The sequence below is a fragment of the Cnephaeus nilssonii genome (genome assembly GCF_951640355.1).
Source record: "Cnephaeus nilssonii genome assembly, chromosome: 5".
In the NCBI taxonomy this organism is placed as follows: Eukaryota; Metazoa; Chordata; class Mammalia; order Chiroptera; family Vespertilionidae; genus Cnephaeus; species Cnephaeus nilssonii.
In genome coordinates this window covers 90,431,366-90,503,454 of record NC_137076.1, presented here as the reverse complement: position 1 = coordinate 90,503,454, position 72,089 = coordinate 90,431,366, and positions in this window count along the sequence as shown.

Sequence of the window (72,089 nt, the reverse complement as noted above, 5' to 3'; positions counted from 1 at the left end):
GTGTGTGTGTGTGTGTGTGTGTGTATGTATATTTTAAGTAAAAGGGAAGTGAACTTTATTACAGTGAAAGTAGTAAAGCTCTCGGCACATGAGAGGGCCCCAAAAAGTGTTGCCTGAAAACATATATTTTGTTCAGCACAGGCAAAGCAGGTGAGAAAGTGCCTATTCTTGTTAACTAAATTAAAATATATATATTTTTATTGTCTAAAGTTTTACATATGTCTCCTTTTCCCTCAATTGATCCCCTCCCCCACCCTTTTCCAGCCTGGGCAAGCCCCCACCACCCCAGTGTCTGTGTCCATTGTTTATGCTAATATGCATGCATTAAATTAAAATATTTATTAAGAGTAGTTTTAACAGTTGAAGATATTCGTTTAACACATCGATTAGATGCTTAGTCCCATAAAAGATCTGACTCTACTGAACTAGCTCTCATTTGTGTGTATATGCTGACATCTTGAGTGGTTATTTGTACAGTGTCACACAGCCAATGATTGAAGAACCAAATTGACCTGCCTCTTAAAGCCAATCTTGATCTTCTGTAACATACTGGCATCAACGAGGCACTCACCAAGGATGCTAGAGATGTCCTTCTTTGCACATAATACCCACTTTCCTTACATCCTTAGCAAGACACCTCTATATTCTTGGGTGTGGGTATGATTTGCCCAGCTATAAGTCTCTATTTCCCAGCCTCCCTCACAGATGAGTTATATGTGCATGTCATTGGTTAGAACTTGAGAGGAAGCTGACTTCCCTGGGAGCTATGTCCTTTTGTTCTTTTTTGCTCCCTTCTTTCAGCTGCTTGGAACTTTATGACTGGAGCTTCAACAGCCATTAGGGATCATGAGGCAATCTACAGGAGAGCAATCAGACAATACGGGTGGTAGAACAGGGAGAAGAGAGATCCTGTGCCCCTGAAGACTAGGTGTCCATCTTTCTATGTCTTTTTCATTAAAGAAAAACCAATGCATCTTATTTAAGATGCTCTTATTTTGAGTTTCTGTTGCTATCAGTGGAAAAGGATTCTTTTTAAAAAATATATTTTATTGATTTTTTTTACAGAGAGGAAGGGAGAGAGATAGAGAGTTAGAAATATCGATGAGAGAGAAACATCAATCAGCTGCCTCCTGCACATCCCCTACTGGGGGTGTGCCCGCAACCAAGGTACATGCCCTTGACCAGAATCAAACCCTGGACTCTTCAGTCCACAGGCCGATGCACTATCTGGCCAGGGCGGAAAAGAATTCTTAAATGATATACTAGTTTTTATAAACCTTCTATTATAGATCACTGACCAATCAGAGAAAAAGAATTCCATTTTAGAGATGGAAGAGATTCTAGTTTGGTCTAACTGCCTTATCCTTTAGGCTAGAGTAATGAAAGCCAGTTATCCATTCACTTTTAAAAATATGTCAGGTGGGTAGGATATATTAAGTTTAGAGAAACTGAAATAGTTCTTTCCTACAAAGAACTCACCATATAGCTGAGGAGTTCAGTGAAAGAAATTTAAAAATCCATCCAGGTAAGAGCTCTTAATGGAGAAATATACTGGGGCAATTTAGGAGTATAGAAGTAAATTATCTAATTCAACTTTAAAATGGCTAGGTGACCTCAGGAAATGCTTTTAAAAGAAATGAGACCAGGGACCGAGGCTACAAAGAGTAGGAAAAAGTTAAATAGAAGGAAACCGACTGGCCGGTGCCACATTAGCTCCTGACAAGGTCAGGGCTTCCACCTCAGGGAGTTAAATCCCACGCTTTATTCCTGCTTCTGTATAAATGATGGAACATGTTTTTCTATAGCAACTAGAGGCCCGGTGCGCATGAAATCATGTGCGAGTAGCTTGCTTCCGCTTGCCTCAGCTGGCCGCCCTGCCCAGAGCCACTCATAGCTCGCTGCCCCGCCCTCTGCCGCTCATAGCTCTTCGCCACTAGTAGCCCGTGCCCTGCCCGGCCTGCCGCCTGCCGTGAGAGCTGCTGCTCATTTGGTCGTGACGGCGTTATGGCGTGACAGCCACGGGCCTTTTATATAAGAGATATTTGGACTTTGTTCATTTCACTGAATATGAGATGACTTCTCATCCGGACATCGGATGGCCACACTAGGGAGCAACGGAGGCTTCAGGATGACTTGAGGAAATTATTAATGAGGTAACTTTTTAGAAATATCACAGTAGCTAAATTTCTACTTTAAAAAGTATTCATATTCATTCTAAGGGGGCAGTAATTCAGAAGAGTATGAGAAAGGAAGAAATACCTGAAATCCTATCATTTCAGCAGGCCTGGTTTTTAAAAAATCTCTTCATTTACTACTTTAATGGGTGCCCATGGGAAAAGCCAGGAACCAGTAGACAAATAGGTGAGCCAAGGAGTAGTATCCCCTGAAAATGACACCCTCCAAACACTGAGGAGCTGCTTACAGAGGCAGAGCACTGCATGGCATTGAGTGGAGTGGGAAGAGGTCTGGGGGCGGTAATGCTTAGCCTCCCCTCCATTGTCTGGGGAAATGCAACTCTGGTTCAAACCAGTTTACCTTACTCATCCGCCCTCTTTAGGAAGTTATATCTAGTTGGATGGTTTTAGCTACAAGTGACAGAAACTCTACTTCATATTAGCTTAATAATGAGGACATTTATTACTTCATAGGACAAGAAATCCAGAGGGAGGTGGTACCCAGGATTGGCTGAGTCAAGGGAACCTATGCCCAAGTTCTTCTTTATCTGCTTTGCTCTCCCTGCTGCCATCTCAGGCTGTTTCCTCATGGTCTTGCTCTGGCTTCCAATAGCAACTGAGTCATCCCCAGCAAAGGCCAGAAAGAGATACCTATTCTATGCAAAGATGAAATAAGTGCTTTTCTTTTGTCTGATTGGGTCAGCATAGATCATGTGTTCACCCCTGTTCCAATAACAGACTCCAAAGAAATGCCAAACTCTGATTAAACCAGGGATTTGCAAATTATTTCTGTAAAAACAAGACAGTGAAGCGTTTAGGTTTTGCGGAATATATGGTCTCTGTCACAACAATTGAACTCTGCAGCAAAAGCAGCCACAGACAGTATGTAAATGAGCATAGATATGTTCCAATAAAACTTTATATATGTATATGAAATGTCCAGAATAGGCAAATATATGCACACAGAAAGTACTAGTAGATTAGTGGCTGCCTAGGGTTTGAGGGGATAGGGGAATGCATGGGGTTTCTTTTGTGGATAAAAAAAAGTTCTAAAATTGATTGTGGTGATTGTTGCACAAACCTGTGAATATACTAAAACCCATTGCATTATACTAAGAATGGGTAAATTGTACAGTATATGAATTATATGTAACAAAGTTGTTTAAAAAAGCTTTAGGGACACTGGAATTTAAATTTTATATAAGTTTCACAAGTTAAGAAACACTATTCTTTTTCTGACCCTCCCCCACCAATCATTTAAAAATGTATAAACCTCTCTTTTCATGTTATAAACTGATGAACAAAATAGATCCAGAGACACAGAAGCATGGAACAGACTGAAGAATTTCAGAGGGAAGCCCAGGGTGGGTGGGGGTTGGGTAGGGAGTGATTAACCAGGGAACTTAATATGCATATATGCATAGCCCAAGGACAAAGACAATAGTGTGCTGAAGGCCCAGGAGGGGCAGGTGCCAGGTAGAGGGAGGGAGTCAATGGGAAAGAAAAAAAGCAAAGGGGACATCTGTAATACATTCAACAATAAAGATAAATTTAAAAAATATGTAAAAAATTGTAGAAACCATTCTTAGTTTGCAGGCAGCAGTGGTCAGCCATATTTGGCCCTTGGGCCTCAGTTTGCAGACCAGACCCCTGCTTAGATTAGATTAACCAGGATGCCCTTCCAGAGGTAAGGAAGGAGTGTTCCTCTCCTGAGTCAAAGGGGGGAAAGTTTACACTTGAAAATGTTAGGCGTTCCTAAGGGAAGGAGAACGGGAAATGAATGATTAGAAGGCAAACAGTTGTGCCCCTTAAGGCAGTTCAGGAAATATCTCTCATTGGCCAAGCATGACCTTCGGGAATGAAACCTTTAGCCCCAAGCACTTTATCAAAATTTTCTTTCCAATCCCTCCTATAGTTCCTAGGAGTAATTCTGATAAATAAAAATCTTCTCCATTTCCTTATATTTTTAATGATATGTGAGCATTGTCACTGCTGCTCCCAGGGGCCCAGGGCTCAAGGGTACCATTTCTGGCAGAGGTAGATAGGTGGAGAAATAAGCCATTTTGACTCGCTCCCTGTGTGCCTTGCTTGTGAAAAAAAAAAAAAAAAGCTTAAAAAGCTTCTGCGCTTAGGTCACTGCCTTTTGGCTGCCTCTGCAGCAATTAGAGTAAGAAAGGTAAGAAACAAAGGCTTCTACTTTATATCTTTTGCTTCTCTTCTGGCTTCAGGATTTGCACTCCAGAGTTTTCGAGAAAGTTTGATGCTTTACCAAGATCACATGCAGAGGGTCAAGAGACCTGACTTCAAATTGCTTCATGACCTTGAGGTAGTCCCCTTACCCACGAGACGGACAGTAACAAGCACACCAAGAACAGAAACGATAAATTGCTTTGCTGGGTCTGGAGGGTGAGAAGATGATCCCCTCTAGTCTGGAGGAGAGAAGAGAGTCCTTAGAGCAAGAGCATGTGGAATAAGGCTTCAGGGAGTGGTGGTAATTGAGAGATTGGAGAAGGGATCTGAAGATCTGAAGTGGCAAGAGTATGACAATCATTTAGGGTTCAGAGAGTGCGCTGGAATGCTTGAAGGGGAGGGTTGTGGACATACAGCTGGGAGGTGGAGTTACCGGTGGATCAGAGGGAGCGTGTGGGTGATTCAGCCCAGGAGGCTCTGACCCAGGCATGGAGGAGCTAGGAGGAGTGAGGATGTTCATCTGGCACTTTGCCTGCTGGCCCAGCTGTGGCCCCAAATCTCTTTGTTGAATGAAAATGGGAAGGAATTCCCTGCCACAAATCCACCATCCTGCCTCCTGGTTGCAATTTCACTCATGTTCCCTTCGCCACTAAGGACGGCGTTGCCTACCTCGGCGTGTTAAGGTTATTTTATTTCACTTTAAAGTGAACAAAATTGAGTTGATTGACTTTATAAGGCTCCTGGTGCACACTTATGCTTTCTCATCACTTTCCCTTGGAAAAACCCTTCCTTAGCTATCTCAGCCAAGCCCGAAGGCTAACAAGCCAAAGGCTGCTCAGCTTTCCAAAGGGAGTGACCCATCCCCCCTTTGGATTTTAGGTTAGGTGGTGAGCAGAGGACTGGGGGTAGAGAGCTCCCTCATGCGTAATCATGGGGCTGTTTTCCAGACTAATGGGAGTCTGGATACTGAGGAGAGCATGCTAACAACCTCAGGAAATTGCCTTTGCCTTGGAGATTTTTGCATTGAAGCTTCCATTCTCAGTAATGGAGTGAGCCCTTTGGAGCCCTTTTGTCACATAATTGGAAAGAGCTGTGGATGGAGTGTGATGAAGGCCTGGGGAAAGCAGGTGTTACCAATTGCTGTTTGCCCCAGATGAGCCTGGAGGGATGCTAGAAGGCTTCCCTGTGCCTCCAGTTGTGCCTCCAGTAGCCTGGGAAGGACTCTCCCTTCCGGCTCCTGAAAATTTCTGCTCTACCCCAATGACACTGACCTGTGAATTCGCCTTGAGCACTTAACCAGTTTGGTTTCTGCAAGTTCTACTCCAGCCTCTTCTTCAAGATGGCATATGTAGGTGAGTCTGTGTTTATTACAGCAAGCCCTGTTGAGATCGCTGCTTAATGTTTCTGAGCCTCAGTTTTCTCATCTGTAAAATGGATAATTATAATCTACCTTCTAGGGTTGTATGGATGAAGCAAAAGGTGTGGGCATATACCAAGCTTAATCTATGTGCCTGTACATGCATTGCCTTATGGAATCCTCACACTACCCTACAAGGCAGGGACTAACAGCATTCCAATTTTCTAAGTGAGGAAACGCAGGTACCCAGCTGAGATTTGAACCAAGGTTGCCGGACTCCAGAGCCTGAGTCCCATGCTGTGCACCTGGGTACACTATAAGGGCTCAACCAGTAGGGGTTTGGTATTGTTGGTGTGTATAATTTTATAAAATCCCTTTTCTTAGTGCCCAAAGGCTCCCAGACTGACAAAACCCTGGGGGCATAAGGAAGTGACAGGGAGAAAAGAGGGGCAAGTGGGCAAGTGCAGGAAGGACCTGCTGCTTCTCTGGAATTGGGCTGTGTCCGGTCCTAGGGGGTAGTAAGTGCTCTTAGGTTAGTGTTCACAGCACGCCTGTCTGCTTGTCCAGCCAAGAATTATACCCTAATCATGGAGTTGGGCTCAAGACACAGAAGGCTAGGCTGGGCTCGGTTGGGCTGGGCAGCCAGCAGACTTGTATGCTAAGCCCTACTCTGATGAGCTTTGACTTGGAAAATTTAGGAAAGTCACACAACCCTAGAAGGTTTCCTTTGCTTGTCTGTGAATGGGGATAGTCCACTCTGCGATCCCTCGTAATAAGGTTGTTGTTTGTTATATTGGTGTTGTTGTTAATCTTCAGCTGAGATATATTTCTTTCCATTGATTTTTAAAGAGAGTAGAAGGGAGCGGGTAATGAAGAGCGCGCGCAGGCAAGAGAGAGTGAGAGAGAGAGAGAGAGAGAGAGAGAGAGAGAGAGAGGTACCTGCCCTTGACTGAGAATCAAACCTGTGACCCTAGACTCCCTGGTGCTCTAATCATGAGCATTGCTGGCCAGGGCTAAGGTTTTGTTTTTGTTTATTTCAGTTTTATTAAGCTATGATTGACATATGGCACTGAATATGTTTAAACTGTATGGCAAAATCATTTGACTTATATGTATCGTGGAATGATTACCACAGTAAGTTTAGTTACTATCCATCATATTTAAATACAAGGAAAAATGTTTCTTTTTTTCCCTTATGATGAGAACTCTTGGGATTTACTCTCTTCACTTTCAAGTTTCCCATGCAGCAGTGTTACCTGTAGTACATTACAACCCTAGTTCTCATTTATCTTATAACTGGAAGTTTGTACCTTTTGCTCCTTTCCTCCGCTTTACCCTCCCCCAGCCCCTTCCTCTGGTAAGCACAGTCTGATTCCTTTATCAGCCTCCCTCCCAGGTGTTGTAGGTCAGCTGTACTCAGCAGTGAGCTGGGTTATGACTCAGCTCCCTGTGTGCACATGGGCAGGCCTGACGCCAGCGCCGGCAGCTCTCCTTGTTTGAGGACCGGAATTGGGCAGCCCTGCACTTTGCAGAGGTCTCTGGTCAGACTGCACACTGTCTTCCTTCTACAGATCAGCAAAGCCATTGGTCAGAACAACTACTTGGGCGCTGAAGGTAGGAAGTTGGTCTGCCAAGATCTGGATGCTGATTGTTGCAAACCCCTCCCCCATTCCAGTCACAATTAGATTCCCAGTGGCCTAGACCAGTGGTCGGCAAACTCATTAGTCAATAGAGCCAAATATCAACAGTACAACGATTGAAATTTCTTTTGAGAGCCAAATTTTTTAAACTTAAACTTCTTCTAACGCCACTTCTTCAAAATAGACTCGCCCAGGCCGTGGTATTTTGTGGAAGAGCCACACTCAAGGGGCCAGAGAGCCGCATGTGGCTTGTGAGCCGCAGTTTGCCGACCACAGGCCTAGACCTACAGATTTTCCTGCAGTCCCCATGGGAATTGAACTTGGGGCTTCCAAGAAGCAACCTGTAATACTGGGGAAGCTGATGTCCACTCTGGGCTCTGTTTTCCCATGGTAGGAACCGGAGGCTCAGGGGAGACCCGTTGGCCTGGTGGAGCAGTTGGCGTGTAGCCTCTCCTCTTATCCTTCTAATGTGGTCTGACTAGGTCTCTGGTGCAGCCGAAGCTTCAGCCTCACTGCCATGTTCTAGCATTTTTTCAATGCTGTCTTTCTATGAACAGTGGTTGGTTCTTGTGAGGACGAGAGAAGTCAGGAACTAGCTATGTCTTACTGATGTCCAGTTAGGTTTTGAATGTCTAGTGTCAATATGGAGGTAGAGAAGCAATGTTAGGAAAACACAACTTTCATCTGAGTAGAAGGACAGTGGAGTTTGGTTACTTATCTCCTTTAGACATTTATTCAGTCATTAAACAAATATTGGTCCGGACCCACTCTATGCCAGGACTAATGTTAAGAACAGTGGTGATGTGACCAACATAAAGCCCCTGTCCTCAGGAGGATTATTCCAGAGGTAGGTATGCACACAGAGTATGATACACACCCTCTACACTCATGCTATAAAGTGCTATGAGACAAGAACATAATTCTGACAGCTGGGTAGCTACTGTTAAAGCTAATTCTCATTAATTCATGTATTTATTGTCTGTGATATAAAGGGAAGAAGCTAGAATTCTTAATTAGAACCCATTCCCAAGTTTTTGGAGCAAGAGGAAATAAAATAAATCAAAATGATACTGTGAATTTTGTTTAGTCTAGTTTCAACACCTTTTACAAAATCACTGGAGAGCAGACTACCTTCTCTCATTTTCTCCAGTTTCACATTTATTTCTAAGAAATGGTATAGACTTATTAGTCATTCCAGATGGACCAACTATGGAGGATCCCAAAGATCAGCATTTCTAATGTTAAGCTTAAGGACCTGGGGCCCACGGGGACATGCCCAGGGTCAGGTGAGACAGATGCATTACATTCATTTCACAGGATGTTCCTCCTGGTATTTTAAACAGAATTTTGAACAAGCAAAGGGTTTGAAGGGCTTATATATTATTCACTAAACTAGCCGGTTTAATCAAGCCTCATTACTTCAGTGATGTGGTGGTTGAGTACTAATGATGTATATAATAACATAATGACCTTGGTTGACAGCAGGTGTGGAGAAACAAAGCCAATCTCTGAAAGGTCATATGGGTAAGCCTGAGGGCATCAAAATGTTAGGCCTTAATATTTTCTGCTGAACTGGTGCTACAAACTCAACACCTGCAGCACCGCCATCATTTGCCCAGAGCGTGACATTCAAATATGCCTTCCTTCCCAGAGTGGCTGCCCGAGGTCAATTCCCTGTTACCATTGTGTTTATTGTTAATTCCCTGTTACCATTGTCTTTATTGTTAGCAGTGGAAGTCCAGTATAATTTACTGTATTCAATAAGGAGAAGGTGTAGTGATTAATTATTAATTCAATACATTTATTGGGCTCCTCTTTGGTGAAGGACACTGTTGGAGGGACTGAGGATACAGTAATGAACAAAAATGTCCTTGACCTAATGTAGCCTATATTATAGAGAAGGGAGATAAATGAATAAGTAAACAAATATATACTTTGGTTTAAGCCAGGGATAAATGTTAATAGTGAAAAATGGAGCTAAAATAGAGAGACCTATAAGAAGAAAGAAAGGGGTCACTTTAGATAGGTGAGCAGCAACACCTTTTTTGAGGAAAGATTATTCGAACAGGATCTGAATAGCACTAGGCAGCAGGCAAACACCTGGGAGGAAAGCTTTCCAGGCAGAGGAAACAGCACGTGTGAAAGCCCCGAGGCTCGTGCAGGCGGGATTAGTGTTCTGGCAAAGCAAAAAGGGCAGAGTGGCTGGGATAGAAAGAGCAAAGGGAGGAGAGGTAGAACATAGAGTTGGAAGGATGACCAGAGTAAGAACTAATGTTTACATATAAGCAATTTGGAAGCCATTAGAGGGCTTGATATGAGGAATGGCATGATCTGATTTACATGTAAAGGATTGCTTTAGCTTCTCTGGTGGGAATAGACTATAGCAGGATTCAAGTGAGAGGTTGGTAAATGACAGTCTTTTTAAAGTGAGAATAAGAGTGCTGAGACCCATAGGCGATGTCTGCCATGGGTGGGTATGGAGGTGGGTGTACACAGGTAGGTAGGTAGCACCCATGACAATGTCTCCACCATGGGAGAAAGTTCAGGCTGGGCAGCCAGACTACCACTTCCTGGGTGTTTGAGGTGTACAAATCACTTACCTTGGGTGTCAACTTCCTCATCTGTCAAGTGGATAAAAGCATCTCTTAGGGAATTTTAAGTGTCACAAGAGACAACATATTGTCTGGTACATAAATGTTCCACAGCTGTGAGCCATTGCTTATCTTGTCTCTCAGTTTACAGATAAGGAAACTGAGGCAGAGAGAGAGAGAGAGAGAGAGAAAGAGAGAGAGAGAGAGAGAGAGCAGGCTTCACTCAACCACCCTACTGTTGCTGTTAGGACCTGGACCAGACTCCTATCTTCTCATACCTGAATAGTTCTGCATCAGGATGCAAAGGATGGTGAGGACTGGGAAGGCTGAGAGAGGCCATTAGTACTTGAACTGGGCTCTGTCCTCCCAGTCGCCCTCTTTGAGGGTGGAGTGTGGGAACTCAGGCAGGAATGTGTACATCATGAAGCAAATGCTCGTTCTCTGTGCCTTTTCACTTCAGGTACCACCTGAAGATAACACACCAGCCTGAATCCTGATTGCTCAGGAGCTTCTCACTTGGGCCCTCCCATCCATCTGCTTTCTGTGTGTTCTTTCTGTTTATTGGAAAGAGAGGTTTGATGGTTCCTTCCATGACACATGGTTGCCTCCTCCTCGGCTGTGTGTGCAAGGGGGGTGGGGGTGGTTTCTTCAACACTGAGTCTTCTCACCTGTTACACTTTCTTCTGCCACTCACTGCCCATGTCCACTTCCTCAGATTATACCATATGAGTCCAATCAGCTCACTGAAAAAATGAGGGGACTGAAGCATTGAGGTCAAGGACTCACTCAGCCAAGGTCACAAATATCTTGTATCTTGAAGGGCAGGACTTCGCATCTCAGTCTCCCCTTCCACCTCCTCCCAGCTGACAAGTTATTTACACACTGGAGGCCTGGTGCATGGCATTTGTGCACTGGCAGGGGAGGGGGGTCCCTCAGCCCGGCCTGAGCCTTCTCCCAGTACAGGACCCTTTGGGGGATGTCTGACTACCAGCTTAGGCCCGATCTCCCCTCTGCCCCCCTCCCCCCCCCCCCCGGGATTGGGCCTAAGCCAGCAGTCAGACATCCCTCTTGCAGTCTGGGGCTCTCACAGTCTGGGACCCCTTGCTTCTTACCACCTGCCTGCAGCGGAGGTGGGAGAGGCTCCCACCACTGCTGCTGTGCTCGCCAGTCATGAGCCCAGCTTCTGGCTGAGTGGCACTCTCCCTGTGGGAGCACACTGACCACCAGGGGGCAGCTCCTGCATTGAGCATCTTCCTCCTGGTGGTCAGTGTGCATCATAGCGATTGGTCATTCTGCTGTTCAGTTGATTTGCATATTAGCCTTTTATTATATAGGATTTGGGGCTTGGAAAGGCTCTTCATAAAATTCCCAGCCTGCCTGAAGCCAGGGGCTAAGCCAGAAGGACTCATGTCCCAGGGCAAGAGGCGGGGACTTAGTGATCACATGGAAACAGGCAGTGGAGGAGCAGAAGGAGCATGGGCCCTGGAGCCAGAACCCGAGGCTCAGCACCCAGCTCTGGGCTCCAGTCCAGTGTCCTTGGCAAGCCACCCAAGCTTTGTGCCTCAGTTTCCTCAACTGAAAATAGTGATACCATAATATTTACCTCATAGGGTTTCTATGAGCCTCAGGTCATAACTATACAACTACTAGGCACAATTCCCACAACTCTTGATATTATTTTTTTTCTTAATACCTAAGAACTCTTAGGGACCATTTTCCCTCTTATGATGATAATCATGAGAAAATCTGTTCACTCTTCAGTGCTTCTCTTGTGAGGGCTTCCTCCATCGCTCTTACCCCTGCAGATGAGAAACAGAAGTATCCCTCCTCTGAACATGCACAATACTTTCCTCATCCCACCTTTCTTTCACGTGTTGCGTGAAATCATGTCACAGGTAGTTGTCTTTCTGAGTGCTCCATGAGGGCAGAACCCACCCTTTAAATCCTAGTCCCATCTGCTCTGAGCCAGAGGGAGCTAAGTCTGCAGACACTGGGGTCAGACCAACCAGGCTGTGCCCTTTCCCAGCTGGATGATTCTTGTGTAAATTACTGTTGAAGTCTAATTTTCAAAAAAGCAAAAACTTTGTACAAATATATACTGAAAGCACATTGGAGGTTTATTATCATGTTAAAGAAAGACTCAGCAGGATGAAAAAGCTCAGTCAAAGAAGGACTTGAGAACTAGTATAGAGTCCCTGAAAAATAAAAACACTGAAGTAAGATGGCTAAGTTATACACACAGGTAGTTAGGTAATTAATGCTCTTCAGGGCTATAAAACTCGTTAGTAACTTTGGGCATTATCTTTTCTACTGAACAAACATCCTTTGTTCTTTACCAGCCAAAAGTCATTTGTAACTTACACATCTTCTACAAACCAGCATCTAATATGAAGGAGTCTATGTGTAATTAATGGTAAATTAAATAAAGGTTCATTTCCTTTAAGAATCAGATAAAATACTTACCTGGCAGCGGCGATATCACGATCATGAAGGTGTTTTTCCCAGGGTGAGGCTTATCCATTGCTCTCCGGATGTGCTGATCCCTGCGATTTCCCCAAAGGTGGGAAACTCAACTGCATGATTTGTGATGGTGGGGGACTGCATTCGCACTCTCCCCTGTAAAAAAAAAATCAGATAAAACTCGGGAGGGTCTGTGAGACAGTGATCCAGTACTGGAAGGACATTATGTCTTTCTTTTTCCTCATTTCCAAGTTTTGGGTAATGTTTAATCATTACTTTTCTAAGCCTCACTTCTGCATCTGTAAAATGGGGTGGCAATGTCTATTGGTAGAATTGTGATGAAATGAGACGAGGTATCCAGTGTACTGTCTTAGGTGCTAAGTGTTGGCACAGGGCTAACCAGATATTAAGGTTCAAGCTTTGGAAGGAAAATGACAGTTGTGTGCCCATGAGGTGTCAGACTCAGTGCTCCATGCTTTTCTGTATGCTTACATATACCCCATTTATCTTCAGAACAGACCTGTAGGCGGGTAGTATTTAGTTCCAGCTTATGTGCAAGGAAACGGATTACCAGGAGCGAAGTGACTTGCCTGAAGAGCTCAGATCTAGGAAATACAGAGTACGTCTGTGATTCTTTCCACAATGTGGCTGCCTCTTTAAAAGAAAGAAAGAAAAATCACAAGACAAAAATTTTCAACATCATTTGCATTGAACGCGAACTGATTTAGAAGGATTTATTCATTTTCCTGTTATTCATCCAGATTCTGTTCCTTCCTCCCCGCTTGCCCATCCTACCCCATCCCCGAGCCAAAAAGCCTTTTGCCTTTTTCTTTTTGCCATTCACTCAGCCCTTCAAAGCGGGAAGGATGTGCCTCTGAGTGAAACATTGTGCTGGCAAAATGACACTCCATTTTCCAGGGGCCCTAACAAAGCCTTTTGATTTGAATGTCAATGCTGTGAGCATGATTAAATGTAAGATTCACTTTTACATTCCCCAGCTGCAAAATAAGTTGTACAGTTCAATTAGTTTGCCATGTGGCAGAGGAATACGGCCCCTAAAAGTTGCTATGGTGATGTGACGGATGAGGATGGTGTTGGGACTGGGGTTGGAGCTCAGTGAATTTCCGAGGACTGAAACTGGAAGGGTGACAGGCTGGGAGGATGGCACCACTCATTTTTCCTTAGAGCCGCCTTGAAATGCTGTGTTTCCACTGTATCTGCGATGCGGGGACTCTCCATCCTGATACATGAAGATAATGTCTTTCCTTCTTGGAGAGAGAATTAGCCACAGGCAGGTCCTTTGCTCTTTCTCTCGTTCTCTCTCTCTCTGTCTCAAATCATTTTCTATCGTGTGACATTAATTGGGATGTGGAGAGAATAATGTAGGAAAAGAAAAATATCAAGGCCTTATAATTTATCTGTAATGGCCTGAGGCCCACATCCTCCTAAACTCTCATTTTGGATGATCTCTTGCTTTTACCAAAAAAAAAAAAAAAATATCCTTTAGTTCTTGGCAGTGCTCTTCGCTGGCATGGTCCTCCTGGCTCAGTAGGAATTTGAGCAAAGATGTCCATGAATGAAGTCAGAGCAGGACATGTGGACATTGGAGGAAAAAATGTTTCCCATTTGTTTTCTTCAGGGTAGTTTTTAGATAGGGTCCTAATTTTTTTAAATTTTCTGTTGTTTTTATTGTTGTTGGGGTTTTTGTTTTGATTTATTTGTTTTGTTTTTGTCTCCTTTACTGAGCTCTTAAGTCCATGGTAGCAGAGAAGATGTTTATTAATCAATTTACTACTGTATTCCCCACACCCAGCCTAGGGTTCGGTAGTAGGGGGCATTCGTTAAGTACTTGTTCAGGAAATGGATGATTGCATCTGAATATGAATCCTGACTCCTATGCATGTCTTTGGGAAGGCTGCTTTAGTTTTGCTAGACACCAATTGCCTCCTTTGTAAAGGGAGAGTGACCAGCCTCCTCTACCTGCCTCTAGGCTTCTGGCAGGAAAGAATTAGTAATGGACATGCAGGAGCTTTTTAAATGGCACAAATTAAAGGGCTTCAAAGAAATTAAAGGGCTTTCTTGTTGGGATGGATGACCTGTTTGGATGTGCGGTATGTAGAGTAATTGCCCAGCCAGGCAAGATCCTCTCTCACATAAGAGCAGATTGAAGAAGGTTTGGGCAGCACAAGTTTATCAATATCCTCATTTAAACGGCCCCAGAGAGTCCCACGAGCAAGATGTTCCTTTAAGGTCTTCTGCAGCATCATGAGAATTCATTAAGGTCGGTAGAATGATTTGATAACCTCGGATAATAGGTGTGACGGGAGTGTAGACTTATATTATTAAAACATGAATTGAATTGTTTTCTGGATGACTTAAGCAGGCAACAGGGTGAAGGCAATTTCAGAAGGTGCTTTGCGCTGCCTGGTGAAGAATGAACGTTGAATTTGGCTGTTGTTCATTTGCTGCTTTTCCCAGAAGGCTACAGTGCAGGCTGTGTGGAGAGGGGCAGGGAGGAAACAGTATTATAGTGAGGAAAATAGGGTTCCCACCTGACAAGCTACTGAGGACCATTGGGCAAAGCATGGGCCTTCTCTAGGTCCCTATTTCAAGTAAGAAAAGCACTTTCCAGTCTATTCCACAAACCCAGATTTACAAGCAGGCAGTTAGACTGACATGGGAAAATGAAGGGGAGTCTTTGGTCTATTAGATAAATTGAATTTGAGTTTAAAATTAAACAAGTTTGCCTTAGGACCACATTCTGGAAGCTTTTAATGAGTTCCTGTCAATCTTATGAGGAAGAAGAGATGAGAGTTGTGTTGCATTTCTTTTCTTTCTTTCCTTTTAAAAATATATTTTTATTGATTTCAGAGAGGAAGGGAGAGGGAGATAGAAACATTGATGATAGAGAATAATTGATCGACTGCCTCCTGCACACCCCCTACCAGGGATTGAGCCCATAACCTGGGCATGTGCCCTTGACTGGAATAGAACCCAGGACCCTTCAGTCCTCAGGCTGATGCTCTTTCCACTGAGCCAAACCAGGTAGGACTATGTTGTATTGCTTTAAATTATTTTATCATATTTTTTTTGTTAACATCTCAAGTAGTATTCTTGTGACAACTTTGAGAAATATTGCACCCAAAAATGATGCCTTACGTGACTCTCCATCTACAATCACTCAGGGCAACCTCCCAAGACACTACTATAATTTCAGTGAGACCACATTCTTGCACTTATTAGATCAAACGATAACAAACAAACAAGCAAGTGAAGAAATAGGCAAATCCAGCACACACATCCAGAATTATGCTCCTTTGACATCTCCTTCTGAATGCCTCCACGGGGTGTAAAATCAGCCTGTCCAGAGCCAAACTCAAAATCCTCCACATCTGTGTCACGCCAGTCCCAGACTCCATCTGGTGTTCCCTCTCCCAGTGAGTGACACTGTCACGGCCATCTGTGGCAGCTTCTTCTCTCGGTCCTCTCATCTCCCAATCCGCACTATTAGTCCTATTACTTCCTATAACCTCTCAAGCCAATCACTGTCTCCATAGAAGATAAATGCTGTCTGGCATGTCTGGTGTTTATGATCTAGCACACGTGATCTTCTTTAATCCTAGGGGTGGGTATTTATCCCCAGTGAACAGAGAAGGGTATTGAGGCACCGCGAGCTTAAGGAACTTGCCTGAACCCACATCCCCAGCCTGTCACAGCTAAGCTGGGAGATAGACCCAGCTCTAGAGCTCCCTTTTGAGTACATCCTTGCACCCTCTCAGAGCAATTCAAGTCTAAATTTCCCCATTGTTCAAATGTGATTTTCAAACCAATCCTGCCTTGCCTACATTACAGTATTGATATAAGTATAAAATTCAGGCGAGAGATGCATAGCACTTTAGAAATGTAAAAATGGCTTGACAAAGGCAAGCTCTTATTACTCAACTAGGCTGCAGAATTCAAACAGGCCAGGAGAGTGCATCTCAATTGGCATAATCTCTGTGCTAACAGCTCCAGACAATCTTGGGAAAGAAGGTGCTGAGAGCGCTGTCCATTTCCTCAAATAAGAACTCTCACAAAATTCATGAAAGGCAGGCAACATTAAGCTATTGGAACTGCATTTCTGATTTCTCAGGTGGATTGATCCAGAGCCAAAGCCCAATTTTTGAACTATAGAGCGGTTAAATAGCACACAGGGCATCTCCCTCATGTTACAGAAGTGGAAACTGAGGCCTATAGCAACCTTAGTCAGGTCAAAACCATAGACAAGTCACAATTCTATTTCTCTCTTTCTCTTCCCCACAATTCCAAAATTGGCTGCTTTTCAGAGGTTTTTCTCCACTCTGTACAATCTCTAAATTCCTAAAGCCGAGACTCAAGTTCTCCTTTGATTGGCAAGAGGCCTCTGGCAGCCCAAGAGGAGCATGCATGGCCGGCGGCATTTGCCTTGGGGACAAGGAGAGCTCCAGGTGGGGCTGGCAGACACAGCCATGCTCTCCGCACACTCTTTGGGCAAAGCATTTTGTGTGGGCCCCCCAGGGCCTGTGAGTCCGATGGCTGGGATATAAAGTGAAGCCTCAACATGAAAAGGAAATAACACGAGTCAGAGCCATTACTACATCATCGCCTCTACACTGGATGCTCCACCTTTGTGCCCCAAAGCTCATGCCACAGCCATCCTTTCCTTTTAGGTTTGGACCAAATGTTGTTTGAAGATCCTAGTTTTCCTCTCCAATATTTACAATTGTGTCTTTTTAACTTACATAAGCAGCACTGCCCGCCATGAGAGAAAAGCAGTGTGTGAAATTTTGGAATGGGCCTTAACAGTTTGCTCATCAGCACCCCAATCCCTCCTTACAACCCTGACAATGTGCTCTTGGGCCCTCTTCATTACCAAGAGAGGGTGTGCAACCCAAACGCCTAGAAAGGCAGGCCGAACAATAAACACTGTAAGCAGGCTGAATGTGAGAGTGAATACCCATTCTGTAGGGGCAGCCATGACCCTGTCTTGCTGTCACTGCTGCATGGCATGTAGACCCTCAGCATTGTCAGATGCTTCAGTTTAAGAGTAGTCCCCAATCCAGATTTTGGGGGTCAAAATTCCTGACTTTAAGGTGATGGCAATGAATTCTAAATTTTTAGAAATGCTGCATAGGTCAAATAAGATACCTGCAAGCCAGATGCAGTCCATAGGTGGACAACCTCTCGTTTATTAACAGACTAGAGGCCCGGTGCACAAATTCGTGCACAGGTAGGGTCCCTTGGGGTGGCCTGCGGGGATCAGGCCGAAACCCGCACTCCAACGCCACCTGCAGCTCCTACCTGCCGCTCCCGCTTATCCTGGCCCCACGGCACCTGCCTCGGGCTCGTGCCCAGTCAGTCTCAATTGGGAGAGGCTTGCACTGCTGCAGCAGCGCTTGCCAGCCGTGAGCCCTGTGTCTGGTGCCCTTCCGAGGGCAGGATTGGGCCAAAACCAGCTCTCCGACATCCCCCGAGGGGTCCCAAATTGTGAGAGGGTACAGGCCAGGCCGAGGGACCCCACTGGTGCAAGATTGGGGTCAGGGAGGGACCGCAGGAGGCCCTGTCTCGCCCAGTCCCGATCGGGGCCAATAGGGGCTGGCTGGCCGGGGAGGGATACAGGAGGTTGGTCAGCCAGGGAAGGACTATGGGAGGGCTCCAGGGCATGTCTGGCCCATGTCGCTCAGTCCCCCATCTCGGCCGTACCCCAGCAGCAAGCTAACCTACCGGTTGGAGCGTCTGCCCCCTGTTGGTCAGTGCAAATCACAGTGACTGGTTGACCAGTCGACTTTCTGTCCCCTGGTGGTCAGTGCATGTCATAGCGAGCAGTTGAGCGGCCTTAGTATATCATTAGCATATTACGCTTTGGTTGAACAGTCGATCGGTCACTGGACGACCAGACACTTAGCATATTAGACTTTTATTATATAGGATGTCCATAAACGGGGTCTACCCTATGCATTGTTCTATGGTCTTATTTCCCTCGCCTCCATGTCTTGGTAGTGATGGTTCTGTCAGCTCCTATAGGTCATGTCATGGATTTTAATACTTATATAGTATTCTCTGACATGGATGTATTAGGGTTCACCTTCTATTTGTCCTATTGATAAGCATATAGATGTTGGTACTTTTACAATATCATAGGGGTTTCAACAAATCTCTTACACATGAAGTAAGCATGGGTGAGGACATCTGGGGATGATCATTAGTTACTGGTTTTCCTGACACTTGCCACCTTGTCTCATTTCCCTCAGTGGATGTAGAGATCAGGAACCACGTCTTCATCCTTGTGTACTCCCCTCAGTATGTCAGCAACTATACAACCCTTGAATGAAGGACTAAATTCATAGACTAAAAAAGGTCAGATAAATAAAACTCATCCAACCTGATTTTTACCTCTGATTTTCTGAGTGACTTTTAGGCAAGTTATTTGCTTTGTATAAGCCTGTCTCTCTCCATCTGCAAAATAAGCCTTGTTCATTTATTCCACACACTTGAAATGTTTCCTGAATACCTTCTGAGTATTGGCCATTGTGTGAAGGATGAGGGATACAGCAGTTATCTTCTGTGGGTCCTCCCTAAGTTCCCTTTCAGTCTCACCTCCTTCAATGCAATGATATCCTGCCAGGCTCTCAACCCCAAGCCTATGCAAATTTGAAAATGGAAATAATGCCACACTGTCCCAGGAGGAAGTGCTAAGTGTCCCCCACTGAACATGCATATACTCTGGGGATTCTTAAATGCTATGTACTGACAATGGCTAAGGGCAAATTATTCATTATCAGCTTTCACTGCCGAAACATGTCATGCTTTGGATAATTTCCTCTGTCCTGTGAAAACTCATGACAGTAAAGACTCTGTTCAAAGAGTGTGACTTCCACCCTTTAAGATGATGGTAATTGGAAGGAATCTTCCCTTCTTTTCTGTCAGCTGGGGAAGGTAGAGTGTCCCAGCTTTGCTACACCTTATCCCCTGAGGTCAAAAATAAGTAAAAATGGGAGCAGTAAAACTAAGTAAGACTTTATACAATGGGGTAAAGGTAATAAACTCATGAGCCATCAAGAAAGGACACAGGGGAGTCAGCATGCTGTCGTAGAAATAAAGTCACATTGAAAAGGAAGGCAATATTCCTACCTCTGTGACCTCCTTAGGCAAATTCACATTTTTGTGCTTCAGTAACAACATTTGCAAATTGTCTATAAAATGGTGATAACATCACCTAACCCACTGGACTATTGAAATCATCAAAATACATTTTTTATTATTATGGGAGATGCAAATGACCTATTACCTAGTTTTATTTGTAACATTGACCAGGTTTATGACCTGGGGAAAGACATTCATTTTTGGGGGGCTTCTGTTGTATCATCTCTAAAAAGGGGAACCAAACCTGCTATAGCTACTCCAAAAGCTACAGTGAGACTCCAAGAAAGTGGTAAATGACTACAAAAATGACCTCAGGTATGAGCTGGTAATTAACCCAATGACTCAGGTTACACATTAAGGAAAGTTGTGAATTGGAATATACTTCCATGGTTTGAGGTTGGTTGTCATTTCACAATTTCATCAGGGTTGGAAGTGTCCCAGCTGAGAGTAGGGCACATGACAACTTATATTTACTCTCTGGTCCATTCATTCCCATATTTGAGCATCTCTCAGTACCATCTAAGTTCTAGGAAATAACATAGTGAGTGAAAGGGAGTAAGGCTTTTCTCTCATGGAGTCTAGAATCAAATAGAGGGCACAACTATCAATTAAATTACCACCAAAAATAATTAGAAACTGAAATAAGGACTACAACAAAAGAAAAAGAGAGACAAAAGGGAGACCTATTTTTAAGAGAGAGTTCTGGATGTGTTAGAGGGCCACTGTGTTAAAATAGGGTAAAATTGCATGTGTGTGGTTATTAACCCCTTACCCATACAACTGCTACCTTCATCCTGATCCTGAGTCTATTATTCAAGAAATTTTCAGTTACCAGATGACACATAAAAAAAGCTCTAATTTTTGTATGTAGATAGTATATTATTCACTGAACCTTTAATATGTGTTCAGAAATGTTCTACGTACTTTAAAAGTATCAATGTTTGCCCTGACTGGTTTGGCTCAGTGGATAGAGCGTCCTGGGGACTGAGGGGTCCCGGGTTCAATTTCAGTCAAGGACATGTACCTTAGTTGCTGGCACATCTCTAGTGGGGTGTGTGCAGGAGGCAGCTGATGGATGTTTCTCTCTCATCCATATTTCTAACTCTCTATCCCTCTCCATTTCTCTCTGTAAAAAATCAATACAATGTATTTTTTAAAAAAGTATCAATGTTTACTTCTCCAACAAAACCTATCTTTTAATTCATTGTTTCTCAGATAAAGAAATAGAGGTACAGGAATCACAAGTTCAAGTCATAATTCACTTCTTAGGGAGAGTGAAACTTTGAGCAGTGATTCAGAGCCTCATTGCTCTGTTTTGTATGGTGAAGATTAGAGTATTTAGGCTTCGCACAAAGATCATGCAGGATAATAAATGTCCTTCTGTAAACTGCAAAAAATTACTGTGTACATAAAGGGGTTACCATGAGGGGTGTTCAGGGTATTGCCTCACAGGTTCATGTTGGATGCAGCAAAAACATTGGAGGTCAGTATTATCACTCTGTTAATATTTGCTTTAATGTATTTTACTTGTGCCTTGTCATTTGCCAGGATCCTTTTTATTTTCTCTCTATTGTATAGATTTATGTCATGGAATTCCTGGATCTTCACACTTTTCTCTGGCACATTTGGAACTGCATTGGTTGTTGGAGAGCGCACTCGGCATCATTGATTTTATGTGGAGGGACCTTTTTTGGGTGGCTATCTTGTGCTACTGTACATCTGATAATTCAACTCCTTTAAAACACCCCTGCCTGGCTGGTGTGGTTCAGTGGTTGAGCATTGACCTATGAACCAGGGGGTCACGGTTCGGTTCCTAGATAGGGCACATGCCCAGGTTGTGGGCTTGATCCCCAGTGTGGGGCATGCAAGAGGCAGCTGATCAATGATTCTCTCTCATCATTGACTGGTCTCTCTCTCTCTCTCTCTCTCTCTCTCTCTCTCTCTCTCTTTCTCTCTCTCTCTCTCTCTCTCTCTCTCTCTCTCTCTCTCTCCCTCCCTCCCTCTCTGATAAAAATATATTTAAAACACCCCTGTATACCTTTGCCCCATGTGACATAAGGGAACAAAAATCAAGGCAATGTGGGTCCAAGAGTGTCAACTGTGTAGACAAACCCTGGGCTGAATGCTAAAGCACTAGTCCTGACCCTGAAGAGCTGATGGCAGTGGAACTATGTCCATGCTCCTTAGAAATGGAGCAGAATCAAAATTGATAACATCACTGGTAATATAATTCATGCCATCACCACTGATTTCCCCGACACTCTTTCTCTACCACAACACAAAGAACTTCAGGTATAACCTCCCCAGATTATCCTGGCCTCCTCCATGGAGTAGAACAGGGAGAGCAGCATTAGTTACAGGCTCCCAATTTCAAATGTGCTGAGAGAGAACTCCAAGGTGGCTTCTCCCGGACACACTGCCAGTCTCTGTGGTTCTCCTAATGGATTAGGAGTGTGGTGTACAGAATAATGTCCATGTCCTAATCCCCGGAACCTGAGACTGTGTAACCTTGGATGGCTAAAGGGACTTCCCAGGTGTAAGTTAAGGCTCTTGAGATGGAGATATTATCCTGAGGTATTTAAATGAGCCCAAGGTGATCATAAGGGTCCTTTTAAGAGGGAGGCCAGAGGGTCCAAGTGACAGAAGGAAATGTGACAACATAAACAGAGTTTGGATCGTTGAACCAAGTAACACAGGCAGCCTCTAGCAGCTGGAAAAGGCAAGGGACGGATACTCCCTTAGAACTTCCAGAGAGACATAGCTTTGCCAGAATCTTGATTTTAGCCCTATGAGACCCATTTCAGACCTCTGACCTCCAGAACTGTAACATAAGAACTTTGCATTGTTGTTCTAAGCCACTGAATTTGTAGTAATTCATGACAGCAGCAATAAAACATTAATGCAGGTGGTCTGCCCTTGCACACTCTGGATTTGAGAGAACAGGCAAGTGAGATCCAAGGAAGCAAAGCCATCGTTCAGACAAGCAGAAAAACCTGGCTTAGCTTGAAGGTATTTACGGACTGCAATGCTGCCATTCCCAGTTACAAAAGATCCAACAGGATGTCTGTGTGCCTCCAGTGCCTGCATCTCTGCCAACGTCCACAGCACAAGGGAGCTCCAATCTGCCAATCAGCTATTCTCCTGGAGTTCTGACTGCTAAGATCAACAGGTTTCCACCTACACGTGGCAGCATGTTATACGTTCTAGATTTTTCATCAAGACTTTCTCTTGGGTTTCCAATAGTTCCATGTAGGCAAGAATCTGACTAAATCAAAATTAGGAAGATGATTGGGATCCTCTTCTTTTTTCCCCCCCTCTTAAAACTTCATTTTTTAAATTCACACAAGTCATTTTTATTCTTATGAAAGTTTTAAGCAAAAAAAAAAAAATACAGTAAAACTTGAAACGCTCACTTTTATGCCCCCTCACCTATTCTACTTCCCATAAACTCTTTTTAGCACGTATCCTGCTAATTTTTCTTTAACTTGTTGGCACATAGAGATCTTCTTGTAAAAATGAATTACATTCTATCCATGAAGTGAATGTAGTCTAATTTAATGAGTTCTCTATTGATGGACATGCAAGTTGCTTCTGATTTTTCACGATGACATGCAATCTGCAATGTAGCCTTTCACATCTCTGTGTGCTAACAAGATGTGCCAACAGAACAGAGCACCACAAGAGGGGTTGTTCCATCAAAGGGTTGCATGTGTTAGATGATAGAATTTGCCAAATTGCTTTACAACAGGTTTTCCTGATTTACATTCCCATTAACAGTATATGAAAGCACCGTTTCTCTACACCCTTAAGATGATACCCTGGGTATAATTCATCTTTTTAATAGTTGCCAATGTGTTATGTGAAAAATGCACTCTGACAGTTGTTTTTATTTGCATTTCCCTTGTTTGTAATGAACTTGAGCATCTTTGTATACATCATTGGTCATTTATTTTTTTCTTCCTGCTTAAGTGGTATCTACTTTCAGTGGGTTGAACAATGAAAAGGTAGTGACAAGGAATTGTCAAGCTGTGTCTGAGCTGCACATCAAGGCCCAGCAGCCCAAGGCTCAGATTCCAACACCTCCTGTGATATTTATACTGTAGTCAAGAGCTGCATGCATACCTGGGAAAATGCTGTGTCTATTTTAAACCCTCCAGGGAGAGAGGATGGGTATCAAGTTCATTGGCACTCTTATTTTTCTGCCACTCTATCCACTCTACCACTTTGTAACCTTTGGCATGTACCTGCTAATTTTTTTTATTTTGTTCCTCCTCAAAACAGTGAAAAGCCTGGAGAAGGTGACAGGTCTGGTATTCTTTGTTCTTAAATGTTTTAGGTTCTAAAAATCATTGGTCAAATGTGTACTAATCTTCTCTAAGAACCAGCCTTCAGCAAAATTAACAAGTCAGTCCTGGGTTTTCATAGTCGCTGACAAAGACTCAGAGAGAGTCAACTATTATTCTAGGCAGAGCAGCATCCCATAGAGGGAGGGAATGTAGATCATGTATGAAACAGAACTAGGACAAAGGATAAAGGAAAATGGAATGAGACTGGAAGGGACTGGAAGGACCAAACCATAGAGACCTTTTGGACCATGTAACAGATTTTGTTCTATTTCCAAAAAGCAAAGGAGAATTCCCTGGGTAGGTGGGAGGCATGTTATACAAAGGGGATGGTCATCTAATTTGCCTTTACCAAACTATCACTCTGGCTGCAGCACTGACAATGAATTGGCGGGTGACTCAAGAGGATGCAATGAGACCAGTTGGGAGGCTCTTGTTGACAAGAGAGGGTAGTTGTATGGACCAGGGAGGTGATGTTGAAAATGGAGAGAAGTAGAAAGCTGTAAGAGATATCTGTCCTTATTGAGTTTATTAACATAACTGGGGAGGCAGACACATGAAAAGAGAGCATCGACTGTCCAGTACTCTTTCTTAAGCAAACGTACGATGACTCTTTTTCTCTCAACTCTAATTACCCTTAGGGTAAGGACTATTACATTTCTAGCAACTGGCCCATATAGTAGGTGCACAACAAATATCTATTCAATAAGGGAATGGTATGGCTAAAACAAGGATTCAAAACAGCAAGATATCACACTCATTGGTGAAGTTTCATGGGAGAGATGAGCCTGATGCTGGTCTCCAAGGGGCAATAAGATCACTGTTACCATCTCACTCAATCCAGTTCTGAAAGGCATTCATTTTGTATATTCAAAATCTGAGGTTCAGTGAACAACTTCCCCAAAGTTATTTATTTAATAACTGGTACATTGAGAATTGTAACCCTCATCTGTGGACCAATGAGGCCTTCCTACTCTTGACATATTCTTGCACTCACACAACAGATCAGGGAGAGATTAGTCTGCCCAGGAGAGATGAAGTTAAAATGACCTCTGGGAAGAAAACATGCTCCAGAGGGAGGAGACATGGCTCCTTGGATGCTCATTCTGTTCATTTTCATGTTTCTGATTTCAAATCACCATTTATTAAACAGTTACTGCATGCCCCTCAGATCACTCTCCTTTTACATGTATCTCATTTAACTGCCATGACCTAATTGGACAGCTAACATCCCCATTTTAATTTAGCAAACTGAGACTCAGAGAGGTTGACAATCAAAATGGAATAAGAAATATGTGGCAATTTGAATCCAGGTCTAATTGTGTTGATCTCACCACAAATGGCTACATGATCTGATTTGAGGGTCAAGGGAATCTAGGAAGAATGTAATTACCTGGACTGGAGCTAGGCTGGTTATCTATGTACCTATAGTGTGCTTGTCTTTTTTTTTTTTTTTCAATTCCTTTTTTTAAAAAAATTGAGAGAGAGAGAGAGAGAGAGAGAGAGAGAGAGAGAGAGAGAATGAGGAAGAGAGGGAGAAACATTGATGTAGAGAAAAACATCAACTGGTTGCCTCCTGTCATGCCCTGACCAGAATAGGGCATGACCGGGATCAAACCTGCCACCTGGGTATGTGCCCTGACCGGAATGGAACCCACCACCTTTCAATGTATGGGGCAACACTCCAATCAACTGAACCACACCAGCCATGGTAGCTCTTTTTGTCTCTTATATGACCATGACCTGACATACATGTTCCCCACCCAACTACAAGAGCTCTCCAAATATTTCCTTCTCTGTTGAAGTTTATTATCTAAAGACAGCATAAAAGTATTACTATTCCTACCTCTGTGACCTCCTTAGGCAAGTTCACATTTTTGTGCTTCAGTTTCAACATTTGCAAATTGTGTATAATAGCAACACATCTCTCAGAAAGTTATTGTGAAGAATTAAGCACTTGGCACACAGTAGGCATTTAGTATATATTATTCTTACTAGGCTGCCCCACTGGTCTTCATTCAGTCACTGGTCAAAGATATTTATAGTGTTATTCTATATGTCAAACCATGCTCAATGTTGAGAATAAAGGGTGTTCTGGTGCTCTATCACTGTGTAACAAACTAACCCTTAGCTTAATGGCTTCAGTGACAACAGTTTATCACATCTCATGATTTTGTGGGCAGGGCTTAGCTGGGTGATTTTTCTAGTATTCAGCTGACAGCTGTTTATTCTGGAGGGTTCAAGATGGTTTCACTCAGAAGCCTGGGACGTTTATGGGAGCAGCTGGAAGGCTGTGCTGTGAGTCTTCTTTCTCTCTCTTGAGTCCCAGGGCTTCCCACACAATCTCTGTGGTAAGAGATTTACAAGTCTGGTAAGTAATGGAGCCAGGACTTGAACCCGAGCGGGACAAATCCAGAAATCACCACTCTATACCTGAAACATAGCATACTATTTAAAATTAAGTCTGGCCCTGGCTTATGTGACTCAGTTGGTTGGAGCATTGTCCATAAACCACCAAAAGGGCCATGGGTTTGGTTTGATTCTGGTCAGGGCACATACCTAGGTTGCAGGTTTGATCCCGGTTAGGTGAGTACGAGAGGCAACCTGTTGATGTTTTACTCTCACATTGGCCTCTGCCTGCCCCCCCCCCCCTCTCTCTCTCTCTCTCTCTCTCCTACCTCTTGTCTTCATCTGTAAAATAAAGGAAACTTCTTTTCATATCCATTTCCCAGGTTCATTTAGAGGACTATATTTTGTAGCAGAGATCACAAGGAGTAAGGAGACCCTGTTTTTAGTCCCGACTCATCTCATTCTCTGTGCACTGTTGAACAAATCTTTCTCCATTTCTGAAAAACATTTTTCATAAAATAGTCTTTGAGGGTTCTTTCAACTCAGATTTCAAGGAGGATATTGAGAAAAACATCACAAGCAAACACAGTCTGTTAAACTGAAAGAGAGTTGCCATGATTTAGATTCCTTGGGGCAGATGTGCTGAGTGTGTCTTTGAGAGACATATCCACTTTCCCTTGGACGAGCACCCTGTGACTGGCCAGGGATAGGACTAGTATCTATAGGTCTGGATCAGAACAAAACCCAGTGCTCAAACCAAATGGGACTGTACTGGATGGCCTTAGCCTGGGACCATGGAATGATCAGCTAACCCATTACCCAATTACTTCACTGAGCATTGCTATATATGACTTGACATCACAAATAGTAAGCTTTTAAAATAATTGGATAAACTATTTGAGTAACATTTTTTAATAAAAATTTTTTATTGATTCCAAAGAAAGGAAGAGAGAGGGAGGGAGAGAGAGAAAGAAGAGAAACATCGATATGAGAAACATTGATTGCCTCCTTCATGTGCCCTAACTTGGGACTGAACCTGCAACCTGGGTATATGCCCTGACTAGGAATTGAACCTGCCACTTTTTGGTATATGGGATGATTCACCAACCAACTGAGCAACACTGGCTAGGGCTGAGTAACACATTTAAAATTAACCAGAGTCATCCAAACCTTAAGGCTAGATAATGAATGATAAAATACTTTTGAATCAATTATAAACAAGGGACTTTTTTCGTTTTATTTATTTCAGTATCCCAAGCACTTAGCACAGGGCCCAGCACATAGTAAGAACTCAAACACTTGTCATTGAATAGAATGAATGATTAATGTTTAATGGAAACATAATTGAGTCCTACCCATTATCCAAGAAACGAGACTCTTGAAATCCATGCTTAACAGCAGCAAATGTCATTTACAAAAAGTCCACTTCAAATAATTTTATCTGCTTAGTTGGTTATACGTAATTGATCCTTAGATATCACATAAGAAAGACTTTGTATTCTAGACAACCGAGGCCATGAGCCAAGAAGGGCCCAGCAATTGTTCATGGCCCGTTTGATACTGTCTGACATTGAGTGAACTTCACCTTTGGAGTCCTCAGGTGAATGTCTGTAGAATTAGAATAAATTTAAAGTTTGCTACAGCCCTAAAGGTCAATGACCTTAAATAATTTGTATTTTGCCTACATACAGCATGATATGACAAGGATTAAATGAGATTTCTTCTGCTTAAGATAACGTTTAACAAAATAATGATGAAAAAAATATTAGCCTTTTTAAGCTAGAGTTTCAGCTTGGTTCTTCCATTTGTCAACAAGATTTGAGGCAAATCACCTTACCTTTCTGGGCTGCTTTATTCTCATTTGTCAAGTCGCCCAACCATCTTTTGGGGACATAAAATTAAATTATAGGACTTTCAATGTCTTCTGCATGAAACAGTTTCCTGCCCACCTTGGTATGGCCCTTTAGAGATAGTTTTGTTGAGTCTTCTAAGATACCCCATGAAGAAACTAAAACTTAGAGAAAGAAATTGATTTATCCAGCGTTAAATAGCAAGTTCACAAAGACTTGGGGCTGATAGTTTAGGTTTTAATTCATTCAATATATTTGTTCATTGAGCATCTTAGTAATAACAGCTAAAGTACCTAAAGTACACCAGAAACGTTACATGAATTAATGTGTAAGTCTCAATATAACCCAAGGAGGTAGTCCTTATCATTGTTCGTGTTTCACAAACGCGGAAACTGAAATTTGAGGATGCTAGTGGCTTTCCAAAATTTACACAGCTAATAAGAGATGGAGCCAGGAATTAGACCAGAGGGTTTACTGTCTTAACCATTAATCTATAATGATCTCTGTCACCACATAGGTGGTACAGATGCATATTAAAACATAACATGGCATATTCTACACACACTTATCTTATGTCAGCCTCAGTTATAATATAACAGAAGGAGTGCTATGATGAAGGGAGTGAATGCCTGGGCCACACAGCCTTCCAGGAGGTCTGTCTAGATCAGTGATGGACAACCTTTTGAGCTTGGTGTGTCAAACTTGGCCAAAAAACTGAGCATAACTCGGGTAGTGTGTCACTTTGAGGAAAAAACTAACTCCAAGACTCTAGTCGCAAATGTTTCATCCTCAGGAGCAGCAAATGTTTCATCCTTGGCATGCGGCCGCGTGTCATCAGAAATGGCTACGCGTGTCAGTGCTGACACGCGTGTCATAAGTTCGCCATCACTGGCCTAGATTGTAGCTTAGAAATGGGGGGAGGGATGGGAATGGAGAAAAGGATGTTCCGGACAGAAGGAACAGCATGTGTGAATATCTGAGGAGGAGAAGGAGCACAGCTCATTTTAAAAACTATAAAATGTATGGTCAGGATAAGAAGAGAGTAGCGGCTGGAGCATAGCAGTGGTGTGAGGAGAATGGTCCTTTGAGCCCCAGTTCAGAATTTGCATATCCTCCTGAGGGCAGTAAGGAGGTATGTATGAGGGGGGTTAGGTATGGTAGTGACACGCTGAGACCCATCACTGTGATTACAATGAAGAAAGGCATACAAGACTGGAGGCTGGGAGAGAGGTTAAGGAGCATTACAGTGATGGTGTGCCCTTCTTCAAATTCCCTGGACAAAAAAAAGCGGCGGGGGTGGGGAGGGGGGAGGCTTTGGAAACACAAGTACCAGGCATGACCTTATTATTTTCTAAATTCTGCCTGAAAAGCAGTTGTTCTGGCTCTAGGATGGCCCAGTGATAGTAAATCTAGACCCAACTAGTGTTTACCAGTGGTTTTTAACAGACTGGAGGTTTTATTCTTTCCTCTTGCTCCTATCTGCCCACAGATGTAAGGGCTGCCCAAGACAATGCAATGATTTATTGGGAAGCCATTGACAAGTTGGTGGTGTCTTCATCCCAGACCACGTGCCCTACATTGTAGACAAATAGAAAACTTCCGATGAGTTGCGTTGGAAGATGACAGAGAACCAGAGCCTTTTGGTGGCATTTAAACTCATTTCACGGTTAATACAGCATCTGGGGCACATTTTCCTACGTTTATGCCAATTTTTATGTGTTTCTGCCACACAGTCGGAAGCCACGATCATAAAAAAGAAGGAAAACGGTACAAAAAATAAAAGTAAATAAGCAGATTCTGCTTTAACGCTCCCAGGAGCACCGAGTCCGGCAAGTTTATGAGTTAGAGAAAAAAACAAACCCTGCATGGCTGTATGTAAAGGAAAGGCAAATCTATCCCTCTGCATTAGAATATATCACGCAGACAGGCAGAGCAGGGGTTGGTCCAGAATCGTCGCCCATTGTCCAAGTGTCTTAGAATCTACCAACCTCTTCTCTGCGACTTTCTCACTTGTAAAACACACAGCTTGTACTAAACGATCCAGAGGTGATTCTACAGTTATGTTAGTCATCCTCACACTGTGCTAGGCATGGAGGACCAGGCAGATCTAGGAAACCTGATTTCTGGCCGCAGTGAATTAAAGTACATTGTAGAAACCAGACTCACCTTACCTTACCTCCTTTGGATCAGGGAATTCTCTAACTATGGTGCTGTGAAACAGACCAATACCTTTTAAAAAGATGGAATAATGTGATTTTTATGTCTAATTTGTAGAAAGAAATTGAATTAACATTTTCAGTGTTGAGGACTCCTAGGATTGATTACTTCTATACCCCTGTTTATACTATATTCGCTAATTTTAAACATTATTTGATTTAGCATAAAATGATATATGGCTACTTTGATTTAATGTAACATTTTTTATGGTTTTCCATAAGTAGCTTAGACTTATGAGTAGGCAAAAGCTTAGGGGTGAAATCATAAATTTCTATGTTATGCTTGGATTTGGGTGTAGGCTCTGGCATTCTGGCTATGAGTCCTTGAGAAAAGTTATTTCAGAACCCATTTCCTCAACTACAAGATGGAGCAATAATAGTACTTACCTCACATTTTTATTATGGGGATTACATTTTTAAAAAGGCCATAAAGCATTTAGCATAGTTTTTGGTAAAATAAGTACTATGTAAGTATTATGTAGTGGGAAGTAAGCATAAGAGAAATAATGAGTTTGACCTGGACCCTGAACAGGGAGAATTTAAACAAATAAAAATATGTAAATAAAAATTTAATTTTGCAGTTATACTGCATTGCAAAAAAAATTAGCCCCAGTTCTCCCTCACTTCTTATATTCACACTCTTTGTAATATGACTTTACAGCCCCTCTGATATGAAGAGATGAAGTCTATGTGCTCACCTCTTGAGTATATGGCTAGCTTTTTGATTTGCTTTAACAAATAATTTGTGGCAGAAACAATGCCATGCCCACTTCATGGCTGGGCCTCACAGTTTTGATCATTGTTTTAGAACTCAGCTTCCACTATAAGAACAAGTCCAGGCTGACCAGCTGCAGAATAGGGGTCATGTGCCATAGACCCAAATCAGCCAAATTATCTAAGCTGACATCCCAGATTCCTGAGAGTCCCAGCTAGAACCACCTCATGGCTTTAGTTGACCTCAGATGCATAAGTGAGTCCTGCCAGCTCATCTCTGATCAGCAGAAACACCCAGGAAACTCGTAGAGTAATTAATAAATGATTGTTGTTTTAAGCCACTAGGTTCTAGGTTAGTTTGTTACACAGAAATAGCTAAAAGAGACTGTGTTGATGGTGGTGGAAGGATAGAAAAAGGAATAGAAAAATGGTTTCAACCATAGGAGGAGTGGAAGCTGAATAAAATGGATGTCACACATCTATGAGCTAGAAAATATTAGGTTTTGTGGCAGAAATAAAGATAAGTTATAGAGTATATTAAAGTGCACCCAAAAGAAAGAAAGGGCCATTTATTATCATTTGTATGAAAGCACAAAGTTTCTGAGTGAAAACATCATGAATTAGAGGGTAAGGAAAGGGACAAATAATATTTATAACAAATGACATTAAAGATTAATACCCTTAATATATAGAGTTCTAAGATATCTATCAAGAAAAATGAATCCAAAAAATACCCCTGGAAACCAGTAGAAAATATTTCCCTTGGCTTAGGGCTGTTGTACATGCTGTGCCCAGCCTTCTCCCTTTATCTAGCTACTTTTCATATATATATATATATATATATATATATATATATATATATATATATATATTTTTTTTTTTTACCTCAGTCTCTTCTTCAGGGATGTCTTTTCTGAACATGGACATCACAATAATATGTGTTGTCTAAGCAACCTGCTCCTCTGATTTCACTCATCATTATTTGTATAATGTCTGTTATCTCCACTAGATTGTAAATTCTATCAGGCATGAATCAAAATTATTTTGTTCACCAGTATAATCCTGGCATCTGGCAAAATACCTGACATAGGGTAGACACTCAATAGCTATTTGAAAATGAATGAGCCTTTGAATGATGGCCATGAAAAAAAAATATTGCTTACCAAAAACCAAACAAAAATAAAACAAAAGCTTAATTACAAAAGCCAATATTAATAAGTTAAAAAGTCCAGTCCATTTAATCAAGAAATGCAAATGAAGACAATATATTTTGTGTGGCTAAAAAATAAAAGCTAAAACCAGCGAAAAGGCTCCATGCTAGAGAGTCTGTGATAAGCATGTAGCACTAAACTGATTATCAATTGATGCAATTGTTACAGAAAGCAATTTAGCAAAGTATTAATTTAAATATTCACATCCTTTAACCCAGCAATTGCTGGTTTAAAAAAGAAAACCAGATGTTTTAGCTCAAGTTTTATGACTGGGAATGGCATTGATCCTAATTTCAATAGAAACCACCTATATGATCAGTAATGTTATTATATCAAGCATCAGCATAGTTTAGAAGTTGAGAATATGGGTTCTGGGAAAAAAAGAGATTAGTTCTAATCTTGGGGGTATCACTTATCAGCTATGTGGTCAGAACCTCATAATTCAACCTTGCTGATCTTACTGGTCCCATCAATAAATCTTTGGGTTTTAGGAATTAGTCATTTATCTTATTTTCAACATATATACTCATTACTCTTTGAGGAGCAATAGCTTGCATTATTTCAAATTCTCAATTTGCTTTTCTCTGTTTGTTTTTTTTGTGTGTATGTTTTTTTATGACCCCAAGTAGCTGAATGAGGCTGGTCTATTCCGTGTATTAATGTGTTTAAATATAGCTTAGAACTACCAAAGACAAAAATGAGTAAGAAATAAGAAAAGGGTCTCTCCCTCCCTCCTTCTACCTTCCTCCTCTCCCTCAACCTCCCACCATGGTTTCCTCTCTTTAGAGTTACATTTGTGCTCATAAATAAGAGTCTACACTTGAACATAAAATCTCCCTTCCTTTAAAAAAATTAAGCAGTGACTGGGACTATATAATGACTAGAGGCCCAGTGCACGAAAATTTGTGGACTCGGGGAGTCCCTCAGCCCGGCCTGCACCTCTTGCAGTCAGGGGATATCCAACTAATGGCTTAGGCCCGCTCCCCCCAGGGGGAGCGGGCCTAAGCCGCAGTCTGGCCTCCCTTTTGGGGGAGGTGACCGGCAGGCCGATCAGGGGATGGCGTGGGTGGCCAGAGGCTGGCCCTGCTCCCCATTGGGCCACTGCCGGTGGCCTCTCTCTGTGGAAGGCAACCCCAGCAGGCCTATCTGGGGAATAGGAATCGCTGAGCTCTCAGTTGGCCCCTCCCTGAATCACCCTGCTGCTGCTGTAGCCCGTGGCCTCCCTCTGTGGGCTGCAACAGGGCGGGCAATCAGGGATGGCACCGTCCCCCATCGCCCCACTGCTGGTCTCCACCACCCCCTCCACCCCATCGCCGTCCCCTCCCTCTGCCCACTGGCACGCGCCTTGGCTGGCCTGGCGCCACCTGCTTGTCAGCCCCGCCACCGCTGACCAGTCGTTCTGCCATTTGGTCAATTTGCATATTATGCTTTTATTATATAGGATAACTAATAGGTTTATGGGGCTGTGTGACATGTCTAAGTTCTTGACAAAAGACAAGCCAAAGCCACTAAAAATAAACCCCCAAAATGAGATGTTTTAGGATATTAGAATTATAAAACTAATATATTAGCTCCATATTTTAAAAATGTTTCTGGAGCCCAGTTTTGTGTAGAAATGAACTTGAGATTAGAAATAAAGATATTCCACTGTTTCCAGATTTTTGTGACACAGTTTATTTTATTCAAGAGTAGACTGCAGGAAGTGTTATATAATTCATGGCCAAAAAATAATTAACCATTTATCAGAGAGCTTAAACTCTATGTAACCCAATGTATACTAATTGGGAAATAACTAAACTCTTTTAATTAGTCTATTTAACTAAACTTTTTTTCTTTTGAAATAATTTTTCATTTACAGAATATTGCAAAAGATAGGGCAGAGAATTCCCACGTTGTTAGTATCTTACATTAGTGTCATACATTAGTCAAAACTATGACACATTAACTATTACCTAAACTTTAGGCTTTATTTAGATTTCACCATGTATTTGATGTCGTTTTCTCTTCTAATTTAGGGTAAGTACCACACTGTATTGAGTTTTTGTCTCTTCCGGCTTCTCTGGTCTATGACAGTTGTTAAGTATTTCCTGTTTTTTATGACTTTGGTGGTCTTGAGGAATACTGGCCAAATATCCTGTAAAATATTCCCGAATCTGAGTTTACCTCATGTTTTTCTCATGATTAGACTGGGGATATGGGATTATGGAAAGAATACCAAAGAAATGAAGTGTCCTTGTTATCACATTATCATAGGGTTCAAGATAAGGACATAACATAATTGACAATGTTTATCTTCACCACTTGGTTAAGGTCGTTTTTTGACAGAGTTCTCCACTGCAAAAAAAACTTACTAGTTTTTCCTTTCCCTACTCTGTTCTTTGGAAGTGAGCCACTAGTTAGTCTGCATTCTGGGGGCAGTGCAGGGGAGGAGAGCAGAAACTATGCTCATCTTCTGTAGAACAAGGTATCTACTAAATTTGTAATTATTTTGTAGGAATTACATATCTCCTCTTCCTCATTTATTTATTTACTAGAGGCCCAGTGCATGAAATTCGTTCCGGGGAGAGGGGGTTCCCTCAGCCCAGCCTGCTCCCTCTTGCAATCTGGGACTGCTGGCTCCTAACTGCTCGCCTGCCTGCCTGCCTGCCTGCCTGATCACCCCTTACCACTCTGCCTGCCTGCCTGATTGCCCCTAACTGCCTCTGCCTGCCTGCCTGATCACACCTAACCACTCGCCTGCCTGCCTGATCGTCCCTAATTGCTCTCCTACCTGCCTGACTGCCCCTAATTGCTCACCTGCCTGTCTGATCACCCCTAACTGCCTCTGACTCTGCCCCTGCACCCAGGACCCAGTCTTCCCTTCTCCAGCTGGCTGCAGGTACCCAGGACCCAGGCTTCCCTCCCTCTGGCCGGCTGCAGGTACCTGGGACCTGGGCTCCCCTCCCTCTGACCAGCCACAGGCACCCAGGACCCCAGGAGGCTTTGCCTGGGCCCCGGCTTTGTCCGGAATGACATTCGGAAGATGTCTGGTCTATCTGGTCTAATTAGCATATTACCCTTTTATTAGTATAGATTAACTAAGTTATTGATATCAGTATGGACTTTATATTTATTTTATTTTATACTTTGGTGTAATGCAATGGTATAGTACTCTAAATTATTTTATTTATTATTATTTTGCTCAAATTGTTGAAGATTTGATTATTTGAAGCTTTAGGAGCTTTTATGTTGGCTCCTGTGTCCTCTTAAAAAAATTGTGATAAAATACAGAAACATAAAATTTACCAACTTAACCATTTTTAAGTGACAATTCAATGGTATCAAATACATGAATAATGTATTACCTTCACTACTTTCCATCTCCAGAATTCTTTCATCTTATAAAACTGAAACTCTATACCCATTAACCAATAATTTCCCATTTCCACCTTCTCTCCATCACTAAAAATCACCATTCTACTCTTTGTCTCTACGATTTGGACTACTCTAATTCCTCATCTAAGTGGAATCACACAGTATTTGTCTTTTTTAACTGACTTAGTCCACTTAACATGATGTTCTCAAAGTTCATAGATGTTGCATCATATGTCAGGATTTTCTTCCTTTCTAAGGCTGAATAAAATTCCATTTATGTATAGTTCCAATAAAATGGAATGAAATATCACTTATGTATAGTTCACATTTTGCTTTCCTATTCATCCATTGATGGATACTTGGATTGTTTTCATGTTTTAGATATTGTGAATAAAATGATGAACATTGGTGTATAAATATCTCTTTGAGACCCTGCTTTCAATGATTTTATGTATATCTCCATAAGTTGCATTGTTGAATCATATGATAATTCTATTTTTAATTCTTTGAAGAACATCCAGACTGTTTTCAACAGTGGCTATAGCATTTTACATTCCCACCACAAGGGTTCCAATTTCTTCACATCCTCACCAGCACTTCTTTTCTATTTTTTAAAATAATGGCCATCCTAATGGGTGTAAGGTTGTATCTCACTGAGGTTTTTATTTGCATTTCCCTAATAATTAGTGTTCTTGAGCATATTTTTATGTATTTATAGGTCATTTATATACCTTTTTAGAGAAATGTCTATTATAGTTCTTTGCCCATTTTAGAATTGGGTTGTTTGTTATTTTGTTGGTGGGTTCTAGGAACTCTCTATATATTCTGGATATTAATCCATTATCAGATATATAATTTACAAATATTTTCTTCTATTCTGTTAGTTTTCCTTATTACTTTGTTGTCTTTTGATGCACATTTAAAAAGGATTTTTATGATGTCCCATTTGTCTATTTTTTTATTTGTTGCCTGAAACTTTGATGTCATATCCAAGAAATCATTGTCAAATCCAATGTCATGAAGCATTCTGAGGAATTTCTGCACAATAAGTAACAATGTCCCACTTTCACATCTATTTTTAGAGATTTGAGTCTTCCCTCTCTTTTTCCTTAGTCCATCTATTTAAATTTTTGTCAATTTTTTTGATTTTTTTCAAAGAACCAACTTTTGGTTTAATTGATTTCCACTAGAAATTATTTTTCTACTAGAGGGCTAATGCATGAAATTTGTGCAAGGGCCTCAGCCCTCGCAACCCTGGCTTCATCTAGAAGGTCATCTGGAAGGACGTCCGGAATGTCTTTTGGCTGTCCAGTCTAATTAGCATATTATGCTTTTATTATCATAGATTCTCTGTTTCATTTATCTTTGCTCTGGTCTTCATTATTTCCTCTATTCTCCTAGCTTTGGGTTTAGGTGCTGAGCACACAGAGATAGTTGTCTTCCCCCTTAATCTCTCACTATCCATCTCTCTAGATTATCAATAAAATGATTAGACCCAAAATACTTAAGAATAACCTCGATAAAGAAAAAGAAAATAAAATTATGGTGGAGTAAGCCAGAGCTCTGTTTCTAACAATTCTACTCCTTGAAACTTGTGTAAATCTCCATTCTATCACTAGCCAGTTTTAAATATGGGTATGGGCCAATAAATGTAAATTAAATATGATTTTAGATGGACTCAAATGCAGTATGTAACCGAAAAAGAAGTAGGTAGTAGATGATTTTCTGTTTCATTAATCACAGATCTTCTCAGGGATGAGACAAAGTGGTCTGGTGAAAGGAAAAGGGAAACTAAACAGACACACTATATTCAAACCCTTTGTTCCCTTCAATCTCTCATTACCATCTCCCACCCCTCTGAGCCCCTAAGGATTTAGGCTGAACTAAACCCATGGAAACACTAATGATGCTGAGTCATACACGCTTTCCCTCAGGATTCTATTCTCTCTACCCACCAAGTGGCATTTGCAGAAATATTCAGTGCTAGCTTTATCCACCTGTATTTTATGATGCTAGGAAAACCAGGGGTTCCTTTAGTCTTTTACAAGCTCCCACAGAAAAATTCAGATAATGTACATTTAAAGCCACCTCCTGTCCATTTCTGTACATTTAGTCAAACACAGGGCCTAACTTGGGCATTTCATTACAACCATAAGCTTTAGTCACTGTAGTTGCAGCATGCCCTGGAAGACCTGGGCACCTGACCTTTATTTTTCATCTAAAGAACACAGCCTTAATTCCCTGATTGCCACTTTTCAAAAAAAAAAAAAAAAGAAGAAGAAGAAGAAGAAGAAGAAGAAGAAGAAGAAGAAGAAGAAGAAGAAGAAGTAGTAGTAGTAGTAGTAGTAGTAGTAGTAGTAGTAGTAGTAGTAGTCGTCGTCCTGCTTTGGCATCAAGAGTCCTCATTTCTAGTCAAAAGTCAGCCCTTAGATTCTATAACTTTGTTTAGTGTCTTGGCAAACTTACAGCTTGTGGGAAGAATAACTGAAAGTTAAGAAAGTGCTTTTATTGGAGATAACAGGATTCCAGCAATCAAAGTCTGGTCATAGTCAACTATCAAGGGCATTCTGGAGTCAATCGTGATCTTTGAGGACAATTGCTGAGCTCTCAGTTGGTCCCCTGTTTCCTCCAGTCCCTTGTCCACATTATCACCAGGCTGGTCTTCCTCAATGCCATTCCATCAATGCCATTCCACCTTAAAGTCTCCTCCACATATTCTACCAAATCCCACAGCACAGCTTCTCATACTTCTGGATGCTTTGGAGTCACATAGGCAGCTTATTAAAATGCGAATTCCTAGAGTTTGGTAGGACTGAAATGGAGCCACTCTTAATAAGCACGCCAAGTGAGGCAGGTGGCTTGAGAGCCACCCAGGACAAAGCTGGACCACAGGTGAAGTCCAGATTCCTTATCCTGGCATTCAGAGCTTTTCTAAGTCTATTCCCAACTACCCTTTCCTCAGATTATTTATTCCATATCCCAATTAGCTTGGCAACTAACAGGAATAAGGAATAGGGCACTCGCTTCTTTAAGAATTAGGTCAATGTCCAAAAGTATTCTTCCAGCCTGGCTTGTGTCCCTACCGATCAGGATCTATTCCCAGTGGTTACCAGCCCATAGCAATGTCTCCCTCTACTGAACTTTCATTGCATGAGAGTTACTGAATCAAATTTTGGGGAAAGTGAGGGGAATGGCAATGAGACAAGTTTTCCTAGAAGTAGAAGAAGGAAAAAGGTTTCTACCAGGAGAGTTCAGACATGAATGAGAAGATGTATTTTAGGTGGAAAATTCAGCATAAGCAAAGGTGGGTTCTGTGCCCATTTTAAATATAAGTGCTCTGTATCTAAATCATGCTTGATAAACATGGAAGTTAAAGTTTAGCACAAGGTCAGGTCTCAGAGAAGACCTTAAGTGCCTTTCAAAACACCAGGGACTTAGTTCCTGGCAAAAAGCATGGTTGGTGATTTCGGGGCTATTCTGATGCTGGCATACAGCATACTCATCTTACACAAACTCAGGGGAGCCAACAGAGGCTGCCCTGGAGACTGCTTAGGTTTAAATGTCAACCTGTCTATTTCATAACTGTGATCCTGGACCAGTTACTTTGCTTCTTTGAGCCTATTTTCTTACCTGGGTTATAGCAAAAACAATGGATCTCATTTTATAGCTTTCTTGCATATACATATGGCAAGTAAGGCAGCCCTTGGTAATAATGTAATAATAAATATTTAATACTCATATAGCTTACAGGAAGTGGGTATTATCCCTCTTTCCAAAAATGAAAATAGTCTCAGAAGAGGATAACTTGTCTATAGTAATACAGATAATAAGAGCAGAATTGGGCAGTGTTTTGCCCTACATAAAGGCTGGATGGGACTTATGGGACCATTCATTTCAACTTCCTCATTTTATAGTAAAGAAAATTGAGGATCAGAGTAGGAACGCAATTTGGCCAATGTCCACAGCAAGCACTAGGAGCACATCCCAATGCTAATAAAGGAGATGTAACAATGAGCACGACAGTCCCTGCCCATCAAGTGCTTTCCGGCCAGCAGGGAAGTACAAGGATGGCAAGCGAGTCTGAACAGGAAGCAGTCGTAGAGGCTGGCATGGACAGGCAGAGCTAATTACATCTCCTCCTTGAAATGTGGGCCCACTGATCAGTATGATGATGAAGGAGGACTAGAGGTCAAGTCAGATGATAGTGGAAGTCACTTGCAGTGACTGCTCAGCAACATACAGTCCAGTTTTTGGAAGAAAGCAACATTGGAACAACCATAGCCTCCTAAAACGGCTATCTATAATTATGTTTGCTTTTTTAAAAAAGTAAAAAACAAAAACAAAAACAAAAAACTGGAGCACCAGGGAACTGACCCTGTAGTTAGTTCCTAAATCCTCCCCCTCCCAATACACACACACAATTCTCCAGGGTGACAGCTGTCACTCCCCAAGCAGCTTAAAGTCCTGAAGTGGCCTTGATGCAGCGAGTAGAGCCAAGGAAGCTGCCTCTGCCCCCACCAGGATGGCCTCTCACAGTGTGCTGGCAGCTGCCTTTGAAACACAGCCCAGAACCCAGAGGCACACAGGCCTCAGCAGTTTGCTCATTCCCCTGACAGGCAACTCCTGGGCTTTGGTGTGAGCCCATCTCCCAGCTGACAAGCTCTAAGACAGATCTGAAGGTTGGAATCCCTCTCCAGAGCCTTGTGGGTCCACCCGCGTCACTAATCACTACTGTGGCCTCCTGGGAGAGTAGGGTAGGCGAGGAGGACTGGTCATTAAAAAGAGAGCTTGCTGAGATGAGATTTCCGGAGGTGAACACATTTGCTCTGGTTCCGGAAGCTGGCAAGCCAATTGCACATTTTAAGAGGTCTTCAATTTGAGAGAGATTGGCATAGGTTAAATGCATAACTCCAGGAGGAAAGGCCAAGTAACCGCATGGGCATTCGGATTTTTGTTGGTGAGAGGGAGATCCCTCTCCCCCTCTGGTTTGCTACAGTTCCTGAAATCCTTCCAGTAAGGGCAGAGGCCTTGCTGCTTTGTGTCCTGACGGTTTTCTGGGAAGGATAGCCCTTGAGACAAGTTTGAATTATCAGCTAATACTGTAAAGAGGAGTTTTACTTGGGCTTCCTTCTAAAATCTGACCACTGGTTGAGAAGGCACTAGCCACGTTGAACACCTCTAGGTCTTGAGGTCACCTCAGGAACGTTGAGTGGGCAGGTGGCAGTTCCCTTGGTTACATTTTGCCCCTCTGTTACTGGAACTGCTTCCAACTTCTCCAACTCAGGAGGAATCAGGGAGACTTTAATCAGACCCAGCCTCTATCCAGCCATCTCTTCTGCTGGCTGCAGTCTGTCATCTCAGCAAGGTGGTTTAGTATGGTTTGCTCATAACTACAGAGAATGGCCATCAAATTGTTCTTTTCAGAGCATGTTCTGACCCTTAGTCCTGCACATCCTTTGAAGTCCTGCAGTCATGTCACATTTTAAATGGAACTTTTTCTTCCCTTCTACAACCAAAGGAAGCTCTCTCTCCTCGAAATACAATAAAAAAATACTACAGCACTTTGTATAACTCCTAGAAATCTGACAAAAGTTGGATTTGTTTAAGGAGTGACTTCTCCTTAGCTGGATGTTTACTGCATTTTTTCACTCTTAGATGTTGTATGAAAGCAAAAATCATTAAGACAAACTTTTATTAATTAGTTGAACCCTAATCAAACCAGGGTCCCTGCAGCCATCTCTATTTGCTCAACACTATCATTAATATACAACAAAGAGTGACAATTTTTTTTCCTGTAAAGAGCCAGAGAGTAAATATTTTGAGATTCATGGGTCACATGGTCTTTGTCACAACCACTCAATTTTGCTATTGTAGGATAAAAGCAGCCAAAGACAATATATACATGAATGGGCATGAATCTGTGACAATAAAACTTTACTTACAAAAATAGACCATGAGCCAAATTTGGTTCTTGGGCTGTAGTCTGTTGATCCCAATGTAGACCATCATGTCACCTTTCTTTGACAATTTTATATTGATTGTCAGCGTTTAGAGTTATAACACATGCAAAGAAGCTGAAAGTCATTTTGCAAAATGAAAAACTTTGTTGTAACTGTATGGAGGCAAGAAGGACTGGAATATCTAAAGATATAGAAAAGCCCTTGAGAAAATTGATGAACCATGAAATATTTGTGTAAAAATTGCTCATTTTATGACCATAGTTTAAGAATACAACACAAAGCAAATGGTGGTATAGCTTGCTACCTCAAAATAATGAAAAATATGCCAACATATAAATATGTGATTTATATTTTATGAATCCTATAAATTAGGACATCATTGCATTTTTAAATTAGATGCTGCTAAAATAAACCTGCTTTTATATTTTAATAAATTATTTTTCAAGATAGGTTTCTGACCAGATATTTTCTCTCATATATTTTCTATAAGGTCCCTATTTTAAGAGCGTTTACTTTAAAGGGGTCATTTCCATGTGAATTATCCTTATAAAACACTTCCATTATGTGAAATCCTTATCTTCTTAAAGGAGACATCCTTGTGGGTGATAACCACATCTAACTCATTCTTGTATTTTATAGCCAGTAGACATGAAATGGAAATGTGCTTTTGTGACTCATGTCACCTAATTTCTTCCTTTTAAAAAATATAGTATATGGAGTTCTCACTTTAGATGATAGTACATGACCATAAAAATGTGCAAACAGTAACCATGCAAAGCAATTTAATTATCAATGTAATAATTGTGATTGTTCTATGGCCTTTAAAATTTGTTGGTAAAACATTAAAACTCTTACGATTGGTTTTAAATATAAAGATATGAAAAACAGAAAACCAGTATATATTTGTACGCTATCATTAAGCTACTAGAAATTGAGTATTAAAGTGTTGTATTTATTCACAAAAAGACTTATCAAGAGTAGTTTGAGCAGTGCTCTTGCATTTTTGGCTATAATTTACTGTGTAGAGCGAATGTGTTTTCTATTCTCTGGAGAACTGTCATCCTCTTTTCTAAGTTTGCATTAGCTTTTAGCATTCTTTTCTCTTTCAATGTCATGAAATATCTCTAAGAGTTCCTTTAATAGGAAGTGTTTTGCTGGCATTACTTTCTCAGGAATATCTTCATCCTTTTTGTCAGGAACACTTTCCTCATTAATATCCATACATTTAATCTTTGCTAAGTTCCTTTAGCTGCATGTGTAGAGTCTCCTTAATGGTGGCAATGCCAGCATTCCCATGGTCAGGTCAGCTGTTTCTGCTATTACCTCCATTACATCGGATTCCAATTTCACTCCCAGCACTATCACATGTTTGTGATTGTTGTTGCTCTGTCATCTTTGTGGGTCAATTCCCTTTCCTGATTATCCGTTTTTATAAAATGTCACATGGGCTTGTCACTGGAAGACAAAAAGGCAGCACAGCTACACACTTAGCTTTCTGTGTAGGAACTGAATTCCAGGTGCCTGGTGACCAGTTAGTGATGGAGTTTGAAAGCAGTGACATGACCACTGATCGTGATGTGTTATTTATGGAATGGTTTGTGGGCTGAAGAGCCAACAGCAAAGTTGGCACACTATTCAATCATTCACAGTTAATGTACTGCAGTGACTAAACTATGAACTGCATTGTTGGAGGGACGGTGTTATCTAACTAAACAGTGGCAACTTCTAACTAACTAAAATGCGAGCTTATTGAAACTATGCAAGGTGAAGGCTGCCTGTCCATAAATAAAGTTTGTTTCTCAACCACATAAATATATCACAACTCAAAACCTCAACAGAAGTGTTTAAGCATCATTACTTTCTACACTTACACCCCAAACAACTTCATGGTACCATGAAATTTCTGTGCATTTTTCATTCAGTAAATAAAATTTACCTTTTGGACAGTGATTCATCCTGTCCCTCACAATGGGGAGCACAGCTGTCCTTAAGCACCAGCAGATGGCTCTGCCCCACCTTCGGGTGACCCAGAACTCAAGGAACTTGCCTACACTTCCCTCCTGGGCCCACATCCTAAGACATATCTGATTAAGTGGTGCAGGAGAGTGAGACGGTCCCTGTGCTGGGACATGGTGGGGACTAACACTGGGCTTGGGAACAGGCTGAGAAGAAGGTCAAGCCAACTTTATGGTGGCTCACACATTATGATTTGAAACATGATCTAGAAGGCCTTGGCATTTTGTACCATTTAACTGACTCTATGAAATGACATTATCAGGGATTGTTTCAGTCTCAAGAAATCTACAGATGGTGCTCATACATCTCCTGACCCTGAAGTCTTTACCAATGTAACACCAATGCTCTTCAGATCACATATATAACTCATTCAGTTTTTAATAACATACCAGAAAGGAAAAGTACATTTATGTTTTATATGATTTTCCTTGCAGAAGGAGGAGCTGAGGTCTGGGTGGTATGCAGCATGCCCAAGGTCCCACTGAAGTCTCACTGCAGAACCATGACAGACATAGTTGTAGATGACCTAGAAATAAGCTAAAAGGCAAGACTTCTCCTGGGCTGGAGGTGGTGCTCCCCATAGGCTTATGAAAGACATTCAGTGATGGAACTACATGGCAAAGTAGGAGGTACCCAGAAGAAGGTTACTTGGTATTAAATTGTAGCCCCCAAAGAACAATTTTTTTTGTCTCCAGTTTCCAGGGAAGAGTTATAGGATGACGCCTATAACTTCTAACAAATGGTAATTTACAATAAGGATAGATAAAAACGAAGCTGTAGGATAACAAGAATGTAACCCCACACTCTAGAGAGCTAATATTTCTTTACTCATGGGTGAATTTTCATTCACAGATGAATTTTTATTCCCTCCTTTGATGAGTTCCTAAGAGCAGACACCACTCTGGAGAAAAGCCTATAGTAATAGGTCTCGAAGTTCTGAGGTTAAGGTATCTGTTGCAGGATCCAAAGTAGGCATGGTAAAAGCAGGTGGTATCCCAGGTAATACCTATAGAGGTGGCAATGAGATTAAAATATTGCATTAGTAAACGGACATTTATACCAAAGGGAGACCTGCTTTTCTATCTGAAGTAGACCTCTCTCCCTATGTCCATCACAGTGTACATTTCCCTTCTTCTAGAATATCATCGTAATTTCCATTTTGGAGAATCCTCCCACCTCTGACTTTTATTTCTCCTAGTATTAATGACCTCTAGGGATTCAAGGATGACAGTAATCCAGCAATAGCTAATACAACTAAACTTTCTGGCCACAGTGACTGTTCAGGGAGGAACACAACTTATTCTGGAAATGGTGAATTAGAATATGTTATCTCTCTGTACCAGGATTGGACCCGAGAAGATGTGAGTCTTTAGCTGGTAGGTTCTATCATGTAAAGAGAGACTCGCAGGGGAAAGACAGAGCCAAGGATGGAAAGCAGAGCCAAGTGTTGGGGAATAGCAGAGTTCTGACAATATTGTTGAGCCCCTGGATCTAGCCATGCTGAATACCAGTACCTGAACTATTCAGTTACATGATCCAATAATAGTTCTAGTGTGGGAAGAGGGGAGAAGAGATTTAAGTATAGAAAAGGAAAGGGCCTTACTCAAAGTCACATGTTTAGTGAGTGGCAGAGTCAGAATGGCAACCCAGGTCTTTGGAGTCAAAGTTCAGGGCTTGTTTAATTTTATGATATAGGGATGAGGGAAGCAAAAAATGTGAGAGATAAAGTTAGCAGAGGCATAATTCAGGTTAGGAGATAAATGCAATAACAAGGACACACGGAGGCCAGTACCTCAAACCATCTAACCATGTGTTCATAGCACAAGTCAGAAATCTTACACTATAATTTTGGTCATTCAAATATGAGTAATAAAAGTGATTGATATTTCTGTCTTTAAGAGCCCAGAACAAATGTTTTATGATTTATTCCAAAATCACAAAGTGAGATACTGAGGATTTTTAAATGTAAGCATTTGTATTTCTCAACTCTGATGGAAACATAAGAGGAAAAACATCTGAATTTTGAATTAACAATGTTATGATATTAAAAATAGGTTTTGCCTGATGGATTGAAAAATTGTCTGGGAGGACTATGACTGTGATTTAAATAGCCCACAGCACTATCCTTTAGACTTTATCATGACTTTTGATTGGTCCCCAAATCAATTTATATTTGTACTTGTTCCCAAGCCTTAAATAAATTCTAAAAGGTCATTTTATTTTTCCTTTCCATTATTATCTTATAAAAACCAAATTTCAGCATACACAGAAATTTGATTGAATTCGGGATGTATAAACACATGATTCTACAGAGAAGGCCAGGATTAAGCATGTCTTGTACTTTTGCGCTTGTCTGTCCTCAGTATTTTTTCTAGCAACTCAGAAAAAGAAGACTACAATGCTTTGATTATGCTTTTTATCACTCTTAGAAATACACCTGTGTCTTGTCTGCCATTTTGATTCCAACACAATGCTGCATGATATTGAGTTGAGTGGCAATAACACATTTATGTTTTCCTTCAGAGCAGAAAATGTAGAAAGTGATTGCATGTGTTTGGTGACAGAGAAAGCCCATTTTATCCATATTTTTCCTTTGGTTTCCTGAGAATGAGAATAACTCTTACACATCAAATGATAGAATGGTCATTGTTACTGGAGAATGACAATTCAATATATGAGAAGTTATGGTAAGAATTACTCTCAAAAAATTCAATTTTCCTGGCTTGGAGGAAAACACTTTGAGAAGATTGTTAAATAATGTTACCAAACCATTGAGCAGTTTTTGAGGAACTAAGTAGAAACTTTCATAGATTACTAGAGATAGGAAAGGAGATTCAAACAATTCCTGACCGATCAATATAATGTCCAATTTTGAGTAAAGTAATTGAAGTTGTGTTTTGTAACCCCTTTTTAGAAGAAGTTATAATTTGTGAGAGCCAGCATTTACTCAGTCTTTACTCAGAATTATTTATTTAGCCTTAAAACATAAATGGAGAACCATACATTTTTTTGGATGCTCATTTGGCAGCATTGTTGAATAACTCAAGTTCCTGCTTTCGTGGTGTTTATATCTAGTAGGGTGAGATAAATAAAAAGATAAGATACTTTATTTTAATCATAAATACTGCAAGGAAGTTTTGGACATAGAAGCAAGTGATTTTTCTATTGGGGACAATTTACACCCCATCATGGGAAATTTGGCAATGTATGGAGACATCTTTGGTTGCCACAGATGTGTAGAGAAGCTATGGGCATCTGGTGGGTAGAGGCCAGGGATGCTGCTGAACATCCTACAAAACACAGGACAGCCTTTGACAACAAATAATTATTTGGCCCAAACATCAATAGTGCTGAGATTGAGAAGCTCTGATCTAGAGCATGCATTCTCAACAACGAGAAATTGTTTTTAGGGAGTGAAAAAAAAACTTCCTATTTTTATGTATAAAGCACAGATATACCTACAGTACATGAACAAATATATTTGTGCTATTGAAATTCATGAGGCTAGATGATAAGGGGGAAAATAGTCTCAAAAGGCTCCTTGGGAGAATAATAATGAAATAAGATTGGGAAATACTGGTTTAGGGCAGGGATCAGCAAAGTTTTTCTTCATATGGCTGGATAGTAAGTATTTTTATATTTTTAGCCATACAGTCTTTGTGGCAACTACTCAACTCTGTCATTGTAGCACAAAAGCAGCCACAGATAATATATATACAAAGGGGGATGGTTATGTTCTAATAACACGTTATTTAAAACAATCGAAGGGCCACATTTGACACATGGTTCACTGAATCCTGGTTTACAGCATCAGGAAAAAAATACAAAAAAATTTATAAGGTAATTGCCTTGTTAATTTGCAGATACATTAATGATAATTATCAATGTATGGTATATGTCAGTGGTCGGCAAACTCATTAGTCAACAGAGCCAAATATCAACAGTACAACGATTGAAATTTCTTTTGAGAGCCAAATTTTTTAAACTTAAACTTCTTCTAACGCCACTTCTTCAAAATAGACTCGCCCAGGCCATGGTATTTTATGGAAGAGCCACACTCAAGGGGCCAAAGAGCCGCATGTGGCTCTCGACCCGCAGTTTGCCAACCACGGATATATGTGAACATTAAGGACGATTCTGTTATATGAATGAGCAATTAAAGGGATTTTTCCCTTTAGATACAACTAAATAAGTGTCCTCAAAAATTTGATGAATGGTTGGATATTCAAATTTGAGGGAAATCATCCCATAAGATCACATAGCTGGCCTTTAAGCTAAAAATGTAAAACAAAATAAATTCATGAGGTGTGTTTATCATGTAGCAAAAGGCTGGGTATGAACAAGGAGGAAACCCACATTAAATGGCAAATAACGGACAACAACAGAGAGGAATGGGGGACTGATTTGTAAAAATATCATGAGTTTCAGTATCAAACTGCAGTCTCAAAGCACCATGTCTGCCTTCCAAGAGTCATCAGCTTTAGCTTGTAATATTTATATCTTCTCCCCAAATGCTAAATCATTGTCATATATTCTGGTGTATTTTATCTGCTGACCTTGACTAATGTTACCAGAATACAGGAAACAAGCGCTAGTAGTAGACTGTAGATTTAAATGCAGGTAATAGTATGAACTCAAAGGTGGCTTAAATAAGTGTATTTCTCTATCGTGTAATTGTCTACAGGTGGGCAGCGAAGGGTATGGCAGACCCTCTTGGCTCTTTAAGGTCATCCAGGGACTCTAACTTCTTATCCATGAGCCTTACTAATTTCACCTTATCTGTGAAATTTTAATACTGCATTTATGATGTATATCTGCTTATGTTAATTTGTTGTCCTGCCATCCCTAAGATGGGGTCCCTCTTCTGTGCAATCCAAGATGACTTTTCACCAGGTAGCCAAATGAGAAGAGGGAAGTACAAGAGCTCTCTTAAGGATCATGACTCAGAAGTGATACCTTTCACTTCCATTCACATTTCATTGACATCAGGAGTCACATAGACATTTCTGATACAAAGGAGGATGGGAAACATAGTTTTTAGCTGGGAATTGTGTACTCACATTATATTAAACATGGTATAGGGATATTGATAGCCAACCAGAAGTCAGTGCCATAGAATTTAAATGAAATCAAACAAGTTTCTGAACAGCTCAAGGAGAGAGATCAATATGTTACAGGAACTTTCTTCTAAAGAAGAAAGAAAAGGATATTTGCATTATAAAAGAAATTGGGAAATCATGAAACCAGCCTTCATGTGCTTGGAAAAGAAATGAAAGATCTTTATAAACCTACTAGGTCAGTCCTAGGATCAATGGCTAGAAGTTACAAGGGGGGAATTAGGAAAACAGAGATAAGATATCTCTATGATTTCAAACAAAGTAAAAGTGGCTATTTATAAAATAGAGCATACTCCTCATCATTCAAGCTTTCAAACATTATTCTGTAAATTAAAAAAAATTGAGTATCTACTTTATACTAGGCATTATTTTTTGTTTGTGCTAAGGATATAAAGATGAATAAAAGAGTTATGACCTGAGACCTACTAGATAATAATAAGCAGTGGAACAGAGGTGTCTCTGTGTGTGTAATTGGATAAACTGGTAGAAATATTTAGGTATAGTATTGAGGATTTTTTTGGTACTCTTAAGAAGTCTTTATATATCAAAGAGGTATGATTCTCTCAAATATATATATTTTTTCATTCTCAAGTCCTACCAACTAGTTGCCTAAGGATCAAAAGTATGACATAGTTTAAAGGATGGCAGCCTTAAAAAATCAGATACTTAAAGCACAGCAATCCTTGTTTGTTTTAAGTACTCTAAATTAAATATAGTGTCTAGGGAATTTAATTGGAGGTTGCATTTATCTGCAGGTCTTGGTCCTTTTCATCCCTGCAAAAAACTGTAATCCTCATAATGGAGCACTCTGCAATCTGTCACTGGGGGGTTCTGACACCCAGTGGGGAGCAATTTAAATGCTTGGGTGCCCATGCCCGCAAACACAGCTCAGAGATCCCATAGGAATATTCCTAAGGAATTCAGAGCTCATTTCTAGAAATAAAATCAAGAGATGATTTTCAGGGAGTGAGAAGAGATACATCCAGGGCAGTAAAAAGAGACCTGGCCAAGGATAAAATGGGGTCTAAATTCCATGTCAAATCCCTCCAGTGAAAAACGTTGTACAGCCATGACAGGCCCCGCTGCTTCTCTAGGATTCAGTTCCCTCACCAATGAACTAGGACCTCAGGATCCCAATTCTTCCTGCCAATATTAATTTTTTAGGTCCTATCCATTTCCTTAGAAAATGGCTGGAAAATCTGTAGAAAGAATGTGACCTATGCAGTACACCACAGTCCCCACCACTCCCTAATGCCCTGCCTGGGCCCACTTTACTCCTTCACATTACCTTCTAGTCCTGCCAGGCATATAGCTTTGAAATCAAACTCGTAGTCATTGAGCACGTTTTATCAGGCACTTGTATATGTTATCTCACTTAATCTTCACAGCAGTCCCCTGAGAGCAGTACATTTTATAAATGAAAAAAAACTGAGTTCAGGGAGTTTAAGTAACTTGTTTAAACATATGCAGCTAGGATTTAGTTGAAATAAGATTCAGATCTAGGCAGTTTGTCCCCTCTTAACTACTATGCTCTGTTGTCTAAATAATGTATGAAGTCATGAGATCTGCCAGCAATGAGTGAGGGATTGAAGAGTTTAGAGAGTAAAAAAAAAATCTGAGTCCAAATCCAGATTGCCTGCTTACCCGTGTATCTTGTAGGGTTCTGTGAATTTTAAATAAGTCAACATATGTAAAAACACTCAGCGCAGCGAACTTGCTCAAAAGGTAGCCATTATTTTGCTAAAAATGTTCTTATAATGTGTATATAATTGTTGAATATATAAAATACCATATTATTGGTCTCAAAAGCATGACCCAAAGCTGATGTTTCCTTCATAAGCTGCTTATTGGCACATTCTAAAGTATTGTTCTTTGTTCTGTTTCTCTTATATTAAAGGAACATACTCCTAGATCAGTAGCTCTAAACCAAAGCTGATTTTGCCTTTCATCAAACAATTGACAGTACCTTCAGACATTTTTGGTGGTCACAACTTGTGTGGGGAGGGATTTGCTACTGAAAACTAGTAGACAGAGGTGAAGGATGCTGCTAAACATTTTTCCATGCATAAGACATTCCTCCACAACAAAGAATTATCTGGTCCAAAATGTTGGTAGCATCAAGGCTGAGAAATCTTGATCCACATGTAAATACACAGATAAGTATAAGACAGCAAGAAAAAAGCCTTATTTATAACTATTTTTCTCCTATATAATTTAAAAACACACACAATTGCATAAAACCAAAGCTGTAAATCTGTGTTGATGGGAACCCAGTGCATAAAGACATAATTTGTATGACAATTACAATACAAAAGAGAGAAAGAAAATGGATCTATGTAGGAACAAAGACTTCATATACTGTTGAAATTAAGGTGGTATTAATATATTAATGACACAAATGTAAAATGTAAAAACTAAAACTGTAAAACTATTAGAAGAAAACAGAGGACTAAATCTTGGTGACCGTGAATTAGATGATAGTTTCTTAGATAGGACACCAATATTAGAAATAACTAAAGAAAAATTAAACATATTAGACATCATAAAAATTAAAACTTTTATACATCAAGGAAGTAAAAATGTAACCCACTAAATTTGCAAATTAGATATCTGATAAAAATTGAGTAATCACAAATATAATATCTCTTATAAATCAACAATAAAAAGATAACTGCCAAATTAAGAAACATTGGGATAGCCTGGCCAGTGCTGCTCAGTGGTTGAGTGTCAACCTATGAAGCAGGAGGTCATGGTTTGATTCCCGGTCAGAGCACATGCCCCAGTTGCTGGCTCAACCCCCATTGTTTGGCATGCAGGAGGCACCTGATCACTGATTCTCTCTCATCATTGATGTTTCTATCACTTTCTGCCTTTCCCTTCCTCTCTGAAATCAGTAAAAATATATTCCTAAAAAATGGGTAAAAGATTTGAATTCATAGTTTACCAAAAATATATATAAGTGGCCAACAAGCATGTAAAAAGATGCCCAACATCATTACTTATTAGGAAAATGTAAATCAAGACCACAATGAGATATCATTTATACACACTAGGATGGATATAATCAAAAGACAACAAAGTGCTGATAAGGATTTGGAAAAATTAACACCTCTATACATTATTGGTGTGAATGTAAAATTATACAGTTACTGTGGAAAAAGTTTGGCAGTTTCTTAAAAGTTAAACATACAATTACCATATGACCAGTAATAGCATTCCTAGGTATATACCTAAGAAAATTGAGAACATATGCCATATAAAATTTGTACATGAAATTTATACATGAATAATGATAGCAATGCTATTCATAATTGGCAAACATAGGAACAACTCAAATGTCTGCCAGCTGTTACAGAGATGAACTGTGGTATGTCATACAATGGAATATTATCCTACATAATAAAATGGTAATATGTAAATTACCATCACTCCGCTACGCCCACGATTGGGCCAGCAGGAGGCGCAGGGGGCGGGACTCAGGGTGGCCGGGGTAGCTGATTGGGCCAGCAGGACGCTGAGCTCGCGGCGCCAGTGGCGCCGCGAGCTCAGAGCTCAGCGTCTGTGTCATGGCTGCCCCGGAGGCTTTCGGAAGGCCTGGTGCACCGGCGGACAGACAGCCAGCCGGCTCCCCCGCGATCAAAAGCCAAAGCGGGGGAGCTGTCTGTCTGTCTGCGCTGGCACAAGGCCTTCCGAAAGCCTCCGCCGCGCTGGAGGCTTTCGGAAGGCCTGGGGCACCGGCGGACAGACACACAGCCGGCTCCCCCGCGATCAAAAGCCAAAACGGGGGAGCTGTCTGTCTGTCTGCGCCGGCGCAAGGCCTTCCGAAAGCCTCCGCCGCGCGGGAGGCTTTCGGAAGGCCTGGGGCACCGGCGGACAGACACACAGCCGGCTCCCCCGCGATCAAAAGCCAAAGCGGGGGAGCTGTCTGTCTGTCTGCGCCGGCGCAAGGCCTTCCGAAAGCCTCCGCCGCGCGGGAGGCTTTCGGAAGGCCTGGAGCACCGGCGGACAGACACACAGCCGGCTCCCCCGCAATCAAAAGCCAAAGCGGGGGAGCTGTCTGTCTGTCTGCGCTGGCGCAAGGCCTTTCGAAAGCCTCCGCCGCGCGGGAGGCTTTCGGAAGGCCTGGGGCACCAGCGGACAGACAGCCAGCTGGTACACCAGGTGCATGATTAAATCATGCACTGGGCCTCTAGTTTATATATATTATCTATATAAAAGACTAAGCGGCCAGCCAACCAGTAGCTATGATGCACAGTGACCGCCAGGAGACAGACGCTCTGACCAGTTGCTATGACTCACCCTGATCACCAAGGGGCAGACACTTAGCCCAGTAGCTTCTGAGCAACAGCAACTTTTCAGAGTGCCCTCTCACACTCTGGGACCTCTTGGGGGATATCTGACTGCCGGTTTCAGCCCAATCCCCGCAGGCCAGGCTGAGGGTCCCCACCTGCCCGAGGGACCCTGCTCACTCCACAGATGCCCTTCGAGCCCTGGAGCTGCCACAGGTGCAGCCAGCTGGGGAGGAACCACGGGAGGTTGGTCCCATTTAAGCAATCCTATCCTATATAATCTATACTACTAAATGGGTAATATGCTAAATATGCTAATTAGACTGGGTCGATCGGCCATCTTCTGGACGTCTGACTTCCTTCCGGACAAAGCCATGGTGGTGGGGGCCAAAGCAGAGGCCGTTAGGGGCTATCAGGCTGGCAGAGGAGGGCAGTTTGGGGCAAGATCAGGCTGGCAGGGGAAGGGAGTTGGGGGTGAGATCAGGCAGACAGGGGAGGGCAGTTGGGGGCAACCAGGCCAGCAGAGGAGGGCAGTTGGGGGCAATCAGGCAGGCAGGCAGACACAGTTAGGAACAATCAGGCAGGTGAGCCATTAGGAGCCAGTGGTCCCAGATTGAGAGAGGGATGTCGGACTGCCAGTTAGGCCCGATCCCTGTGGAGAGGGTGCAGGCTGGGCTGAGGAAACCGACCCCCCATGTATGAATTTTGTGCACCTGGCCACTAGTCTACAGTAATAAAAGAGAAATATGTAAATTGACCATACCTCTGACACGTCCACCAGCCAATCAGGAGGGAATATGCAAATTAGCAGGACAAAGATGGCAACGGCCAGGCAGGGCAGGATGCCTGCTATGAGGGGGAGGGCGGGGGGTGGAGGGAGCTACAGGAGCGGTGCTCCAGCCGGAGCTAGTCGAAGAGAAGACTCCACCTGGAGTGAAGCGAAGACTCTGGGTGAGAAGCCTGCAGACTCTGGCCGGAGTGAACAATCCAACTGGTGCAAAGGTGGAAGGCGACGACCAGAGCGAAGGCCTGGGTCCCAGTTGCCAGAGGAAAACCGGGGCCAGCAGCCAGGTGAAGGAGGGCCTATTGCACGAATCTTCATGCAACAGGCCTCTAGTTTATCTATAAAAAAGGAAGTACTGATAAATGCAACAATGTGGATAAATCTTGAAAACATTATGGTAACTGAAAGAAGCTAGACACAAAAGGCCATATGTTGTATGAGTCCATTTATATAAAAAGTCCAGAATAGGCAAATACACAGTTAGAAAATAAGTTACTGGTTCTTAGGGGTTGGGAGAGGGGAGAGATGAATGGGAGTGACTGCTAAGGGGTGTAGTGTTTTTGCTTGGGAGATTAAAAGTTCTGGAATTAGGTAGTGGTAATGTAAACTTTTGTGAATATACTGAAACCCGCTGCGTTGTGCACTTTAAAAGAGTGAATGGTTTAGTATGTGAATTATCCCTCATTTAAAAAGTGTAAATTACACTGTGGGAGCTTATCACTTGACCAGGTTCAGGGAAAGGGTTTTCACTAACATATTCACTGAGGTGACTGATTCTTCATGGAACAGTCAATACAATAGTGTGGAGATGGACAAATCTGGTTCAAATAGTTTGCAACTGAGGAATTTGAATGATAAAATCAAATTACTATGAAAATTGAGTATCTTGGGTTCTATTTAGCTCTGTCATCATTAGGGCATGGTAAACATTTAAAATTTCATGCTAATTCTAATTGATTTGAAGTGGCTACCTGGATCTTTGTATTGAAAAGGATTCTGAGGCTCAGTTCAGACTTCACCAGGAATTGATGATAATTATCGTGTGATAATGGTGGCGCCCATGTTATAGTGTTGCTGCTTCCATAAGTGTTTCTGTGACTTGAAACAGATACTTCAAAATATATGGTAGAAAAATTCTCAGGTAGGTGTGCTGAGTCATCTTGAAGCATCACTTAGTTTTTCCAGCTTCATGATTATGAAAATGATCCAATTGTCACATCTTTCAAAAATATGATTTATACTGTTTTAAAATAAAGGATTTAAAAATAAGCAATGTCAGTAGCAAGCATGAACAGTCTGAAATATTTGAGCTGGAGGAGTATATAAATAGCTGTGGTCGATGATCTAGGCTTGTTCTTTTCTAAATACAGTGATTTTCAGTGCTAGCATTTAATTATGCACTGTACTTGGATAAAAATGGGCATTAGGAAAGATGAGCTTTTATGATGGATGTGTTGTGTCCTAAAATATGGCTTGAATCTTTGCTACTGCAATTGGAAAACCAACAGCCCACAGATGAATGCTCACTTCTTAGGGAAGTGCATTGGGGTATTTTTGCTCTTGTATTATTTGAAGGCAGATCCATATGCAATCAGTACAAACTTTAACACATGACAAGATAGATATGCAGTCTTCTAAGAGGTCTCTATTTCCAGCCAAAATGTCCCACAAATCATCTTGACTCGCTTGCCTTGTCACTGTCTTACTAGACATGACACTTCACTCCACTGACTGCTAAGAATGACAACTTTTAAGATTCCTTCTTCCTCAATATATAGAGCAGATGATATTAAAATGATAATACAGCCCCATTAGGGTATGCAAAAATTTCTAGAGGGGTACATTTAAATACGAAACTCTCCCCTAATTTAAGAACGACAATAGTGGCAATTACTAATATCTATGTAGCACTTGCTATGTGTCAGATACTGTTGTATGACCTTTGTATATATTAACTTATTTAATTCATAACACCCTATGAGATATTAATAGTAGTAGTATTATTTCCAATCCTATAATGAGGAAGAGAAATGTTAAAGAACTTGCCCAAGATTACTAGTATACATCTAGTAAGTAGGCCTAACATTCAAATGTAGACTGTATACTCAGGTGATCATCTTTCTAACCATCAGACACCCTACCTCTTAGGTGCATGCTAATGAGAAAGCAATTAGCATAAGATGACTGTAAATCCAGTTTGGTGTATAAAAGGGAAATCATTTATAAACTATGGTAGTTTGTCTACTGACAGCAATGACAGACCTCCCAAACTACCTCAGAGAGGGCTGCAACCTCAGTGTGTCACAGTATTGCAGTTCAGAAGCCATGGCCTTGAGTGTCCACGCCCACATCTCTGTTCTGGTACTCCCGCACTTACCGGTCAAACAAGTCCGTCTTTCCTTTACGTGGTGTTCTCCACCCCTCCCATCGCCCTCAAGTCTCAATAAGAATGGATTTTCTTATTGTCACTCACCATGCTCTTGACTCTGCTCTTTTGTTCCGGAAATTTTATTCCTGATCAGCTTATCGTATTTATTATATAAAATGTACTTACCTGACTACCAGAATAGGATCTCCATTCTGCACTAGCCCAAACACAACAGGTATATCAGATCCAGCTAAGAGGCAGATGTTATTTATTCTTTCCTCTGTCCATAAATCACCTTCATTTTAGACTTACCTGCTCCTCCCTCCCTCTCATAAGCCTCCTCCTAGTGTGCCCCTAGCCACAGGGGGCACACGTGAGTCACGTGGGCATGATAAATTCTTCCAGTCACAGTGTTCCAAGGACAGGAGCATGATCTAAGTCAGACCAATTGCAGTTCTTCCCTGAGATATTTTTTTAACTTAAATTGTCTGGTAGGAAAGAACTTTCTTTGGTCTCTGGCCACACAGCCCTGAGTATGAAAGCTACAGAAAAATTATATTAAGCCTTAGCCGGTTTGCCTCAGTGGATAGAGAGTTGGCCTGCGGACTGAATGGTCCCTGGTTTGATTCTGGTCAAGGGCACATGCCAGGGTTGTGAGCTTGATCCCCAGTGCAGGAGGCAGCTGATCAATTATTCTCTCTCATCATTGATGTTTCTATCTCTCTCTCTCCCTCTTCCTTCCTCTTTGAAATCAATAAAAATGTATTTTTAAAAATGACTTTAACTTTCTGGGGATATCAGATTTTAGAATGAAGCCAAAACCTATGATAGAAATCAGAAAGGACAGAGTAAGAACCTATGTGTCATTTTAGTCCAGCTTCTCTAAGGCCAGATACTGCTCTTCCCTTCTGGAAATTTGATTACATGAGACAACATATCCTGCTTCTTATGTAAAAACTGGTTGAATTTGGGTTTCTGTCACTTTCAACAAAGAGATTTAACGAATACAGAATGACACTAAAAAGGATATTGATGTACAAGGATAGTCCCCTAATGGAGCAAAAAAGCGGAAAACCAGGCCCCACAAAGGAAGATTGAAAGGGAAAGGGGATATTTAATCAGAATAGAAGATTGGGAGTACTGAATGTCAAAGCTGTGTAACAAATCACCCCCAAACCTAATGGCATAAAACAACCACAATGTATTATTTTATGTAGTTTCTGAGGGTCAGGAACCTGGGAGCAGCATAGCTGGGTTTTTCTGGCTCAGGATCTTTCATGAAGTTGCAGTGAAAATGCTGGCTGTAACTCTAGTCATCTGAAGGCTTGGCTGGCAATGGAGAATCCACTTCCAGAATATCTTGCTCACCTGGCTTTTGGCAGAAGGACTCAGTTCTTTGCCACATAGATCTCTTGGGGTGTCCTCACGACATGGCAGCTGGTTTTCCCCAGAGCGAGTAATCCAACAGGAAAAGATGGGAGGGCAATGACTTTGATGACCTCGTCTTGGAAGTCACATTCTGCCATTTCCATAATATTCTGTTAGATGCATCAGTCACCCCAATTCACTGTGGAAGAAGACTACACAGGGCATAGCTACCAGGAGGCAGGGATCGCTGGGGGTCATCTTGGAGGCTGGCTCCCATGGGCTGTCACTGGGAAGAGGCCTTGAATATATTCCATACAGGTTCAAAGGAGAAGTTGGCCACCAGTGGAAGATCCCAACAGATTCTGACTTCATATAAATGAAGTCATTAATGTACAGGGATGACCCCAAAGCAAAACATGTAATGAAATGTGTTTCCTAACATTGAAAGGAATAACAGAAATCACTATTTTAGGTAAAATTAAAGAAAGAGTCTTAACTTTCCGTAGGTTGTCAAAGAAGGGGTTGAAGCAGTAGGCGACTTCTGGAATCTTTTTATTCCTAAAATGTGTGATATATATAATCCCCAGATATATCTTTATTCATTTACTTCTTAAAACACCTTTTACAGATGTTGCGAAGCACTGCCTCTATCCTCTTGGCTTACCTTGTGGCTCCTGGTAGATAATTTCCATGAATGATTCCAGTATCTCTCTATCTGAGGTTATTTTAAGGCCAAGACAAAACAACCTTCAATTAATGGAGGACAGGAGTTATAAGATAGGCACCCCAGCTTCCCAGCCCCTCTTCTAGGATAACTCTAAGTCATAAAGTCCCCAAGGTTCCACAGTGACAACCTCTAGTAACACATACATCTGTTAACAGCCGTATATCCCTTCCTTATCTCACTCCCCTACTCAGAGTGCTTCCTGAAATCGCTGACAAATTAAGCCACTCATGTTCAAATGCTTCTCTCAGGTCTCTTTTTGCAGGAACTTAATCTAAGACAACCCTCTATTCCAAATCTGACAACTGAACACTCTATTGCATAGTTCTGGTTATTTGTGTATAAATGCACTCAATATCTAAACTGCCTACTCTTGTGCAACATGGTTTATGATTTTTGTTTTCTCATTTCCGAGTAGTAGGCTTCAACTCAAACAGAGACCAGAGGAGGAATTCCATTGTTGTTATAACGCAGAAGCAGCATGCTGCTGGCTCGGGGCTAGACATCAGAAGACCCGCTGCCTAACAGTTCTGTTTCTCTCTAGCCATGTGGTCTCCTGCTAGTCACTTGACCTCCAAGGGCGTCAGTTTGCTCCTGCTTAATTAAATGTTTATCTAAGTCAGTGGTCCTTAAACAATTTAAGTCCTTTAAAAACACCAGGACAAGTTTTATACTCTCTTCCCTAAAGAAAAACGAATGCAACCAATGTTTACATGTGAACATAATGAATCTGTGCATAATCAATCTCTGGTTGTTCATGAGGCCATGAGGCCTGTCCACGGCCTCCAGGCAGAGCTCCACGGACTCCAGGTTATAATGTTTGGTTCTAGATACTCTTTAACTTCCCTATAAATTTCAACACTTTGAATCAATGAGTAATTGATTAAAGACATCATGATTTCTTCCAGACTGAGATTTCTCAATAAAGCAACCTCCTAGCTAAAATTCAGCTGCTTTATTAAACCTGACATTAGATTCAATATCCAATCTACTTGAAATTCACGTTCATTCTCCCAGACAGTGTAACTTCTCTAGAAAAAGTAGGGAGTCACTCACTGCAGAGAGATACAAGCCAGACTATCTCGCAGGCCAAATCCATATCAACAGTTGGTATTGTTCTTAAGATGATAGATTACTTTCAGAAAACATACAATTCTCTAAAATAAACTTCTTCACCGGACCACTCTGCTGAGAGGGAATGCAATCCCACTTCTCAGGAGTAGAAATACCTCTACCACTTTGACAGAGCCTTGCAGAAGTCTCCTCTCTGCTCTCACAGAAGAAAATGATGTTAAATCAGGACCCGGAATAGTACAGGCAGACATGATGTTTCAGGCCTTATAAGATACCACACGCACTTCCAGCACCATCCGGCTCTCTCCACTGTCAGCTCTTCCACATCTTCTTGTTGCCTCTGACAGGTGAGCACATCTGAGGTGTAGGATTTATCGTACCTGGGTCTCTGGAAGAGGTTATAACCAAATCCTCTGGACCATTCAAAATCTCGACAAAGGACATACAAGCCATTTTCTTTTTCTTCTTACAATATCACTTAGGCTGCCTCTTCTCTGTGGGGCCCCAGAAGAAATATTAATCCAAATTCTTATGGAATTGACCGTCAGAGCTTCAGAGGATGAAGATCTAGTTTCTGGTTGTTCGCAGAAAGTTTGTTCGCAGCAGGAATCCAGCCATGGACCCTTGCGTTTCCTCTAGTCAGAAGGCTTGCATGTTTGCTACTCATCCCGAGCAGTATCTGAATATTGCATCTGATTTGAATGAAAGCAAAACAAGCTTGCAAGCATTTATGGAAACAAAGATGTGGTGGTAATTGTTACGAACCAGTTGTTTTTAAAGAAGTGACTTACTAGTATTTCTGTTAAGGGCTGGGGATTTCAACATGCAGTGTTGGCTTAAACTCTCAGGATAACCAATTACCAACCTGTTTCAACTGGGGACACTGAACAAGAGATCAGAAGAGCATAGAGGTTCTGAGCATGAATTTAGGGCCACATAAACCTGAAATGAAATCCTTGATTTATATGTACAAGCTCAATTACCGTGGATGGGCTGTCTGATATCTATGCTTCTTTTTTTCTCACCTGGGAGCACTTTTCACCTCTCGGGTTTGAGGGAGGATTAAACAAGGCGATGTATGTAACATTCTCACCTGCGGCACAACAAGCATTCAAATAGTAAGTGTTGTTGTCTTTATTTAAAACATGCAGTAATTTTAATGTTACTATATACTTTTCAAATATAGTAAATAACGTTCCCAAGCAAGAGATGTAGCAAAGTGCTTATTTCTACTTTGGCAGAGTTCTGGGTGGTTTGGGGCTCAGCTGCTCTCGACAGAGGCTGAGCATGTTGTTGGTAGAGCAGGGACAAGCAGAACACAAGAACAGGTGTTGGCACTGACTCCGTTAGCAAAGAAGCACTCAGCCTCACAGTGTATAACTCGAGCAGCTGAAAAGGAACCCTTGAAAAAATAAACAAAGACCAGGAACAATGCCCGGCAGCCCTGTTCCACAGAGGCCTGCCTCAAGCACAGACGGCACTGGCTTTAAATATAGGGCCAGCAGACCCCTGCTCACCAGTGAGATCCTGGGTGAGAGCTGGGTGCGGGACCTTCATCATTTTTTTATGAGGTTTCATGTGAAGCTTATGAGTTGAACCAAATACTAGTTGAGCTGTGGAATCTACTGCCCTGCACCCAGAGTCTCATGCTTCCCTCTTCCTGCTCACATAGCATTTTGCAGCTCTCTATCGACCACTCATCCCAATGGTTGCGAATGTCTATTAATGCAAACATCTCCCTTAGACTGTGAATGATGAGATCAGTGATTGTGCTTGTTTTCCTTACCATCTCTTACCCCCATTGGTGAGGGAAGGCGTATCCTGGGGGTGGAGAAATGCTCTAAGCATTTCTGGGAGGTGAGCAGGTGCTGCTAGAGCTCCAGCTACTTGCCTACAAAACAAGAATGGAATTCGATGTCTCAGTAGCATGCACTGTGTGGTCTATAACCAGAGAAGCTTTGCTGCCTTTAGTTTTCAGGTTGCCCTCCCTATCCTATTTTCATTCCCCCTCCCTCCCTCCCACCCTCCTACCTCCCTCCCTCTCTCTCTCTTTCCTACTATTTCTCACCATTTCCCTACTGTTTTCTTTCTTTCCTTCTCTTCATTTCTCTAGATATTTATTAGCATTCATTCTATGCAGGCCTTGTACTAACTGAAAGGAGAGATACAAATATGGCATTTACTGCTTTCTACCTTCTAGGAATTTAGAATCTACATGGAGAAATAATACCAAGACATCAGCAAACAGCATTCAAGGTGAACTGTTCCCAGAACCTCAAGGGAAATGCATATGAAGCACCTTGAGCACTTAGAAAATAAAAGAATCTCATCTGCCTGGGACAAGATAAGAGCAGAGTCAGGGAAGGCTTCCTGGGAGAGGAGGGGTACTTGATAGAACCCTTAAATACAGGCAGAACCTGAAGATGGGGAAAGAGACATTTAAGGTGGATAAAACAAAGGCAGAGAACCTGGGAAGTGGGGGTCCTGTAGAACCAATTGTGCTTGGCTCTAATCAGACTATTGAAGGGAGTCAAGTCTTGGGTGAAAAAAGTTGACTCTTCCCACCACTCCCTGGGATTCAAGGAGAATTGGTTCATCAGTTGCTGTAAAATATCCTAAAGCTTTGGTCAATAATACTCCAGTAAGAAGGAAGAAGAAATATAGAAAAGCTGTCCAATACTTGTTAATCTGAGGTGGAGAGATTGTGCTGTGTCGAGTTTTAGCAAATTTTAAAAAATGGTTTGAGAAGAGAGTAGCAATGACATTTACATTAGTTGTAGCTAATGTGCATTGATTGGATTAAAATATGACATTATGAATTTGAAAAAAAAAGGCCTCTGTTAGAAAATGAAATGCCATTGCTTTAGGGAGGGGATGGGAAATAAAGTAAGCAGCCTGGATTCTGCTTTGTCTGAATGCTCTGGGGTTAGTGGGAGTGGGGTCATTGATTTCTGCTCTTTTCCTGAAAATGCATTAATAAAACCATTTAAAAGTTGAACAGAAGCCATCTGGGACTTCCCCTTCCCTCCCCCCCGCCACAAGGATGTATTATTTGTACATGTATAACGCATACATCCACAATGCCCATCTCAACTAGTTGTAAAAGTACAGTTTCTATGCAAAACAATTTATCCATTGCAAGGCACAATTGAAAAATGTCTGCTTGTTTGTACAAGGAGCCGTGCTCTGTGAATCAATGAAGATAATAAATTACAATCACTGTCACTTTCAAAGCCACAAGGCTCAGTCCCAACCTATGCCACAGATGCAGCTGAACTGAATGCCACTGTCTTGGTGGGTGAAAGAACCCAGGTGTTACAGGGACTGAGCTCCCTGTGGGTGGGCTCAGGGTGCTGTGGGCAGCTGCTAAATTCTGGGGCTGTAGCACTGAATGAAAAAAAACATCTCAATCATAAAAAATCCTGCTATCAGGTGAAAAATACACATGCTCTCTACACTGGGTAAACATTTTTTCTGAGCTGAAGACTCAGATAAACATAAACGTTGAAAGGAAACCTGCTTGAATGGTTTTTTTCCTTCCTAATTATGTAAATATGTATTACTCATTCCCTTTTTACTTCCTGGCTGCTGGCAGCTCATACACTTGAGAAGGTATGTTTTATTCAGGAGAACAAAACAGGCAAGGACCTGGGACTTTGGTGAATAGTAAATTGATTTTGACTTGGCCTTTTAGCTCATTATGAATCTTTAAAATGGTGAAATGTGCTCCTTTTTCTTCTCTGCTGAACCCCCCAGGTATATGCTGAGATGTTGGGGTTGGAGCTGGGGGTTTAATAATCAGAAGGGAAAGCAAGGTTTGAAAGGAATCTTGAGCTCGGATTAAAGGATATAGATGTTGTGCTTCTATCCACCATTCCATCCATCCATCCATCCATCCATCCATCCATCCATCCATCCATGTTTGTTTGTTTTTGTAATGGTTAAGATCATAGGCTCTGGAGCCAGCCAGCCAGCCAGAATTGAAAACCACCTCTGCCATTTAAAATCAGTGTGATATTGAGCAGCTAGGTCCTTTGAAGACGCAGTGTCCTCATCTGTAAAGTTAATATCTACCTTTCAGGTTGAAATAAATGAATTCGATAGTATGTCAAGAACCTAAATTTTGTGCGATGGTTAGCATCAATAAACTTTCAGTAAATGGTAGCTCTAACTCGATTCGTGTTTATTAATAAGCTACTCTGTGTCACACACTGGACTGAATGTGATACGAATCTGATACAAAGCTATCACTCGAGAGCTTTGTACTTTTATATGGGAGATAAGATGTGTAGGCATGTGACTTTAGAGTAAGGCTGGTAATGAAGAGATTAATAAGAAATGATCAGATGTAGAGTTATGTTAGTTCAGAGTAGGTCAATCTACTTTCAGCTGTGGGGAAAGGAGGAGGCTCTGGGGAAAGGGTGCTACTAGAGCTGGATTTCGGGGATATATAGGGTTTATAATGGAAGAAATTATCAGGGGAAGGATTCTAGCATGTATTGTCTACCTATTATCAATTTGCTACTCCAGTGGGACTTCATGTACATTATTTGACTTAATCCTCACTACAATTTATGTCATGATTGAGTGTCCTATAGTGAATGATAATTTTACACCATCGTGGTATGGCTTAGAGAGATAGAATGACATAACCAAGTTTACACAAACAGGGTTAAAATCTAGTTACCTTCCTCGGTGATACAAGGATGTAAGAGCATCCACCTGGAAAGATATCAGTGATGATTAAATAAAGGAACACATCAGAGCTTCTAGCACAATATAAGCACCCAAATAATAGCTAGAATATTGCTTTGAGAATAAAGAGGATAATGATGATTATGAAGCTAATAATGATGTGGTGAAGTTACAGATCCATTTCAGTTTTGTCTGACTTTGAACACTTTATTCTTTCAATGAGCTTTGAAAGTGGAGAAAATTCTGAAGCAATCAGTTGAGGAGATGCTTGCATAAATTGGTGGAGGGAATACTTCTTATTGCAGGGGATGCCTAGACAAAAATGTCAACAATAGGAAATATCTCAGAGATCATGCAACTTTATCATTTCAGATAGAAATTTGAGGTTCAGAGTGGCTAAGTCACTTACCTCAGGTGACACAGCTAGATAGAAGAGAATCTTGGTTAAGATGATAGCCTTGAGTTCTAAACCTACAGGTAAGCCTCTCCTAAATTATAGATTATCAGGGTTTTTCTTAAGTTTAGCTCAACCTTCCATCTCTTCTCCCCACTAATTATTTTGCTAACACAGTGTTGTCCAACTGAAAGAGTACAATTCACAATTGTGAGCCACACAGGTTATTTAAAATTGTTCAGTAGCCATATTTTTAAAAATAAAAAGTAATAGGTAAATTTTATTTTAGCAATGTATTTTATTTAATCCAATATATCTAAAATATTATCAATATATTGATATAAATTGAGACAAATGAGATGTTTTATATTTCTTTTTATTTTATTTTATTTTTAAAATTTTCTTTATTGGTTAAGGTATTACATATGTGTCCTTATCGCCCCATTGGGCCCCCCCCCCCACAACTCATGCCCTCACCCCCCTGTTGTCTGTGTCCATTGGTTATGCTTATATGCATGCATACAAGTCCTTTGGTTGATCTCTCCTCCTTACCCCCACCCTCCCCTACCTTCCCTCTGAGGTTTGACAGTCTGATCTATGCTTCTCTGTCTCTGGATCTGTTTTTGTTCATCAGTTTATGTTGTTCATTATATTCCATAAATGAGTGAGATCATGTGATATTTATCTTTCTCTGACTGGCTTATTTCACTTAGCATAATGCTCTCCATTTCCATCCATGCTGTTGCAAATGGTAAGAATTCCTTCTTTTTTACCGCAGCATAGTATTCCATTGTGTAGATGTACCACAGTTTTTTAATCCACTCATCTGCTGATGGATACTTAGGCTGTTTCCAAATCTTAGCTATTGTAAATTGTGCTGCTATGAACATAGGGGTGCATATATCCTTTCTGATTGGTGTTTCTAGTTCCTTGGGATATATTCCTAGAAGTGGGATCACTGGGTCTAATGGGAGTTTCATTTTTAGTTTTTTGAGGACACTCCATACTGTTCTCCACAGTGGCTGTACCAGTCTGCATTCCTACCAGCAGTGCATGAGGGTTCCCTTTTCTCCACATCCTTGCCAGCACTTGTGATTTGTTGATGATAGCCATTCTGACAGGTGTGAGATGGTACCTCATTGTCATTTTGATTTGCATCTCTCGGATGATTAGTGACTTTAAGTATCTTTTCATAGGTCTCTTGGCCTGCCTTATGTCTTATTTTGAAAAGTATCTATTTAGGTCTGTTGCCCATTTTTTTGATTGGGTTGTTTATCTTCCTTTTGTTAAGTTGTATGAGTTCCCTATAAATGTTGGAGATTAAACCCTTATCGGTGATAATATTGGCAAATATGTTCTCTCATGCAGTGGGCTTTCTTGTTGTTTTGTTGATGGTTCTTTTGCTGTGCAAAATCTTTTTATTATGATGTCCCATTTGTTTATTTTCTCTTTAGTTTCCATTGCCCTAGGAACTGTATCAGTGAAGAAATTGCTTCGGCATATGTCTGAGATTTTGCTACCTGTGGATTCCTCTAGTATTTTTATGGTTTCCCATCTTATATTTAAGTCCTTTATCCATTTTGAGTTTATTTTTGTGTATGGTGTAAGTTGATGGTCTAGTTTTACTTTTTTTTTTTTTGCATTTATCTGTCCAATTTTCTCAACACCATTTATTGAAGAGACTGTCTTGACTCCATTGTATGTTCATGCCTCCTTTGTCAAATATTAATTGAGCATAGTGGTTTGGGTCGATTTCTGGGTTCTCTATTCTATCCCATTGGTCTATATGTCTGTTCTTGTGCCAGTACCTGGCAGTTTTGAGAGCAGTGGCTTTGTAATAGAGCTTGATATCTGGTAATGAGGTCCCACCTACTTTGTTCTTCTTTCTCAGGATTGCTGCAGCTATTCGGGTTCTTTTTTTTATTCCAGATGAATTTTTGGAGAATTCATTATATTTCTTTTTCATGCTGAGTCTTCAAAATATATTATGTATTTTATAATTACACTGCATCTCAACTTGGACTAGCCACATTTCAAATGCTCAATAACCACATGTGGCTACTCAACTGCACAGCATAGCTCTACCTCATCCTTAGACACTCAATGACCCCCATTACAAGGCTTTCAATCAATGAACACTTCTGATATTTAAAAAGAGTTTCTTCTTATTGACTTGTAATCTGATCCCTATAACATATTCACATTTTGCCCACTTCCACCTCTGGCAGCCATATGCACAATGTTTGTTTCTCTTCCATGGTCCAGCACTTCAGAGGGTGCTCATGTCATGAGTGAATCGTTATATTTCAAACCCGTGGTTCCTTCAGTCACTTCTCAAGGACAGGGCTTTGGACCCCTTCCTCATTCTATACTCTGTTCTGAATGTGCTTCTTTTTTTTCTTTTTTTTTTTTGTCTCCTGGGCACAAATGAACCTGGCGTTCCAATGGAGGCCTGGCCAATACAGACAGGTCTACCATCTTCTGCAATTTAAACATCCCATTACTTCTAACACACATTTCAAAGAATTAACTTTTCTGTTTGTCAACCTCATTATGTTGTTTAGATGGCATGTAGTGCCTCTTAAATGTCCCTAAGCATATTCATATGGGTACTATCTAAGCTCTGTATCTTGTACCTTGTATTTATGCCCGTGGTGTTTGGACTCCAGGGTAGGACTTTACTTTTACTTGTTTCATTTCCTGTAGCTAAATCCAGCTTGTAATTCTGACCTATTAAGATATGAGGATGTTGCTTCTATCAGCTTGTGAATTCTCTATTTTTTTCTGCTTGGCATTCTAAGCATGATAAGCATACCTTCTATAGCACCATGAACAAACTAGTTAATATGCAGTTTGGGGCAGGAGCTGGTCCAAGAAGTTTCTCTTGTGATTCATATAGTCATATCTTTTCAACTCACCCTTTTCTTTTCTTGGTTCCCTGTCTACTCTTTAATGAGCAACAGACTTAGAGACCAGGATAGTTGAGTTAGAACTCTGCATCAAAAGCCACTTGAATAATCCTATTGGTCAGTCCTTAATCATTGAAAATCCTGACCTCATAGCTTCTGTATCTTCTTCCATCCCTTAAGTTGTACTACCTTTCCTCCAGCTCAGCATCACATTGCATTATCTGTTCTTCTTCCCTCTCTTCTTCTTCCATCTCTGATACTTTAAGTACCAAAGACCAGTTTTCCAACATAAACCTTCCATTCTTGTAGATCACTGACTCCCTCTTCAAAATTGGGTGTGAGCCTCTCTATAAAAAATTGTTTAAGTTTTAAGATATTATAATAGTAGAAAATAGCATAATAATCCTGTGTATGTGTCACCTGTACTCAGACCCAATCTTGCTTCATCTTACTCATTCTCTCCTCTATTATTTTGAGGTAAAGTATAGGTATCATATAATTTTATGCTTAAGTATTTCTGAATGTATTTATAAGTAACTAGAGGTCTGGTGCATGAATTTGTGCACCAGTCGGGGTCCTTCGGCCTGGCCTGCGGGATTGGGCTGAAACTGGCTCTCTGACATCCCCCGAGGGGTCCCAGATTGCGAGAGGGTGCAGGCAAGGCCAAGGGACCCCATTGGTGCACTATCAGGGCTGGGGAGGGATGCGGAAGGTTGGCCAGCCAGAGAGGAACAATGGGAGGGCTTCAGGACATGTCCAGCCCATCTCGCTCAGTCCCGATAGGTCAGACACCAGCAGCAAGCTAGCCTATTGGTTGGAGCATCTGCTCCCTGGTGGTCAGTGCATGTCATAGTGAGTGGTTGAGTGGCCTTAGCATATCATTAGCATATTATGCTTTGATTGGTTGAATGGATGACCAGATGACTGGGCACTTAGCATATTAGGCTTTTATTATATAGGATAAGGATTTTTTTAGAGACACAACTACAACATCACATCTAAAAGTTCATGATAATTTCACATATCATCATACATCCTGGGCCACTTTTCTAATGTCCAGTCAAACTTCTGAGAATATGATATGCTATGGAAGGTATTCCTTTGATCATAGCCTTGCTAGACAAAATTAAGAGGCTTTCCACTAGTTAATTAGAACAACATAATTCAAAAAGCCTCTATAGCTGTTATAAAATGTATTGTTTTGGCCATTTCTCCATGCAGCTTGAAAGCAGAAGGCAAGGGGGAGTGGCAAGGGAAGGATACTTAACAGTTTCATTTGTTCCTTTGGGAACACCCAGTATGTTCTATTAGTGAAGTGTGTTATAGCCCTGGAAATACTCAAGCTCTCCTTGGACCAACTCCTAGAAAATGTACGTGTGAACTGATAGGTTTTTGTGAAATCTTTATTTTTCCCAGCAGGAACAGAAATGTGTAGTTACTTAACAAGAAGAGCAGTTTTCCTCAGGCTGTCCAACAGCTGAATTAGAGGATCCAGAAAGAAAAAAGTGAGCGGCAAAGATCCATTTGGGTTTAGGTAATTCTGCCCTTTGTGACCAGTGAGTTGAATGTAATCACAGACCCTTCCTTCCTTCCTTCCTTCCTTCCTTCCTTCCTTCCTTCCTTCCTTCCTTCCTTCCTTCCTTCCTTCCTTCTTCCTTCCCCACCTTTTCTTTTTATTTATTTATTTTTTAATTTCTCATAGGATGTTCCTCTACTGTTCTCCAGGCAGGCAACCATATGAATTGAATTTAGCTCCTCAATCCAGCTTTTCTACTGTGGCCATTAGGACCCAGCATCACTTAAGTGAAGTCATTTTTGCCAGGAGTGATATGAGTCAAGTTGTCTACAAACTTGTAACAATTTTATAAGGCACTGAGTTCATAATTTACTAATGCCATCTGGAAAGGAAGGAAGACTACTTACAGTGGCATTGGTCCATAGAGAGATATGAGGCGTACTTTTCGACATGCTCATCTTCCCCATGCAAGCATCCTATATAACCTCAGTTGGAATTAATATTTTTTTATCCATTCTGCCATTATATGTGGCTCTTTGATTATAACAATTTTAGTATTCTGCCTTTAATTACAGTTACTTTTATGGATATCTGTCTCTTTTACTCATGTCTCTATAAAACAGGGACTCTACCTTAGGCATCCACACATCTGTGCCCTGCACATAATAAACATTAACAGACAGATATTGAAATAAAGGTCTAAAATGCATATTTGATGATATACAAGAGTTAAAATTACCCAAAATATAAATATACAAGAGAAAAAATTATCCAAAATATAGTGCACAAATCCAAAATATAGATGCTTTAAGAATTCAATTCCGTTATTATGTTAGCATCTACTATGTAAAATGAAAAACAGTGCAATTCATTGGGATTTTACCATGGTCCAATACTGTGTTAATAACTTGGCATATCATCTTATTTAATCTTCAAAGTAAATCAGTGAGCTAGGAACCACAGTTATCTTCTTCCCTTTACAGATAAAGAAATTGAAGTAAGGCAGGTTAAGCACTTGCCAGCTCAAGTTGCAGATGTGGTGCTCAGCAACTAACCTGTCCAAATACAGAGACAATGCCAGAGTCCTGTACCATTGTCCCATGATATCTTTCTAAGTTTTAGGCAAGAGATAACTTATACATATAAATCCTGTCTGTGCCGGTATCATAGAATGTAGTTTATATACACTTGTTCAGTTTCCCATTACTTGCCTATGGCAGTTATCATAGCTTAGTACCTAAATGGTAAGAACATGTTTGAATTTAAGAGCTGGAAGGGATCTCAGGAAGAATCTAATCTGAATTCCTTTCCACATGGAGAGGTAAGGCCAGAGAAGCCGTTTCACTCAGATTGAAGCCCAGACTCTTAAGGGTCTGCAACACTTACCACGCGCTCCTCCTTTCTTCTCTGCTCGCTCCATACTGGCTTCACTGGCCTCCTGTGTTTCTCAGACACATCCCCTCAGGGTCTCAGTCTAGGTGTTCTCTTGACCTTGATTCTCTTCACCCAAATACCCACAGGAAGGGCCTCACACATCTTTCAAGTCTTTTGCTCAAACCTCACTTCCTCAATGAGCTTATTTAATGATGTAACCTGCCCCAGCCCTGGCTCAGAACCTTTTTCCCTCTTAGCCTGCTCAACTTTTTATTTGTTTCATAGAACTCATTATTCCTTAACATGCTACGTAATCTACTTTGTTATGTTCATTTTCTTGTTGGTGTTTTCTACTGACAATACTTATTGTTAAGCTCCATGAGGACTGGAGTGTTTATCTCTTTTTGTCTTTGATACATTTTAAAGTTCTGAGAATAGTGTCATGAATGAAAGGGCTACATACAGATGCTCATCTAGTCAATGCCAGGATCTAAACTAGAACGTAGGTAAATCCCCAGTCTAGTGTTCTTTCCACTCTGCCATGCTAAGGATTGGGGTGAGAGAGGTGACCTGGCACAGCACCATCTGAGATAAAGCTAGAGACTGAACCATAGAGAATTATTGCCACTTAATTCTTTTTCTAGCCTTTGGAAAGAACTTTGGAAACTTTATGTATCAGTGAAGAGAGAATAGAGATCCCAGGGAAAAGAGGAAGCTATTTGTTGAGAACCTACCATCAGCAAAGGCTATATGATGCCTTTCATATACTTCATTGCATTTAATCTTTACAAAATATTTCAGTTCTACAGATGAGAAAACTGAGGCTCATAGAGTTAAGTAACTCTTCTCTGGCCACAATGCTAATATCTAGATTCAAATATAAGAAAGTCTATTAAGACTCTTCAAGTGCTGCTACTTTAATGTATTAGAGGTAGAATAGTGTTTTTTTTTAAGTGTTTACTAGTTAAGACAGAGGGATAAATATTTATAGTAAGTGTATAAGCCAAGACAGGTATTTTCATATTCATTTAATGTGTAATGAATTATTGAGTACCTGCTATATTCAAAAGGCCGTACCAGGAAGTTACGTGTAAGCTATCAATTAAATACTTATTAGTCCCTAATGTATACAAGTCATTGGGCTAGAGATTGAGAATGCTGATATTGAAACACATGGTGCCTATTTCCAAAGAGTTCATAGTGAGGATCAGCTTCTCAATGGCAAAAAGGTGAGGCCAAACTTAATGGAAAGGCACGATAGATAATCAATTTATGCAACGCATACTTATTGAGCACTTAACACGCTCCAGGCACTTTGGTAGGCACTGGGGACAAAATGAATGTGCTGCTCATGATATCTCCCCCGGGGTTTGGATTAGGATCTTACAGACCACTTCCAGCTTTAAAAATATATGATTTTTTTAAAAAAAGTGTATTATGTCTGTAGCCATTATATTGGGAGTAGAACAACAAATTTGAGGAAATGTTTTTCCATCTTCAAAAACTATTTTTCTATTCAGTCAATAAGTCATTATTGATAAATGAGTGGAGTTCTGACATATGTCTTGCTTATTTCACTTTCATCTTACTCATTCGCATAAGGAAAATATCAACTAACATTCAGGTCAGAACTAAACTTATTTATCAATTACAAACACTGTTTGGTTACAGGTACAAGAGTACCACAAACATAAATGGAAGCATTCTGTGAGAATTTGATGGTTATATGGAATTTACAATAAAGGGTATTGTATATTTTATTAGTTCAAATTGTGTGCTGCACATTCTTTTTAAAAATATATATATTTTTATTTCTGAGAAGGGAGAGAGAGAGAGAAACATCAATGATGAGAGAGAATCATTGATCAGCTGCCTGCTGCACACCCCCTAC